Raw genomic sequence first — 72,089 nt, forward strand, 5'->3', positions numbered from 1 at the left:
CTGAAATAAGCTTTGGTGGCCTCCAATACTCAAGTCATTGTTATTCTTTCCTCAGAATGATATATATTTTTTAAGTATTTTAATCATATAGTCAGTGTGATATAGTCTTAATTTTTTTTAACTTTGTCACCAGAGTTATTTAGATTTTTAAAAGATTACAAGGTGTTTGCCTTTTAAATTTGCTTCTGGTTTAGGTTGAGCACGCCTGCTTTCTCCTCTCTCTTTCTCTCTTTAAAATATTTATTTTACAGCAAGAGGGGGGCGGAAAGGGAGCACTGAGCACAGAGCCCGACCCAGGGCACTATCCCATGACCATGAGATCATGACGTGAGCCAAAGTCAAGAGTCAGCTAAGCCACCCAGGCGCCCCTCTTCTCTAATATTAGAAAAGTTTTTTGGTAATTACTCCGAATTCCTAGGTTGTTCAGTGACTACTTGGTAAGGTTGTCAGTGGCTTTTTAGTATTTGAAACCTAGTTTAACCAGCTGCCTAACACTCCGTCTTCTTCTGTTACGTGATCTCTTGAAACAGTGGGTTTTGAGCTACTAAGTTGATGTTCCCCTCACCTCGCTTTTGTCTGCTTCTCTGCAAATAGAAGAATGGCTGGATTGACTTGAAACTTTCTTCCAAACAAAGGAATCTCCAACAAAACCAAAATTTAAAAAAAAATTTTGCTCAGAGTTTATTTCTATAGCTGACCCTCTCTCAGTGTGTTCTGCACCAGTGGTTATGTTTTTGCAGTTCTGATTTTTAAATGTTTTACTCTGATTTTCTGGAAAGGAGGAATTAAACGCTTGGTGTCAGTGTGATCAGACTTTCAAAGAAGCTTCTCTTTTGCTCGGGCATCTGAAAGAAAGTCCTGGTGCCTCAAGGGGGAGGATGGTAAGGACCAGCTGCTTCTGGTCCATCAGACTCCATTTTGGAATTCACTGCACCTGATTCTCTCTCTTTTTTTAAGATTTTATTTTTATTTATTTATTTATTTGACAGAGATCACAAGTAGGCAGAGAGGCAGGCAGAGAGAAAGGAAGAAGCAGGCTCCCTGCCGAGCAGAGAGCCTGATGCGGGGCTCGATCCCAGGACCCTGGGATCATGACCTGACCTGAAGGCAGAGGCTTTAACCCACTGAGCCACCCAGGCGCCCCGCTGCACCTGGTTCTCATCACTCAACTCAGACCTTGTCAGAATGATCTACTCTGGGCCTCAGTGAGCCTCCTTGTAACATGGAGATGGGACACTAGACCAGAAACTGAGTCAGCAATACTGACTCCTGAAATGATGGGTCAAATTGGGTCTGTGCATGGTAGTTCTTTGTGGATGGAGTGCCCAGTTGTCATTTGAATTTTAAAATGGGTCCCAGTCCTCCAAAACTGAAACACAGGAACACTGGGATGGAGGCAGAGACATGGGCTCTGTGTCCTAGACCATCGGCACATGTCTCTCTCTGCAGCAGGGGGATCTCTGCTGGCAGATGATAGTGCATTGAGCCCTCTGCCGGCCTCCCATTGTCACCAGCACAAGCTCTGCAGCCCTGTGTCATCAGGGCCCCTGTCAGGTCTCCAGCCTCCTCCTGGGAGCTCACACAGTTCCACAGCTCGCTCTGCCCCAGTCACGTTCACCTTGTCTCTGTTTCCAGACACCAGCCTTTTCTGTCACAGGATCTGGTCCCTACTCTTCTCTCTCTAAATCGTCTTGGCTCTGGCCCTTTCTCCTCCTTCAGGTGTCGGCTCAGAGACGTCTGTTTGGCCTCTCCTGCCCACCCGTCATCTGAAGTGCCCATCTCCGGTCGGTCTGCCATGTTATGCAGGTTGAATTGTGTCCATGGCAATCACCCGGATGAGAAAAGCTCTTCTCCGCTGACTGTCTGGAGTCTTTGCTTTCCCTGCAGTGGAGGCCCCCAGCTGGCTGCTGCCCCTTCCTTCGGACTTGGGTTGAGATGCTTCCTGGGTGGTCCTCAAAGACCAAGGAGCTAGGGCAGGTGATGAGGGTAGTGCCCATTATTCTGGAAATTTCATCACCAGTTGATCTAAACCTCCCGTGGCTGCTGCTTTTACTCAAAATAAGAGCAAGAGGATGTGCTGAAGCCTAGAAAGCCCTGCAGCCCAGGGTCCCCACCCATGTCCCCCCCACAGTGTCACTGCCCTCTGTCAGTCCCCGGGTGGTCCGCGCTGCGCACATCACCAGGGAGCAGCTGCGTCTCGGGCAGGGGCTTTGCCTTCCAGCAGGTGATCTGCTCAGGCTCAGGGATCCTAATTTCCTTCAGGAAGGGTGGGGACACGGTCAAGAGCCCGAGGGGCCATAAAACAGACGCCCTGAATAACTCGAGGTCTTGTAATCTGCTGTGAGTGGGGCCAGGAGGAAAGATCTAGGGGCTTCTCTGCCTCTGACGTCCTCACTGAACTCCATCCGGCCAGTCTTGGACTGTTTTTAAGCTGGACTCCGTGTTGTCCCAGTTGCTCACGAGTGTTCCCAGCAGGGCCAGCTTCCTGGTGTCCAGAGTGAGGGCCCAGCGCCCTTCAGTTGGCCCTTGTGCCCATCACTGCTGTGCTGTCTGTGCCCAGCGGTCCCTGTGCCGTAGCCAGTTTGCTCGTGGCACCTGCAGGGGCGGAAGGCAGATGGGCGGATGGAAGTGAGACTCGGGGGGTCTGTGGGAGCGACGTGGAAGCAAGTGTGGGGCCTCCAGATGGCCCGGTGAAGGGCGTGTGCTCGTGTCCCAAGCATGGTTGTGGGGCCTAGGGGTGTGTGGCGCTGCCGTGAAGGGGTGTCCTGGTTCTAGCAGGAGCACCTGGAAGTGGGTTTATGGGTCGTTGGGCTGCCTGGGTCCGTTTGGGGTGCCATTGTCATAGCTCGGGTTCCCTGGGATGCACGCGCCAAGGCTGAGATTTGCCTGCTGGGTTTATTGGGAAGCTCATGCTGACGCCCGAGGAGGCATGAAGGGAGTGGGGTTTGGCAGAGACCTGTGACCCTGTGCTGCTCGTAGAACTGAGGTCTGAGCGGCGTCCACAGGGAGAGCTGGCCGCTGCAGCCAGGGGCCTTGGTCCTGAGGGTGTGGATCCGGAGGTGCCCCAGCAGCGCTCCCCCCGGTGACCTCTAGGGGGTCTTTCGGGCATCCTTCCTGCACCTCGTCATGTTTTGGCTCTTTGGAAGTTGCATGGTCGGCGGGCGCAGGTGGCAGTATCTCAGGCCGACACAGAGACACACAGACCCCAGACGCTTTCTGTTCACCCTTCTTCCATCTGTAGAACAAAGCATTCTCAATTAACTGTTTCCCCCTTATTAAGGATCCTTTTTAATGCTCCATTTCAGAGCACAGTACACCAGACACTCTGTCTTCAAACCTTGCTTTCAGTCACTGCTCGGACCGCAGCCGGTCAGGCTTTGACAGTCCCTGTGCTGCCGAGACTGTCAGGGACCTCCCTTTCGTCAGTCCAGTGATGGGTCCTGCCCTCATCCTCCTGCTCTTGTCACCAGCGTGTGGCACAGTTGACTGCTCCCTCTTCCTTGAAAGACGGATTTCCTTTCCCTTCTCTACGCAGCTTGTGCCCTGAGCTCTGTGTCCTGTGTCCGTGTGTCTGTACATCTCTGCTAGGATGTAGATCTAGGATGTAGATCTGCTAGGATGTAGATCTAGGATGTGTCTGTACATCTCTGCCAGGGGTCTGACAGGTGCCTCCACCTTAATTTGTTCAAAAATGATCGTGACCTTTTCTAAGGGTCCCGTACATTTTGGTTAAGGGCCATCCTGTATTTCCTAGGACTTAGATACACATCTGGGCATGAACCTAAAATATGTAAGAAGTTACAGTATTTGCAAGTGTGTTAATAAGGTAAGAAGAAGTCAAATGTTTACTGAAAATGACAGGAAGAACACAGATTCTAAGTTTCCTTAGAAGACCACGCCCTCCCCATCTGCGCTCCTCTTCTGCGGGTCCGTCCTCGCCCCACTGCAGCCCTGCAGGCCTCTTCCCCTTTCCTGGGCCCAGGCTCGCTCCTGCCTCAGAGCCCTCCCAGGGCCTGTCCCTCTGCCTGGAACTGTCTGGCCCCTCAGATGCGGGTGGCAAACACCCTCCTTCCCCCAGGTCCTCGATCTGCTACCACCTCCTGAGGGAAGCCTCTTAGCTCCCCATCCCCCGCCCCCCCCCACACACACACCTTTGCTGCCTGCCCTGCATATTTCCTTCTGTCCCTTCCCTTTCCGGATCTGGGTGCTGGTGACAGTGGGCTCTAAGGGGAGAGTAGGTGGGAGGTGGCATATCTTGGGATGGCTGTCGGGAAAAGACAAGAGAGAACAAGTGATCACGTGGAGAGCAGGGAACCTTTGTGCACCGTTGGCAGGAACGTAAATGGGTGTAGCCATTTTGGAAAAGCACGTGGAGGTTCCTGCAGAAATTAAACACAGAACTGTCATCTGATTCAGCAGTCACACTTCTGGATCTATGTCCAAAGGAAATGAAACCAGTATCTTGAAGCGATATCCGCACTCCCATGAGCATTAATGCGTCCATTATTCACAACAGCCAAGGTATGAAAACAACCTAAATGTAGACAGAGCGATGGATAAAGAAAATTATATATATGAAATAAAATTTGGGCCATAAAAATGAAGGAAATCCTACTGTTTATGACAACCTGGATGAAGAAAGAACTTGGAGAATATTATGCTAAGTAAAATAAGCCAGAGAAAGATGAATGCTGTGTGAACTTGCTGATCTATAGAACCTAAAGACGTCAAACTCCTGGAACCATAGAGTAGATTGGTGGTTACCAGGGGCTGGGAGACGGGGAAAATCGGGGAGATGTTTGTCAGAGGTACAGCCTTCCATTCGTAAAATGAGTAAGTTCAGGTATCTAATTTAAAGAACAGTGACTATAGTTAATCATAGAATATTAAATACTTGAAATTTGCTTAGAGAGTGCATCTTAAGTGTTCTTGCCACACACCTGCCCACAACATGGTAATTGTGAGGTGTTGGACACAAGCTGATTGTGATGAGTATTTCACAATGTATACACACTTCAGATGATTACATCATACACCTAAATAGACATAATTTTTGTCAACTATGCTGCGGTAAAACTGGGAAAGAAAAACGGGAGGTGTATTGATCCTGCCTCCTCTGGGTGGTGCCCTGTCCCAGCTTCATATGCGATTGCTCAGGCATTTTGCAGATACATCTTTTGTGGCCCCCCCATAGAGATTTCCCTTCAGATAGTTGGGGCGCAGGGAGAGCAGCCTTGCTAATACTTAAAGTGCCGCAGGTGTTTCTGATCTATATTCAGCATAAAGCACCAAGGCTCTGGGTCCTTCGTGTCTGAGGGCTGAGATCTGGGCTGAGGGTGAGTGGGGTTCTGCTCTTCATGGAGTTTGATCACAGCTGGTCTGTGATTTGAAGGGGGGGTCAGTGCAGCTGAGACCCCAACCGCTGCGTGTCTGTGAGGGCTTCCCCGGGAAGGGAATGTGATCTGAAGCAGGGGAAGGCAGAGCTCACTGGTCTCCTCGTTCATATATTACTCAGTCTTCGGTGGCGCAGTCGGTTAAGCATCTGACTCTTGCTTTCAGCTCAGGTCATGACCTCACAAGCCCCACGTTGGGCCCCATGCTCAGCAGGGAGTCTGCTTGTGATTCTCCCTCTCCCACTGCCTCTCCCTCAGCTCTCTCTGGTGCATGCTCTTTCAAAATAAAATATAATAATAAACAAAATCTTTTAGAAAATACAAATTAGTGCTGTTAGATGGTATGGAATATTGCATGTTTTTTAGTACACTCCAAAGTTACTTCTGTTTAAAAGAAGATAACAACTTTGTCATGTTTATTATGAGCTACCCCTTTGCATTATATTCTGTATGTTTTCATTTTGCAGTTTGTTCTCAACAGTTTTGTCTTTGATCTCAATAAATTAAAAAAAATACACTCTGAGCTACATATATTTGGGGACAATGAACTGGATAACTAGAAGGCACTGCGTAGGTAGGAGATTGCTCTGTTACTTGTCTGTTACATAACTGCATGCAGGAAATTGTAATTGTGACTTCTAACTTCTATCTCCAATCCCTGTATAATGTATTTTTCTTACCTGGTATTTTAGAAGTCAGCGACCTCAACATATTTGTTGAGTTGTAATATTGTGACTTTTTCTAGAATAAAAATCTCTTTTTTAAAAAATTATTTTATTTATTTATTTTAGAGAGAGAGAACACGTGAGTGGGGGGTGGCACAGGGAAAGGGAGAGATTCATAAGCAGACTCTGCACTGAGCATGGAGCCTGATGCAGGACTCGATCCCACAACCTGAGATCATGACCTGAGCCAAAACCAAGAGTCGGATGCTTAACCAACTGAGCCACCCAGGTGCCCTGCTTTTGTTTTTGTTTTTGTTTTTTTTCATTCTTGAGGGGAAATATTTAAAGCTCCATAGACTATAATTTTCTATATTATGGTTACTTACGATTTATTGCTGGTTTTATCAAGGGTTACTAGAATATTGTATTTATTTTTATTGTGATTTACAGATGTTTTATGCAGTATAACTGACATGCGCCACTGGTTAATGTTGTAAAATGCCTATATTTCATGGGTACAGATAATTTTATAACAAGTGTTTATAAAATTTCATTTTGTAAACATTGTTTTATTAAATTTTTCATTTTCTGGGGCACCTGGATGGCTCAGTAGGTTAAGTGTCTGCCTTGAGGTCAGGTCATGATCGTCATGATCTCAGGGATCAAGCTGTCACAGGCTCTCTGCTTGGGAGAGAGGGAGTCTCAGTAGGGAGTCTCCTTCTCCCTTTCGTTCTCCCTCTGTGTTCTTTCTCAAATCTTAAAAAAAAAAAATCTTCATTTTCTCAATGCTATATTCGTTTTGCAATTCTAGGTTGCCATTTATTTAGATTATTCATTAGATGAGCTTGTTTTAGATTACTTACCATTGTAATATGTTATCTGTTCTTCAGCATTTATTTATATACGAGTACATGGAAAATTATATATAATATTTTTTCTCAGTTATGAGACATATATTTACTGCCAACTAGTATGTGCTTAGGGGTCATCGTGGAAAAATATACTATCTTACAGCAAGTGGTGGTGAGGATGTGGAGAAAAATGAACCCTCTTGCGCTGTTGGTGGGAATGTGCTCTGGTGCAGCCACTCTGGAAAAGCATATGGAGGTTCCTCAAAAAGTTAAAAATAGAACTACTAAGATCCATCTATTGCACTACTGGATGTTTATCCAAAAATTATAAAACACTAATTCAAAGGGATACCTGCACTCCTATGTTGATAGCAGCATTATTTACAATAGCCAAATTATGGCAGTGACCCACGTGTCCGTCGATAGATGAATGGATGAAGAAGATACAATATATATATAGTGGAATACTATTCAGCCACAAAAAGAATGAAGTCTTGCCACTTGCAACAGCATGGATGGAGCTGGAGAATATAATGCTCAATGAAATCAGCCTGTTAGAGAAAGACAAATACCATATGATTTCACTCATATGTGGAATTTAAGAAACAAGGCAAACAAGAAAAGGGGGAAAAGAGAGGAAAAGAGACAGACGAGAAACAGACTCTTAACTATAGAGAACAAACTGATGGTTACCAGAGGGGCGTTGAGGGGGCGCTGGGTTTAATAGGTGACGAGGATTAAGGAGGGCACTTGTGATGAGCACGGGGTGGTGGATGGAATGGTTGAGTCACCGTATTGTACACTGAAACTGCATGACACTGTATGTTAATTACACTGGAATTAAAAAAGAAAGAAAAATACCCTTTCTTTGAGAGCTAACGTAATTTTGTATGTACGGCACGAGTATTTTTGTCATAGGGTGTTTGAAACTAGGCTATCCTAAAATTAATTTGTATTACAGATGAGCACTCTTTCTTTAGCAAAAAAAAAAAAAAAATCCTGTTCCTTTAGTCTTCCTAAAATTTTGAAGATCATGGGAAGTTTTATAACTGTTCAGTAGAAGTATTACTTTTGTTGTAATACTGTGTTTTTAACACGTAATGTTTATTTGTGAGCTGTAATTAATAGGACACCTATGGCTCTTTATATCTTATAGATGTCTCTCCTACACATGTGATCAAGAAAATACAATTAAAGGAGAACAATAATACAGGAGAATTATTCCAAACAGTGATGTTGGAAAGACATGAAGGCCATGAAATCAAAGATTTTTACTTCAGGGAAATCCAGGAAAATATGCATGACTTTAAGTGGCAGTGGAGAGATGAGAACATAAATTACAAAGAAATGTCTGTGACCCATAAACACAGTCTCACTGCTATAAGAGATCAGCACGGTAAAAGTGATGCAGGAAACAAGCGTGTTATAAGTAGGCTTGGATTAAGTTTTTGGGGTGAACTACGTGTTTCAAACTGAAGGGAAAACTTATGAATGTAATGAAGTTGAGAAGTCCGTCACCAATGGTTCCTCAGCTTCACCACCTCAGAGAATTCCTCCTGTGGTCCAAACCAGCACTGCTAATAAACGTGGGAGAGATTTTTATTTACCCTTCGACACTGGCACAAGAGCAGAAAGCACATAGGGAGAAACCTTACAGATGTCATGACTGTGGCAAAACCTTTAATCAGGGCTCACACCTCACTAGACATCAGATAATCCATACAGGAGAGGAACCATATAAATGTAACGTATGTGGGAAAGTCTTCAGTCCGAATTCACACCTACCAAGTCATCAGAGAATCCACACCGGAAAAAAACCTTACAAATGTAATGAATGTGGCAAAGCCTTCAGTCAAAATTCACACCTTGCAAATCACCAGAGAATACACACTGGAGAGAAACCTTACAAACGTAATGAGTGTGGCAAAGCCTTTAGTGTGCACTCAAGCCTGACAGACCATCAGGTAAGCCATAATGGAGAGAAACCTTATCGATGTAATGAATGCAGCAAGGGTTTTTGCCAAAGGTTGAAGCTTGTAAAACATCACAGAATTCATAGTGGAGAGAGACCACACAAATGTAATGAGTGTGGTAAGGCTTTTACCCAGAGTTCAAGCCTGGTTGACCATCAGAAAAGTTATTCTGAGGGCGCCTGGGTGGCTCAGTGGGTTAAGCCGCTGCCTTCGGCTCAGGTCATGATCTCAGGGTCCTGGGATCGAGTCCCGCATCAGGCTCTCTGCTCAGCAGCAAGCCTGCTTTCCTCTCTCTCTCTGCCTGCCTCTCTGTCTACTTGTGCTCTCTCTCTGTCAAATAAATAAATAAAATCTTTAAAAAAAAAAAAAAAAAAAAAAAAAAAAAAAAAAAAAAAAAGAAAAGTTATTCTGAGTCATTACCATACAATGTAATGTGTGCAGCAAAGCCTTCGTTGTGCGTTCAAGCCTGATAAACCATCAGGTAATCCATACTGGAGAGAAACCTCATAAATGTAATGAATGTGGCAAGGCTTTTACTAAGGCTTCACACCTTAGGCATCATGAGAGAAGTCATACTGGAAAGAAACCATACAAATGCACTGAATGTGGCAAGGCCTTTAGACAACGGTCTAACATCACGATCCGTCAAAGAATTTCATGCTGGAGAGAAACCTTTCAAATGCCACAAGTGTGGCAAAGCCTTTACTCAGGGCTCACACCTCACTAGACATCAGATAATCCATACAGGAGAGAAACCATATATATCTGATATATATGGGAAGGTCTTCAGTCAAAATTCACACCTAGCAAGACATCGGAGAATCCATACTGGGGAGAAACCATATAAATGTAGTGAATGTAGTAAAGCCTTTAGTGTGCAGTCAAGCCTAACTTACTGTCAGGTAATCCATACTGGAGAGAAACCTTACTGATGTAGTGAATGTGGCATGGCCTTTACCAGGCGTTCACACCTTAGGCATCATGGGAGAAATCATACTGGAGAGAAACCATATGCATGTGTTGAATGTGGCAATACCTTTCGACAGTGGTCTGACATCAGGATTCACCAAAGAACTCATGCTGGAGAGAAACCTTTCAAATGTAAGGAGTGTGGCAAAGCTGTTACTCAGGGCTCACACCTCAGTACACATCAGATAATCCATACAGAAGAGAAGCCATACAAATGTAATGTATGTGGCAAAGTTTTCAGTCAAAATTCACACCTAGCACTTCATCAGAGTATCCATACTGGAGAGAAACCTTACAAATGTCAAGAGTGTGGCAAGGTCTTCAGTCAAAATTCACACCTTGTAAATCTCCGGAGAATCCATACGGGTGTGAGACCTTACAAATGTAATGAGTGTGTCAAGGCTTTTAGGAGGGGTTCACACCTTAGGCTTCATGAGAGAATTCATACTGGAGAAAAGCCGTACAAATGTACTGAATGTGGCAAGGCTTTCAGACAATGGTCTGACCTCAGGATTCACCAAAGAATCCATTCTGGAGAGCCCTGAGTGTGGCAAAGCTTTTACTCGAGGGTCACATCTCATCAGTCCTCAGATAATCCATACTGCAGAGAACCTTACAAATGTACTGAACATGGCAGGGCTTTTAGGTATTGCCTTAAACTCAGGGTTCACCAGATAGTTCATATTTACAAGTGTAACAAACGTGGCAAAGTTTTGAATTAGTACTCTTCACTAGATATGAGTAAATACCTGGTAGAGAAACCACACAAAGGTAATGTGTGTGGCAAGGATTTTACCCAAAGATCAAAAATTGGGGAATATACTAGAGCAATACATTATAAATGCAACGAGTGCGGTAGAGCCCTTACCTTGAATTCCAGATACTTTGCAACAACAGAGTCCATGTTGACGGGCAACCATGTAAATGTGGTAGAGCTCTTATCTGGGCCTCACAATGACGTCAGAGTCTACATCTCTCAGAGAAACAACACAAAAGTAATGTGTACGCTAAGGCTTTTGCCCCAACGTCAAAACTGGAACATCAGATAATTTATATTGGAGAACTAACTTAGAAATATGAGGAGTGTCGTCATCAAATTTCATCAAATGTTCAGACTTCTGAAGTAGTGAGAGAATTTGTTCGGGGAAACTACAACAAATATGCCGAATGCAGAAATGCCTTTAAGGAACTGTGTGTCATTGGGATTCACCAGTGAAGTCGTACTGGGGAGAAGTCTTACAAATCTGATACATGTTTTGACCAGTTGACACACCACATGCCAGAGAATCCAGGAATAAGTGGAATAATTAAGTCTTTAGTTCTCTGTGATTAACCTGAGATGTTATTGCAGAATAATTATGTCAAAAATGTTAAAAATCCTGTATCATGGGAACAAGGACAAGTGGAAATAGCTCATTATTTTCTGTATATAAGATACTTACTTGTTGAAAATGCTACATTACTGTTTATGAGTTTCAACCTGAAGTTTGAAATCTCTTGATCTTAAGCCTTCCTTGTAGGCCCTTCCTGATGGTCTCTGAGGGGGACTCATAAGATGAAGGGGCCTGCTTCACTGTGTGTGACTCCTTCATAATCACGTTCCCTGGACCAGCAAGGACACTGAGTTGTCAGATTCGGTACTGTGTGAATTTGCATGGGGGAGGGGCAGAGAATAATGCAAAACCTCCGTATAATTTGTGTTTGTTACGTTCAGGGCCCCCTTCTCTAGAGGAATTATAGGGACTGGCCTTTTCATGGAGGACAGTGAGAGTTTGTTTCCTAGGGACTGATTATGTGGTAGAAACAATGCAGGGTAAGATGGTAATAGCCATTCTATATGACAGATTTCCTTTTTCTTGGAAATTGAAGGGAGCAGTTACCTGAGAGGTTAGTGGAATGGGAAGAATCAGAACTGTAGGGACGCCTAGGTGGCTCAGTCAGCTAAGTGTCTGCCTTTGGCTCAGGTTATGATCCCAGGGTTCTGGAATCAAGTCGTGCATCGGGCTCCTTGCTCAGCAGGAAGCCTGCTTCTGCCCCTGCCCCACCAACTTGCGCTCTGACAAATAAATAAAATCTTTTTAAATTAAAAAAAAATTTTTTAAAGATTTTATCTATTTATTTTAAATATATATAGAGAGATCACAAGTAGGCGGAGAGGCAGGCAGAGAGAGAGGGAGGAAGCAGGCTCCCCACCCAGCAGAGAGCCTGATGTGGGGCTCGATCCCAGGACCCCAGGATCATGACCCGAGCTGAAGGCAGAGGCTTTAACCCACTAAGCCACCCAGGCGCCCCTAAAATCTTTTTTTAAAAAAATAATCAGAACAGTTATATTCATGATTCATAGTTAACTCCTGCCACTACATTTTGCTACTGTTTTCTTCAAAATGTATCATAGCTTTCATGTTATAATTAATAAAGTTTAAATAATTTTCCCCATAACCTTGAATGAGTCATGTTCTTTTTCCAAAAGTTTACCCCACCTCTGTAGAGTACTTCGTACACACTGTCAGTGCACCATTAGGTTCTCAAGCTTGAAGGAATCTGTAACAATTTCTCTCCATGATGGAATCAAAGAACCATTTGGGGATTATATACATACACGTTACACTAGAGTTACTCTCTACGTACTCTGCCCCAGGATATTTATGTGGCAGTGAGGAAAAGGCCATAGCAGTGCAAGTTCAATACTCTGATCCCCTAAAACCTGCTTTCCCACTCATGAATATTCACTGTATGATTATATATCTTCATGTGTTATGTGCCCAAATGAAACCCATGGTATACACCTTAATTTAAATAAAGTGAAAGTGGGAGCACAGTAAGCATGAAAAATTCAGAAATAAAATAATTTCAGAAATTAGGCTAAAAGTAATCTATTTTGAGCTTGGAGCACCCATGAAAAAGTTTAGGATGAACAGCATATAATGGGAACAATTGCCTGACAGATAAACTAGAAATTTCATATATACACCCCCCAGTACACTTCTAGTTGATTTGCACTTGTGGCCACCCAGTGGAACAGTAGAACCTTAGCCAAAGCTGGCTTTGGCTATCGAGACTAGTGATGCCGTGCTCTAAAAGCATTATGAGAACATGTATTACCTGATGAAGATTTCTAGGGCGGGCACAGGAGACTGCCAAGCTGATCCAAAAATGACGGGAGAACAGGAAATGGTGACCGGTTTGGTGTATTAACGGTGGTTACTGGGTGGGGCGGGGATGGGGCGAGGGTGCCTGCTGTGGTTTGACCTTCCAGCCGGCATCAAAGGAGGGAGCACCCAGGCTTTTTTGTCACCTTGCCCAAATGGGCAGGAGAGAGGGTGTAGTGAGCCTTAAAAGTGTCAGTAGTCGGGGCGCCTGGGTGGCTCAGTTGGTTGAGCAACCACCTTCGGCTCAGGTCATGATTCTGGAATCCCGGGATCGAGTCCCACATCGGGCTCCCTGCTCAGTGGGGAGTCTGCTTCTCCCTCTGATCCTCCCCGCTCATGCGCTCTCAAATGAAATCTTAAAAACAAAAAAGTATCAGTAGTCAACCATCATAGTAAAACACTGAATATTTACTCTTGAAATTCCTTATTTCTTGGTTGGGAAAGACAAGATTTTCTTCATGCTAATAATTTATTACATTCCCTTTCCTCCTCTACACATAGGTTCCATTGTATGATACAGTTGTTGAAAATGCTTATAAAACACTATTTAGATAAATGCCTTAAGGTATTTTTACATAGGTTTAATGCAGGTTGTTAGGAAATGTTTCTTAGATAATAAATATTACTAGAAGCAATTTTCCAAATGATTTTAAAAGTTCAACTTTGAATTAGGGTCTTAAGTAATATGTTACATGATCCATTTTCAATTGTAGTAAAATGTGTTTTTAGATTTTATTTATTTGACAGAACAAGCAGGGGGGACAGCAGGCAGAGGGAGAGGGAAAAGGTTTCCCACTGAGCAAGGAGCCCTCTGTGGGGCTTGATCCCAGGGGACTGTGACCTGAGCCTAAGGCAGACCTTAAGTGAGTGAGCCACCCAGGTGCCCTCCCCCCATTTTTTAAAATACAATTTTTCCTTCCACACATTGTGACCCAGATTATATGTTTAGCTTACATTTTTCCCATTTTGCACCAAGGGATACACAAATCAGTGGGCTGCTTTGCGACTTCTGTGACATGAAAATGAGCATAAGGCAGTGACAGGTAGAAAGTGGGTACAAAATATGAAGAGTTCTTTCAGGTCTTAAATAAGTCTTAAGACTTAAGTCTTAATAAGACCTTAAATAAGGTCTTAAATAACTGGAAAGGCCAGATGGTTAAGTGAAATCTCTTGCTGAGGGTTGGCCGTGGTCAGGTGCTTGAAAATCAAGTGTGTGGAGGTTAACAAGCACACGGTGAAGTAAATGAAAATATAATGATGTAAGATAGTCACCGAGATTCCAACTGTAGTTTCTGACAAGGGGATAATCCACATTACCAAATGCCCTGGGTCCCTCTGCCATTTCCCAGGGATCGGTATCTCTCAGATCCAGGGGACCCTGCCCTGGAACATCTCTTTGTATTCTACTTTTTCTTTATTGAGCAATTCTGCATGTGCTACTGTATTTTTTATTTCAGTTTCCACGTATAAACTGCTAGTATACAGAAATGCCAAAGATTTTTGCATGCTTTCGTATTTCAACACCTTGCAGATTTTATTTTTCTAGACATTTTTGTACATTCCTTTGGATTTTCTACATATACAACTTCAGAAATGTTCCTGTTAATGCTGTGACAAATTACCATGACCCGAATGACTTAAACTGACAAGTTTATTCTCTTACAGTTCCGGAGGCCCGTTCTACATCGCAGAACCAGAGCACTGTGCTTCTTCTGGATATTGCAGGTCAGAATTTCTGTCCTTACCTTCCCACATCCAGGGGCTGCTGACATCCTGTGCCTGTTGGTCCCCTTCCTCCATCTTCAGAAGCGGGCAGGCTAGCATCTCAGGGCTTGTTCAGCTCAGCCCCTCGGCTTCCATCACCTCACCAACTTCTACGTGGCTAACTCTACCTGCATCCTTCTTATATGGACCCTCGGGACCATTCTGCAGTTACCAGACCATCCCGGATCATCTCCCGTCTCGCGATCTTCACCAGAGCACATCTGCATCTCCCTTACGACCTTTACGGTTACCCTCCCATGTTACAGGCAAAGGACATGCCCATCCTTTGTGGTGGGGGTGTTATTCAGCCTACCATAACCATGATGGCTTCTGCAATGGGAACGCTATTTTATTCTCCTTTTCTCTCTTTATCACTTTTGTTTATTCCTCTTCCCTTGCTTCACTGGCTTGAACTTCTAGTAACACGTCAAATATCAATGGTGAGAGTAGACATCCTTGCCTTGTTCCCAGTCTCCAGGGGCAAAGCCTCCAGTCTTTCAGCAAGAAGTATGATGTGGGCTGTAAGTTTTTTGTAGGAGTTCTTTGAGTGGAGGAAATGTCCGTCTGTTCTAGTTTTCTGAAAGTTTATATTGTAAATGGGTATTGAATTTTGTCAAGTGCGTTTTCTGTATCAATTGACAGGATCTATGATTTTTCTTCTCCAGCCTGTTAACAAACATGGTGGATTACACTGGGTGGAATTTGAAACTGCCCTCTGTCCCTCAAACCCGTTTTGTCATGGTGTACAATCCTCTGTATTGTTGATTTCTATGGCTAATATTTTGCTAAGAATTTCTGCATCTTCATTTGGGATTTAGTTGGTAGTTATCTTTTGTTCCCCCTTAATGTTTTTGTGTAGTTTTGGTATCATGCTAATACCGACCTCGTAAATTTAGTTGGGAAAAGTATTGCCTTCCCTTCTATTTTCTGAAAGAAATTGTGTAGAATTTGTTGATTCTTTGTAAGTTTGATAGAATTGTGTATAGTGTTGCTGTTGTGACTTGGTTGTATTAACATTTGTTTAGTAGAGCCCTCAGTGTGAGATCTGGGGGAGCTATTCTGTACACCTGTAGGGGTCATGTGAGGAGGTTATGGCAGTGCGCAGGAAACGACCTTAGGCCAGGACCTAGGCCACATGCCTTTATTAGTGTCCCTCAGTGGAATGCTTTGGGGCTCTGGGGTAAGACCACATTGGTCAATTCAAACCAAACACAGCAGGGTTTTGGTAAGCTTTTGGGGGTGGGGAGAGGTCTTACCTAAAGGAGCCAAAGGGAAGTCCCTGGGAGGTGCGGGAGAATGCTTATCATAGGTATGGTTGGAAGAGTCGTATCTGAAACAAACGATTGCCTGTGACTCTGTGGGCTGTTATCTAGGGCCTGAGCTCAAGGGAGGAGCTAGTGTCAGTTCAACATCCGTACAGGCCACCTGGCCCCACAAAATGGATGACGAGGCACCAGTATTAACGAAACTCTCACCACTCACTGTGGCTGCAGGTTTATTTTTTGGGAGGGTATTCTGAGATTACAAATTTACTTTGCAATTCAAAGTATTCCTATTACCTATTTTGCATGGGTGATTTGTGGTCGGGTGTACGTGTGGAGGAATAGTTGCATTTCAGCTAAGTTTTTAAGTATATGTGTGTAGAATTTTGTATTTGTCCCTTACTATCCTTTTGATGTCTGCAGGCTCTGGGGTAATAGTCCCTGTTTAATTTGTTACAAGTAATTTGTGTTTTACTTTCTTTGGTAGCTTTGCTAGTGAATTGTGGATTTTATTGATTTTTTTTAAGTGAGCCAGCTCTTTATTTCTCTGTTATTTTCCTGTTTTCAATTTTACTTATTTTTGTTCTTGCCTTTATTATTTCCTTCCTTCTGCTTGGTTTATGTTTATTTTTTTCCGCTCTGATTTCCTAACTGCAATTTAGATTATTCTTGGGTTATTTCCCCCTTTTTCTAGTGTAAACATTGAGTACTACCAATTTCCCTCTCAGTGCCTTTAGTTACACCTCACAGATTATGACGTGTTGTATTTTCATTTTCTTTCTTTTTTTTTTTTAAGATTTTACTCATTTGACAGACAGAGATCACAGACAGAGTAGGCAGAGAGGCAGGCAGAGAGAGAGAGAGAGGAAGGGAAGCAGACTCCCTGCTGAGCAGAGAGCCCGATGTGGGGCTCCATCCCAGGACCCTAGGATCATGACCTGAGCCGAAGGCAGAGGCTTTAACCCACTGAGTCACCCAGGTGCCCCGTATTTTCATTTTCTGTGTATTTCCCTTGAGTCTTCCTCTTTGACCTGTGGATTATCGGAAGGTAAGTTATTCATAGTGTCCAAGTGCTTGGATATTTTCCTGTTAGCTTTCTGTTTTTGATTTGTAGTTGGATTCCATTGTGGTCAGTGGACACAGTCCATGATTCCATTCTTCTAAATTTGTTGAGGGGAGTTTTATGACCCAGAATATGATCTGTCCTGGCATGTGTTCTTCAAAACAATGTGTCATCTCCTGTGTTTGGGTGGTGTTGCCAAAAAGCTGATGAGATCCTGTGACTTGGTGGGGGTGTGAAATTCATCAGTGTTCTGCTGATTTCCTATCATTGCTCTAGCAGTTCTTGAGAGACACTTACGGAAGTCTCGGGCTGTAACTGTGACTGTCTGTTTCTCTTGTCAGTTTCTGTGAGTTGTTGCATCACGTATTTTGCAGCTGTTGTTTGGTGCATATGCACTCAAGATTGCTAAGTCACCTTGATTGAACTTTTACCACCATGTACTGTCCCCTTTTTTATTTAGTAACTTTATTTTCTCTGAAATCTATCTGGTGTTAATATGACATGTCTGCTTTCTTTTGATTGGTGTTTACGTGGTATAAGTTGTACTGTTCGGTTGACATTGTGAGTCAGATGATGCTCTAATGCGTGAAGCTCTACCGTGCACTTGAAGATATTTAGTAGCACCGCTGGCCTGTACCCACTAGATACCAGTAGAACCACCACAATGATGACATAAATGTCTCCAGATCTTGGCAAATGTTTCCTTTGCAAATGTTATCATGCCCGCACATCACCTCCACCAGTTCAGAGAACAGGAAAGCAAAAGATACGAACATGCTGCTTTGTTCTCAGCGGCATTTAACACAGTAGTACAGTAGAGACCTGACATCAGAAATGAACAAGCTGACTGGCAAGCAGGATTGAAGGATGTAACTGCACCTCATCTCCAGTTGGTAAAACTTACCATTAAGAAATACTTGGGGTGCCTGGGTGGCTCAGCGGGTTGGTTAAAGCCTCTGCCTTCAGCTCAGGTCATGATCCCAGGGTCCTAGGATCAAGCCCCACATCGAGATCTCTGCTCAGCGGGGAGCCTGCTTTCCTTCCTCCTCTCTGCCTGCCTCTCTGCCTATTTGTGATCTCTGTCTGTCAAATAAATAAATAAATCTTTAAAAAAATTAAAAACAAAAGAAATACTTTGAGGGTCCAGGTACCTGGGTGGCACAGTCAGTTAGGTATCTGACTCATGGTTTCAGCTTAGGTCATGTTGAGAGACTGAGCCCCGCATTGGACTCTGCTCCGGACGGAGTCTGCTTGAGAGCCTCTCTCCCTCTCCCTCTGCCCCTCCTTCTCATTCTCTCTCTCTGTCACAAACAAATGGATCTTTAAAAGAAAAAATACTTTTGAGGGTCCAGAGCAAGTAAAAACGCAAAATCATGGCAACGTCTCAATGAAGGACATGGCCTGATGTCCTTTGAAGAAGCCTGCAGTTGATTAAAGTGTCTCCCGTGGAATTGCTCCTCGTGGACAAGGTGGCTTAGTGAACAGGAAGCACAGGCCTGGCTCTGCTAGAGGACCCTGAGACACTCAAGGACCATGAAGGGGATCTGAAGAGTTCAGCATGTCTTGGAAAACATGGTTGTAGCTACTGGAAAATGTAGCTGTTGCATCATATAAAGTACTACTTAGAAATAGCCCACTGTTGGCGCCTGGGTGGATCAGGTCATGATCTCAGGGTCCTGGGATCGAGTCCCGCATCAGGCTCCCTGCTCAGCAGCAAGCCTGCTTCCCTCTCTCTCTCTGCCTGCCTCTCTGCCTACTTGTGATCTCTGTCTGTCAAATAAATAAATAAAATCTTTAAAAAAAAAAAAGAAAAAAAGAAATAGCCCACTGTTGATGGAGTGCCAGGTTTACATTAGAAGGAAACGGTGATCTCATTGGTGGCCAATAAACTTTGGGACCGTACAGTTTGATGGGAGGGAAGTAGCTGGGGAAACGTGTGAGGAAGGCAGTTTCTAATACTATAGCTGGTGTAGTTAGCTCAAGTAGGAACAGTGAAACACAGAGCACAAGGGACGAGACAGCTGTTCTCCAGAAAAAAGCAGGAGCTGAGGAAAGGATCATTCCTCATTCCTACCCTTTTTTTGCTGTGGACCAGAGACTACTGGGTCCCTCCTTCCTTCTGTTTTCTGAATGGGAGGGTTTATTGGGGTTTGTCTCTGGTCCACCATAGTGTGCTGAGTGAGGAAGGACTCCATTTGAGGCTCTCAAGCAAAAAGTGTCTCACAAGACTACTGTGTCACCCTCATTTGGGACTGAAGCCGTGTTTGGGTAGGTTTTTTTTCCCCTTTTGGGACAAAGGTAAGTGTATTTTGTGTAAACAAAGAAGGGAGAATTATTTCTGGTAGAAGCTATACTATCATGTATTGTAATATCATTTCCAACTAATATCACCCTCTTGTGAGAGTAGGCCTTTCTCCTCTTGACTTAGGTAACCCTTCTCTTTGTGGGGATTACATTTCTTCTCCAATTTGCAGCTTGACTGATTTGGTGTGAGTAGAATGTCATATTTTAATTGTAAATGTCAGCTTTAAAACATTTGTTTGTTCCTACCCTCTCTTCTCTCTGGTGCTAGAATGGTATATCCCACAAACACTGAAGTTTTACCCTGAATCCCAGACTTAAATGACAGAACCGAGCAAGAAGTGATAGATGCGACATGAGGAAAAAAAATGTTTGTTGTAAGACCATGAGAATGCAGGAGTTTGTTTGTTTGATTTTTTACCATAGAAAAGCTTCTAGGAAGCTGACTGGCACTTTCAGTGACCTTTTCTTTTCTCCTTACCCATTAACCTCCCAAAGCCATCATCTCCAGTAATTTTACCACCTTTGAAGTCATGTTCTCAGTAATTCCCTTCCTGCATTATCACCCTCGTTGTTTCCATTTTATACTCTCTACTTCTGTTAGAATATCCATTTACTTTTCACTCATCTATAAACATTGCCTTTCATCATCTAACTACTCCTGGTGGACTGTGTTCTCAGTTATAACATTCTCAACTGGTTTATCATAACCAGATATTTGTAAATAATCTCAAGAAACTTGCCCTCTTTCCCTGTGTTGCCTTCACCTGACTAAGCAAGCCTCAGACGGGATGAGCTCACTTACCAGTCTACGTACCATTATAAGCAGGAGGTTCACATTGATTGGTCCAGCCCCCCAAGCAAACAAACAAACAAACAAACAAAAAAGAAAGATACCTTAGACTTATAGGTATTCTAGTGCTATCTCTTTTGCAGGGGTGTTTTTTGGTTTCTCGTGCTGTGGTGGCAAATTATGAAGTGTTCTGTTTTCATTTTCATTCAGTTCAGGATACATCCCAATTTCTTTACCAATTTCTTCTTCATCCCAGGGTTAGTCACAAGGAGGTCATTATTTCCCCAATATTTGTGGATTTCCCAGACATCTTTCTGTTACTGGTTTCTATCATAATTCCGTTGTGGTCACAGACATATTTTGTGATGTGAGTTCTTTTAAAATTTAGCAAGACTAGCTTGATGGCCAAGAATATGGTTTCCCTTGGTAAAGTACTGTGCGCTTTTAAACACTGGGTCTGATCCCCTTGTTGAGTGTTCTTATAAGGAAAAAGTCCGTTTTCCTCCCCCAGTATAGGGAAGAATCCAGTTCTTCTTTACATGTGCTGCTTTCCGCTGTGTCTCCCTTACTGTTCACGCAGAACTTCACTTCTGACACTTCTGGTCACAAACCTGTGGAGGTTTACCCAACACCAACAGGGCATCTCTGACACCAGCTGGGTGTCCTACAATTTACCTCAATACTCTGACACCATCTACCTGGATGCCCTCCACCGCCACTAGACACTTTAGACGTCAGTTGCAAGTCCTGGTTAGTACCTGTGCTTCTAACAACTGGCTATAGATTGGAGGTTCCAACAGTCCCCCCGTTGGCTTTGATTTGCTGGAACAGCTCACAGAAGTCAGGGAAACACATCTACCAGTTATTAAGAATTTGGTAGAGGATGTGGGTGAACAGTCAGATGAAGGGAAACGTAGGATGAGGTCTGGGAAGGTCCTCAGTGCAGCAGCTTCTGTCCCCATGGAGTTGGGGTGTGTCACCCTCCTGGAGTGGCTGTGTTCACCAGCCTAGAAGCTCACCAAACCTCCAACTATGGGGATTTTAAGATTTCCTCACATATGCACGACCAGTCATTAACTCCATTCCCAGCCCCTCTCCTCTCTGTAGATGTGGGAATGGGGCTGAAGATCCCAAGCTTCTAATCATGGCTTGGTCTTTCTGGTGAAAAGCTGCACCCAGGAGTCCACCCAGAGTCATCTCATTGTAACAAAAGACGCTCCTAGTGCTCTTATCACTTAGGAAAATATAGGGGGTTTAGGAGCTCATCACGCGGGAACCAGAGGCAGAGCCAATATACGTATTTTCTATTATCTCACAGTTCTATAAATGTTAATTAGGTCAGTTTCCTTGACATTCATGTTACAATTGTCTGGGTCCTTATTTTCTGTCTACTTGTTCTATTATGGAGAGAGGGGCACAGAAATTTCTTGACCGTGACTGTGGGTGGTTCTGTCATGGCGATCCTGTCTGTTTTTTCAGGGTTTTTGAAGTTCTGCTACTGGGTGCGTGGTTTAGGATCCTCATGGCATTCTGCTGAATTTATTATCCCTTTATGATTATGAAATAGATTTCATAATTACTCCTGGTCATATTATTTGCTCTTTAACTTTGATCTTAATATAGCTACCCCATTTTTAATAGTGTTTGTGTGTCCTTTAATTTTCAAAGTGAATTTCTTGTAGGAAACATTGTTGTCCGTCTTTGAAAATTACAGTTGACGATTTTTGCTTTTCATTGGTGTCTTTACATCATTTTCCCTTATAGATATTATATAGATTTACATTATCTTCCTACTGGTTTCATCATGTCTCCTTTGTTCTTTTCCCTTTTTCTGTTCTTTGAAATGACAAATGGTTTTGTTTTAAATCTCTTTTGGTTTACTGGTATTGGCTATAGCTATCTTTTAAGTACTTACTTTAGAGGGTGTACTACACAGCTTATCAGTCTACTTTCATGTGACTTGATACTTCTTCATATAGAGCATCAGACCCTTCCTTTCCATGTGAACTTCCATTTCTCCCTTTGCTATCATTTTTTAAATTATAGGTTTACTTTTACATATGCTATAAACATATGCACTAAGCTGTTAGTTTCTTAAACAGTCTGCTGTATTTTTTTTAAAGACTTTATTTATTTACCTGACAGACAGAGATCACAAGTAGGCAGAGAGGCAGAGAGAGAGAGAGGAAGGGAAGCAGGCTCTCCACCGAGCAGAGAGTCCGATGCGGGGCTCGATCCCAGGACGCCGGTACCATGACCCAAGCCGAAGGCAGAGGCCCCAACCCACTGAGCCACCCAGGTGCCCCACAGTCTGCTGTATTTTAAAGAGATTTAAAAATAGGAAGTATTTTTAATCTACCCATATACTTATTCTGGTGCTCTTAATTCCTTTGTGTAGATCAGGAGTCTGCAAACTACAGAACAAGAGACAAATATAGCCCACCATCTGTTTTTAGAAGAAATGCAATAGGAATGCAGCCATACCCGTATTTAGGTACTTTTTTTTTCCCCAAAGATTTTATTTATTTGACAGACAGAGATCACAAGTAGGCAGAGAGGCAGGCAGAGAGAGAGGAGGAAGCAGGCTCCTTGTGGAGCAAAAAGCCTGATGTGGGGCTCGAGCCCAGGACCCCGAGATCATGACCTGAGCCGAAGGCAGAGGCTTTAACCCACTGAGCCACCCAGGCGCCCCCGTATTTAGGTACCTTTGATCCAATAAGGACATACTGGAATAGCTGTGACAGAAACAGTATGGCCTACAAAGTATAAAATATTTACTGTCTGTTCCTTACATTAAAAGTTTGCCAAACTTGCATACAGAATTGCACTCTCATCACATCTGAATTAGTATAAAATTTGGGATATGAAACATAACTGAAAAGTCAATTTTGTAGTCAAATATTGGGCACTGGTGACACAAGACTGGTCTCAACTGGAAGAGTAAAACTAGGAACAAATGGGAGTGAGTAGGTCTTGTACTTGTGAGGAAAACATGAAATATGCATTTTGTTACTATTTGATTTGAAAGTACAATATTTTATTATATGGTTAAAAAAAGTATGAAATGGACACTGAAGATACAACTGAGGTGTGAAAGACCCCCCACTTTTACTTGATACACATTCATAAGTGGAAGTAGCGATATCCCCCTGGCTGGCTGCAGGGGTGTAGACAACAGGAAAAGTGTGTATTTTTTTTTTTTTAACTGTGTATCTTAACAAGTCCTGGGATCAAACCTCTCAGGTAGTTTTGACAAATGGTATTTGCTATCTTTCCCTTAATTCATCACCCCACCCCATCCCTTGGTAAGGCTGTCATAAAGAAATACATTTGTGCATTCTCCAAACAGGTCATCATGATTTTGGATCTATTATATATCACCTTAAGTACTCTGGGGAATTTTGTTAAAATTTTAAAAAATTGTAACTATAAGGAGTCCCAATTTTTAAATGTCTCCAGTAGAGACTTAGTATCACGTTTCACCAGGCTGCATGCCAATGGCAGTAAACATGTCACCATGCTGTCTTCTCCATTTCCTCCACCCACTTGCCCTTCCTCATTTCTGTGTGAGACACTTTCAGTGATTCTGCTCAAATGTCACCTCATCATATGGGCATTGCCAGAAAACAGTTTAGATTAGGAAACCCTGTAAGTCTATCACTTTACGTGAACACATTTTGGATACTTAGCATTATCATATCTTATCCTTCTAGACTTACCCTTATGGAATATAAACTACTTGAGGGCAGGGAATTTTGTTTCCTGCTAATGTCAGTGATTAGAATACACTTTATCGGTGTGAAGTAGAAAGTTACTGTGGTACATAAGCTCAGAGATTAATAGTTCAGATGGTCAAGTGAACATGTAATTGTTTGTGGGACCAAATTCCTTATTCCTGTAACTTAGTGTTCTGAACATTTTGTTACAAATTCTCATGCTGTATTTTGTTTATGTTGTGAATTTTAGGCAACGTGTGCCAAACAGCTCTCATTTTTTAAGGGATTTTTTTAAAGAAGATTTATTTATTTGTTGCGGGGGGAGGAGGGCAGAGAGAGGAAGCATCTTGAGCAGACTCCCTGGTGAGTGCAGAGCCCAATGTGGGACTCAGTCTTGTATCCCTGAGATCATGACCTGAGCTGACACCAAAAGCCAGACACTTAGCCGACTGAGCCACCCAGGCGCCCCTGAAGGGGTGTTTTAATAAAGCTTTTCTAAGCTACAAAATTTTAAATTCAAAAACCCCTCTCAAATGCTCCATTCCACTCTCAATACAAAATATTAATCTTATTTGTCAGGTAGGACCGTTTTTGTGAGTGACAGACCTCCTGGAAAATAGTGGCTGAAACAAGTAGATGGTTTATCATTTCCAAGTAACAGGAAGCCCAGACTTGCAGTGTTGGATGGGACGGCTCCCCAGGACAGTTCTCTCCTTGCTCTACCTCTCTTGGCAGCCCTTTCACTGTCCAGCAGGATGGCCACTGTAGGATCAAAGGTGAACGGTGAGGGGCAAAGCCCTTTTCATTATTAGGTTTTGTCTTGCTTACGTGGAAATGATAATCCCACGTAAAAACAAAGTTTTTCCAATTAGCTAGAAACTTTAATACAATTTTAATAAGGGTATTAGAGATTTTTCAAATTTCATATTCACGCCTTAACAGAAGGTAAAAGAAAAAGATGTTAGAGAAAACATTTTGCAGACCAAATTAAAAATACCCTATTAATATTAAATGACAAGGTAGTCAAGGATAACTGTGGGAAGAGAGATTTTATCAGCATACTTTGTTCTTTATCCTGAAGTATGTTCTGCACAACCCATGACCAGCTTGGTAGGTGTTCCAAATGAGGTTCAAAAATTATTAGCCTAGGGGCATCTGGGTGGCTCAGTGGGTTAAGCCTCTGCCTTCAGCTCAGGTCATGATCTTAGGGTCCTGGGATCGAGCCCCATATCAGTCTTCCTTCTCAGTGGGGAGCCTTCTTCCCCCCCTTCTCTGCCTGCCTCTCTGCCTACTTGTGATCCCTGTCAAATAAATAAATAAAATCTTAAAAAAATTATTAGTCTAATTTGGAAGGGGAGGCGAACCATAAGTGACTATGGACTCTGAAAAACAACCTGAGGGTTTTGAAGGGTCAGGGGTGGGAAGTTGGGGGAACAGGTGGTGGGTAATGGGGAGGGCACATTTTGCATGGAGCACTGGGTGTTGTGCAAAAAGAATGAATACTGTTACGCTGAAAAAATAAATAAAATGGGAAAAAAGTCAGCCAGAGAAATACAAAAAAAAAATTATTAGTCTATTGTTTTCTAACTTAGATTTTATTTCCTTTGAACTTACTTTATTATGTTAATTTTATATATGTGGACCTAAAACTAAAATAATTTACCAAGTTTCAATACAGATATTCTGATTCTGGTGTCTTGGTAGAGAAATGAAAGGACTCATTAAAGGCTTATAGTTGGGACATATTCTATGACTTCCACATGTATTTTAATATTAGACTATAACTTAATAGAAATATAATTGTGACATCCCAAGTATAAAAATACCTAAGGTAATTTATCTAAACAGTATTTTACCATTTTCTACAGTCATATTGTGCAGTGGGGTCTGTATGTGCACCAGGAAAAGGAAGGTAGTGTGTTAGCATGAGGCAGATTGTGGTCTTTCCCTACCAGGTCAGGAGTAAATACTCAGTTTTATATTAGAGTCTCACTCCATTTCTAATGTCTGAAGAATGATACCCGTTAAGCCTCACTATATAACCTCTTACTATTCTGCCCACCTGGGCAGGGCAAGCTAGTAATAAAGCCCGAGTGCCCCTCCCCTTGGCATTAACTGTAAGTTCACACCGTGAGTGCCATCACCCCAGCCCCACATAGTATCCATCCTAACAAACCAGTCACCATTCCCTGTGTTCTCTAGCCATTTTTTAGAACAACCTGAGAAGGTCTACTCTGCTCTCCCCAGAAAGCACCGTATGTAAAAAACATTCTCGTAACACTTTATTATATGGAGTCCTCATTCATGACATCCAGACATCCTGTTCCAGTGGAGCAAGCACAAGTACAAACTAGCAAAAAATGTCTTAGAGGGTAAATATGAGATTGCTAGTTATCAAGACTCCCACTGTGTCAATGTTTGTTCTTGAGAGAAACTCAGTGAACACTGATCTTTTCAACTTATTTCCCTGAGCACTCCAGCACAAGAGATTATCTTTATCATTATTTCTGAAATTTTATTTCCTAATACTTTTCATATGCTTACTATTTTTCTATTTTCATTTCATGTAAACATGCAACCCATGCGTCTCATTTCAGCACAAAAGAAAGGCATGTAGAACTATAATCACACAGTGTATGCTTGTGAACATACAAGCAGGTTTTAGAGGGTGAGAGTTTGAAATTGTGTAACTTTCAAATTCAAATTATGAATATGTATTTCCAAGAATGTAAGTTGTGTGAATCTAACATGGAGAAAAACTATTATGGATGACATTCAACCTAGGGAGCCCAAGGATGTATTAACAGTGTTCATTATGAAATGCTCCAATGAGATGGGATGCACTTGGGCTAATAAAAGCCACATGATTCATTGTTACAAAAAAAAAACGTTTCTATAGTTTCCTTTTTAGATATGAGAATTTATAATATCCTAAATAAAATGGTATCAGATTGCAATTTCAGTGGCCAAATTTGAATCCTTCACAAGCATACTACTCTGGTTTTTTTTTTTTTTTTAAAGGTTTTATTTATTTGAAAGAGAGGGAGATCACAAGTAGGCAGGGAGACAGGCAGAGAGAAGGGGAAGCAGGCTCCCTGATGAGCAGAGAGCCCAATGTCGGGCTCAATCCCAGGACCCTGAGACCATGACCTGAGTCTAAGGCAGAGGCTTAATCTGCTGAGCCACCCAGGCACCCCCTACTCTGGTTCTTTTGACTAAAATGTCCTCTACAACTTTCTCTTCAGTTTCCAAAAATAAGACTAATGTTTACTAATCTATGATATACAACGATTACTACCTTTCATAAGAGGGAGAAATCATCATTCCCCTTCCATTTTTTCTACCACATATGCCATCCCTAGTAACCTGTCCTTCTACTTACATGAAAATCTTTCTCTTAACGTCCTGGCCTACTCTGTTTCATGATCATCCTTTCCTGTAACCATCAACAAAGGCCCACAATCATACCAACAAATCTAGAGAAAAGGCTGTGATCACAGAAAACATGGCAATTTAGGTAACAGTTTTATAGTATTCCCTGCCCCCACCAAGCCTGCAAACCTACAATATGCTGTATCTTAAAATTAGTGTCCTAGTTTTTCCAGGTTACATAGGTATGAGTAAACCCCACCTAATGACCTGGGTCCTTTCACCTTACCGATCCCTTGAGACCATTATGGTGGCCCATGAAATGCATGTAACCAAAGTATAACATCAGTGGATTCCAAACTGCAGGTTGTGTCACCAGTAATAATGCAGCCTCGAGAAACCTCAAGTAATTAAGTAAAAAAATTTACAGGGGCTTCTGGCTAGCTCAGTCCTTATAAGAGGACGTGACTCTTGATCTTGGGGTCGTGAGTTTAAATTCCACACTGAGTATTGAGGATACTTAAAATATTTAAAAAATTATAAGCTGAAGGTAATTAGTAGCTCTTTCCACAGGTATCCTTGTTCTGTTGATACCTATCATCTCATTAGGTTTTAAATAATTTAAATTTTCTGTGGAATTTAACATCTACGATTGGTTAATCCTCAAAGTAGACCTACTTCCCCCGTAGTATGAATTTTCTTATTTTAGTCCATTGAGAGAATTGGCTAAACAAATGATCACTTTCATTACATTTGTAATGTTCACTTATTTTATGTGCCCCCCCCAAAGCTGTACATTTTTTATAAAGCTGATTACACTCATTACATTTGTAAGGTTTCTGTCTCTAAGAACAGTTACGTTCCACAAGGTATAAACTTTGGACAAGCCGTGGCATACATTACATTTGTGTGCTTTCTTTTAGAGATTTATATTATGATGTCAAGTGAGGTGTAAGCCCCTGGTTACAAGTTTTGCCACATACATTAGTTTCATATGGTTCCTCTCCATGATATGGAATCTCTGATGTTGAATAAGGCTTGAACACTTGCTTAATCATTTTATTTGTAAGGTTTCCTTCTATTGTGAGTTCTTTGATGATCCCCAAAGCTTGAGTTTTGAATAAAACCACTGCCACGCATACTAGATTTATAATGTTTCTTTTCACTATGTATTTTCTGATGCCTAGTAAGTTTTGCAAATTGGGTAAAAGCTTTGCCACACTCATTACATTTATAAGGTTTCTCTCCAGTGTGGATTTTCTTATGCTGAGTAAGATGTGAGCGCTCTGTAAAGGCTTTGCCACACTCATTACATTTGTAAGGTTTCTCTCCAGTATGAGTTCTCTCATGACCCCAAAGATGAGAACGTTTAATAAAAGCCTTATCACATTTGCTACATTTATAAGGTTTTTCTCCTGTATGAATTCTCTGATGTTCCATAAGGCTTGAACTTTGGATAAAAGCCTTGTCACACACATCACATTTGTGTGGTTTCTCTCCAGTGTGTATTTTCTGATGCCTGGTAAGGTTTGCAAATTGGGTAAAAGCTTTGCCACACACATTACATTTGTAAGGTTTCTCTCCAGTATGGATTTTTCTGTGCTGAGTAAGATTTGAACGCTCAGCAAAGGCTTTCCCACACTCAATACATTTGTAAGGTTTCTCTCCAGTGTGAGTTCTCTCATGGCCCCATAGGTGTGACCGTCTGATAAAAGCCTTATCACATTTACTACATTTATAAGGTTTTTCTCCTGTATGAATTCTCTGATGTTCTAGAAGGCTAGAACTTTGGATAAAAGCCTTGCCACAAACATCACATTTGTGTGGTTTCTCTCCAGGATGTGTATTCTGATGTCTAATGAGGTGTGAGCACTGCTTAAAAGCTTTGCCACACTCCTTACATTTGTAAGGTTTCTCTCCAGTATGGATTTTCTTATGTTGAGTAAGGCTTGAACGTTCAGCAAAGGCTTTGCTGCATTCATTACATTTGTAAGGTTTCTCACCAGTATGAATTCTCTCATGACTCCAAAGGTGTGACCGTTGGATAAAAGCCTTACCACATTCATTACATTTGTAAGGTTTCTCTCCAGTATGCATTCTCTGATGATTTGCAAGGTTCGAATTTTGACTACAGACCTTGCCACATATGTTACATTTATATGGTTTCTCTCCTGTATGGATTCTCTGATGTCTAGTGAGGTTCGAACATTGGTTAAAGGCTTTGCCACACTCTTTACATTTGTAAGGTTTCTCTCCAGTATGGATTTTCTTATGTTGAGTAAGATGTGAGCGCTCTGTAAAGGCTTTGCCACACTCATTACATTTGTAAGGTCTCTGTCCTGAATGAATTCTCTCATGACTCATGAGGTTTGAGCTTTTGCTAAAAGCCTTCCCACAGTCTTTACATTTGTAAGATTTTCCTCTAGCATACGCTCTTCTGTATTGTGCAGGTAACAAAGGATATTTTAAAATCTTCCTGTATTTATTCCAAATGTTTTTGATACTAGAAGGAGTTCTTTGAAGTGGTGAAACGGAGGAACCATTGTTGAAAGATTTCTCAACTTGATTACATTCATACATTTTTTCCTCAGTCTGAAATCTCTGCAGTTCAGCCAGGTGTGCGTGTAAACATAATCCAGTTCTGTTTTCCAAACAGTCTCTGTACCAGTTTCCAGCAACACTTATGTTATTTTCCAGTTTTAACAAATGCCTTACAAATGGCTCACCATGCATGAAATATTGGTATGTATGATTTCCTACAGAAGTACTCTGCTTTGGAGGAAAAGTAATTGAGGATTTATTAAGCTGTTGATCTTTTCTATGAGTGAGATTTTTGTTATGTGTCAAAGGCACTTCTTTGTAATTTCTTGCATCGTATCTCCACTGACTCTCAAACTCCTGCATATTTTCCCAGACTTCCTTGAGATCAAAATCCTTGATGCCTTGGCTTTCATTTCCCTCCAATATCACTAAGCGGTATGATTCTCCTTTATTAATGTCCGCTTTTGGTGATAATTTCTTGATTGCAAATCCAGCAGAAAGGCTTCCTATCAAAGAGAGTTAGACGGTAATTATTGTATGCTGAATTACATAATTACATAAAAAAGTACTTATCATGAACATATGAAGTTTCTCAAGCACAGTCTTCAAGCACTATCGTAATATACAAACACTATTATAATATATAATTTTTTAAGTTTTCTTTTTATAAATTTTTCCATATTAATATTTTCTCTGATCTTAAGATAAATTTTCTAAACATACTATTATATACTATACATATTTTTTGGCCATATACCTGGGTATTTGATACTTCATGTTTAGGGAGCTGATCTATATACTGGCTATTATGTAACTGTACATGAGATCATAACTGAGATTTCTGTCTTCCCTAATTCTTAAACTTTATAAAAGTGTGTTTATCTGAACCCAATATTTCATAATTAAGTGATTCTCAACGTATCTTTCATTTTTCCTACTGTGTGTTCCTTATGGAATGTAAATTCTTTCTTTAGTTCTCGGGAAAGAATTCTTTAGAATTCCAGAGACTATTATTTTGTGTAACTGGTTACTTAACCTGCTAGAAATATCAGTTTTTTAACTGTAATACAGATTTCTTAAAGTACCTTTTTTCTTTCATCCTAACCCCACACATTATTATGAAGCACCAGATCACGCAGCTGTACTGAGCAGGCTGTGCTGTGTATGAATAGGGCTCTTTCCGTATGTAGGTAATGCAGTGTGGGGAGGGGCGGGTCCTGTGGAAACTGAGGTGCCTTGGCCTCCTTATTAATATACCAGGACATACCAGTACAGTTTGTTTACATCAATGAAAAGCCTGAGCCAAGGCCAGGATTTGGGTTCAGAAAAGCAAGAGTGAAGCACAAGGAGTACCAGGAGAAGTGGGAGTAGTGCTTGTGCTTGCACATCTGTGGTAATATGTCCCTTAGAAGGACAGTGTGGACAGCAGTATATAAACAGGGAAACAATTTTTGGCAGTGTCACTGTGGTCCATGACAGAGGTCTATGTGCACAGTTGTGGTTAGCAATGTTTCAGTAGCCAATAACAGGAAAACAGGACAGCATTGGGATGTGTGTCAACAAGGACCAGGTGGGTTAACTGAAATACGTAATTTCAAGAGCTTAAGAAATTTTCTGGGAAACACAAATATTAGAAGCAGTAGTAATAAGGAAACCATGGGGTGTAAAAAAACTTCATTTCCTTAAGTAAAATTAGATATTTAGATATTATTAATATACCAGGATGTACATGATGAATCTAGACAAGAATATTAGAATAAATTATTTGTAGCAAAAAAAAAGTAATGAAAATAAAATTTAAAAGTTATTTTCAGAAAAGTACATATATATAGCAAAAAAATAATGTATCTTATACAAAAAGCTCAGGTAAGTCAATTGAATGGTATTTCTGGGACTAAAGCAGTAACTTAAAAGTATGTTCACAAGATACCCAAAATTCTCAGTTTAAAGAATGTCATATATTTAACTAAGGAAAATGTGTGTTAAAATAATGAGATACACAAAAACAATGAATACTGTTACGCTGAAAAAATAAATAAATAAATTTATAAAGTAAAAAAAAATGAAATAAAATAAAATAAAATAATGAGATACATTGGGTGCCTGAGTGGCTCAATGGGTTAAAGCCTCTGTCTTCGGCTCAGGTCATGATTCCAAGGTCCTGGGATGGAGCCCTGCATCAGGCTCTCTGCTTGGCAGGGAGCCTGCGTCCCCTCTCCCTCCGCCTGCCTCTCTGCTTACTTGTGATCTCTCTCTCTGTCAAATAAATAAATAAAATCTTAAAAAAAAAAATACCGAGATACCACTACAGTTATGAATGGCCAAAATCCAGAACACTGTAACACCTAATATACCACTGAGGATGTGGAAAAGGAACTCTCAGTCACTGCTGGTGGGAATGCAAAATGGTATCCCCTCTGGAAGACAGCCTGCAGTTTTTTACAGAATTAAATATACTCTTAAATAGGATCCAGCAGTCAAACTCCTTGGTATTTACATAGCTAAGATGAAAACTTATGTCCATGTAAAAACCTGGGACACAAAACAGAAAAATCCTACAATCTGTATGGAACCACAAAAGATCCCAAATAGCGAAAGCATCTTGAGAAGGAAGAATGAAATGAAGTTAGAGGCATCATGTTCCCTGATTTCACACTCCTTCATTACAAAGCTGTGGTAATGAAAACAATATGGTATTAACATAAAAACAGACACAGAGAACAACAGAAGAGAACCCAGAAATAAACCCACACATGGTCAATTTACAACAAAGGAGACGTGAATATACAATGGGGAAAGGACAGTCTCTTCAATAAACAGTATTGGGAAAACTGGACAGCCACATGCAAAAGAATGGAACTGGGCCAGTATCTGATACCATACACAAAAATTAACCCAAAAGAGATTAAAGACTTGAACTTAACACCTGAATCCATAAAACTCCTAGAAGAAAAGATAGAGGGTAATAAGCTCCTTGACACAGGTCTGGGCAATGATATTTTTTCACTCTTGATACTAAAAATCAACAAAAGCAAAATAAGTGGGACTTGCATCAAACTAGAAAATTTCTGCACAGGCAAGGAAACCATCAACAAAATGAAGAAAAGGTAACCTATTGAATGGGAGAAAATATTAGCAAATCATGTATCTTATTAGGGGCTAATAATCCAAAATAACAGCAAAAAGCCCCCAAATAACCCAATTTAAAAAATGAGCAAAAGATCTGAATAGATTTTTCCAACAAATACATCCAGATGGCCAATAGGACCAAGAGAAGCTGCTGAAGATCATTCATCATCAGGGGAATGCAAATCAGAGCCACAGTGAGATACCACGTTATGCTTGTCAGAATGGCAGGTATCAAAAAAAAAAAAAAATAACCACTGTTGGTGAAGGGATGGAGATTTATGCACTGTTGGTGGGAGTCTAAATTGGTGTAGCCAGTATGGAAAACAGTATGGGTGTTCCTAAAAAAATGAAAAACAGAATTACTGTATGATCCACCAATTCCTCTTATTTATCTGAAGAATAACACGAATTCAAAAAGATACATGCATTCCGATGTTCAATGCAGCACTATTCACAATATCCGTGATATGGAAACAATCTAAGTGTCCACTGATGGGTGAATGGGTAAATACAGTGTTATCCAGTCTAAAAAAAAGAACAGAATCTTGCCATTTGTGATAACATGGATGGACCTTGAGGACATTACGCTAAGTGGCATAAGTCAGCCAAAAAGACCAATATCTTCTATGATCTGTTTTATATGTGGACTCTTCAACAACAACAACAACGCTCTGAGATACAGAGAGTATACTGACGGTGACCAGAGGCAGGAGGCTAACAGGATAGTAGCAGAAATGGGTGAAGGGGATCAAAAGGTTTAGGAGGAAAAAAAGAAAAAAGATGAGCACCTGGCTGGCTCAGTGGGTTAAAGCCTCTGCCTTTGGCTCAGGTCATGATCTCAGGGTCCTGGGATGGAGCCTCATATCGGGCTCTCTGCTCAGCGGGGAGCCTGTTTCCTCCCTCTCTCTGTCTGCCTCTATGCCTACTTGTGATCTGTCTGTCACATAAATAAATAAAATCTAAAAACAAACAAACAAACAAACAGACTTGCTGCTGGGGTGCCTGAGTGGCTCTCGGTATGTTGTGTCTGACTCTTGGTTTTGGTTCAGGTCATGACCTTAGGGTTGTGAGATCAAGCCCCCTGTCAGGCTCTGTGCTGGGTGTAGAGTGTGCTGAAGATTCTCTTCTCTTCCCTCCCTCCCCCGCCTCTCCCGCCAGCACACACATGCTTGTGCTCTCTCTTTCAAAAAAAAGAACCAAACCAAAAACAAAGCAAAACAAACTGCTGCTGTACTTTGAGGTTTTAAACGAAAAACAAAAAGATATCAATATGGTGCTTTCCATATAGTAGGAATGCAGTAAGCATTTGAGCAATGATACAGGTTTTTCCTACAGAAAGGCTAACTAGAAATCTGAGTAAGCTGTATTTAGACCACATCTAATTTTAGATTTTCACTTTTTGGAATTATCCACATCATGACTTCCTCCTAATGAATGCACAGGGGCCAGACCCTAAGAAGCCAGGATGGCCTGGGAAAGAGAGATTTTAGCTTTATTTTATTAGACAGACAGTACTAGGAAAAGGATCAACTAAGACACCATCATCTTCTCAGAGGGTTAAGGGAGGTGGCTTCCTTGTAGAATGAAGTGACTTTGTGTCCGCTAGACCAACACTGTCAGTAGTGAAACATTTCTGTCTTGATCAAAACCGGGTAACACGATCTTATATATTGAAATTTACTTTTGTAAACAGGAAGAGAAATGCTGAAACAGGAAGAATGTGGCCAGTAAAGAGCAGCAGTGGCAGGTGGAGGGGGGCAAAGGAAGCATTGCGGGTGTTGTGACCCACATGCATATTGTGTGAACACAGCTCTCAGAGGCTATAGGTGGAAATGACCTGAGTTGAAACAAAAACGCTCCCAAATGTGCCTAAGTGCCTTTTATCCTGGCAAGTTAAGATTTGAGAAATTTTTAGCATATAACCTCAAGTCCTACCAGTCATGAAAATCCATTTTCAGATTGTTATTGTAGACACTTTAGGAAACTAGTTTACAAACACAATCTCAATAAAGATTATCCTCTCCTTCAGCCTTTAAAACTCAGCCTTCAACAAAGTCAAAAGAGAACCCCCAGAATGGGAGAAAATATTTGCCAATCATATATCTGATAAGGTACTTGCATCTAGAATATATAAAGAACTCTTTAGACTCAACAACAAAAAAGACAATCCAATTTTAAAATGGACAAAGAATCTGAACAGACATTTCAAAAACCACAGAAAGATGGCCAATAAGCACACAAAAAGATGTCTAACACCATTAGTCATTAGGGAAATGCAAATCAAAACCGGAGTAAGATACAACTCCACATCCCTAGGATGGCTATAATCAAGGAAACAGATTACAAGTGTTGGTAAGGATATGGAGAATCTGGAATGTTCATACATCCCTGGTGGGAATGTAAAATGGGGCAGCTGCTTTGGAAGAGTCTGGTGGCTCTCCAAAAGATTAAAGAAAACTACTGTATGGCCCAGGAGTTCCACTCCTAGCTATATGCAGAAGAGAAATGAAAACTGTATGTCTCCATGAAAACCTGTGCAAAACTATTTACAGCAGCATTACTCATAACGGCCATAAGGCAGAAGCAACGCAAATGGCCAGCGACGCATGGATGGATAAACAAGATGCAGGATTCGTGCATGGAATATTACGTGGCGACAAAAAGGAATGAAGTTCTACAAAAACCAAAAAGGGCTATAAAAGCCAAACAACACACCAAAACCCCCTGCATATGAATGTTCATAGCAGCTTTATCTGTAATTGCCCAATCCTGAAAGCCACCAAGGTGCCTCTCAGTAGACGAATGGAGAAATAACCTGTGGCCCATTCAGACAACGAAAATACTATTCCGCGCTAAAAAGAAAGGAGCTATCAAGCCAGGAAAAGACATGGAGGAAACGTAAATGCACAACAGTCTGAAAAGGCTATATATCCTGTTTGATTCCAACTTTATGACATTCTGGAAAAGGCAAAACTATGGAGACAGTAAAGAGATCCATGTTTGCAGGGGCCAGGAGGGAGGGTGAGATGACTCTCTTATTGCTGGCTCAAAGGAGATGATCGTATTATGTCTGATCTACACCGTCACCGCCCTCGGGAAGCACTGTTAAACTGCACAAAAGCTAGGACAACTAGAGGCCCAGATCACTGAGGACCTCCTGATACCTTCCATCTCGGTGTCCTGGGACATGCTGACATTCTACCTGGTGGCTTCAAGAAGCACTTCTTTATGCAGCAGGAGGATACCACAGCATACTAATCTATGCTCCTCTTCGAGAATTTTGTTACCTGGTAAACCTCCTCCATGGCAGAGTCCACTGTGAAGCTGCCTGTTACCTAAAGGTGGGTTATCACAGCAGGAAAAGAGGATGAAGCTTTAGACCCTTGGAATTATTCTTCAAAAGCAAGTTTCAGAGGCAAAATCTTAGAGGAGAAGAGGGAGAAAAATACAATATATGGGAGGTAAAATAAGAGGGTCAAATTTTGTGGGGTTCCTGAAAGGGGCTGTGTGCTCTATCCAGACTGCAGGGTCAATGTCCGAGCGACCAGGCTATACCCCCATGTGGCAGTGGGGATCAGAGAGGATCTCGGTATCCAGTCTTTATATTACTGCTGGGCCACCATCTCAGAAAGACCCTCCCCATTTTCTTTAAACATGAATGGCAAAATGAGAACTGAAGAAATGGCTGAGGGGCCTGAACAGGCAGAGAGGGCTTGACACAGCTCCACGAAGTCTCATGGAGCCCCCGATACAACGGAAAGGCAGCCATTCTGTTTGCTGAGACGTTCTCCCAAGGATATAAAAATGTTAATGGAAATTGAATAGGTCGTGGGGTCAGCACTACAGAGGCCTCAGCTCTGATCTGTATGGATTGAGAACCAAGAGTAATCAAGGGGAAAGACTCCTCAGGGACAGCCATCTTGGTCCCTCTCAAACAATGGCACCAATATGGTCGGAGGGGCCAGGGCAGAGTGTTGCAGGTCATGACAATGGTGCGCAGAGGATTTCCTTTGAGAGTTGATAAGAAATAAACTTTTATTTTCCCATAGATCTTCCCCAAGCAGTATTTAATGGAGCAGCTTACTCCGCCCATCTGAGCTCTTACGTGTTCCCATCCTAACACATTCCCACATGTCTGCACTTCCCATTTGCACTTCACTTTCCACAGTCCACAGCTCTTCCCCTTGTTCCAAAATAAGTAATAATGAGCTCAAGAGACTTCAAGTTATAAAGAAAAAAGGACCTGATATGCTTTGCTCTTTCTGGCATATTCCTGGCTCTTCATTCAGTGGAGAACAGAGGGTGTTCATTATACGTGGGTGTAGAAAGTATTTCTACTGAAATGAAAGCATTCTCCTGAATGCTTCAGGGTTATTTTACGTGTGCAGGTATCTAGCTCTCTTCCAAGAACTACTGAATCAAAAGCACAAGGGTAAGACCATAGAATCAGGTATTTTTAAAAAATTCACCGTAAGGTTTTCTGACTACTAATGTTCTGCAACTACCTAATGAAGCATGAATGCAGAACTCCTGAAGAGAAGGGACAGTAGAGTCCACTTGACATTATGAAGCCTTTCCATTCTCTATCAAAACAGCTTTCATCACTCCCTTAAGAACAGGGATTTGAAACTCATACAGTCAAGTCAGGGGCTCTCAAGAAAAAATGCGAAGACATACAAAAGTAACTACCAACTTCTGGAAGGAAACTCTTCTCACCCAGGGAGACCAGGTTCCGGTAGTTCTCCATCATCACGTCCCTGTACAAGGCCCTCTGGGCAGGGTCCAGGCACTCCCATTCCTCCTGAGAGAATTCAATGGCCACATCTCTGAAGGTCAGGTGTCCCTGAAGTGAAAACACATCTCACCAAGCGGACAGGCAGAGTGTTCTGATTCTGACACAAAGTAAAAGCAGCAGAGATGTGTAAAGGTGACATGACTGGGATGAGTATTCTGACCTATCTGTGTAAGATAATTCTGAGCAAGTTATAGTTCTCTGATTTTCTTAAACACCATAAAATTAGCCATTTTAAAGTACCATTTGGTGGCATTTAGTATATTCACAGTGTTGAACAAACATCACCTCAGTCAAGATCAAAAATATTTTTATCGTTCCCAATGGAAACCCTTTACTCATTAAGCAGGTGCTCCTATTGGCCCTTTCTTCCCCAGTTTCTGGCAACCACTAATGCTTTGTCTCTATGGATTTACCTAGTTTGGGTTTTTCATATTTGTAAATGGAATGGTATAAAGTGTGCCTTTTCTGCATCTGGCTTCTTTCACTTGGAATAATGTTCAGGTTCGTGCTAATGTAGTATGTATCAGTACATCACTTTTTTATGGTTGAATACTATTCCATCGTAGGACTAGACTGTATTCACTGTCTATTGATGGGCCTTTGGTCATCACCTTTGGCTAATGTTAATAATGTTGCTGTGAACTTTCAAGTACAAGTAGGTGTCTGGATACCTGTTTTGGGTTCTTTTGGTTATATACCTAGGAATGGAATTCCTGGGTCACACGGTTTAATTTTTCAAGAATCTGCCATGCTACTTCCAATAGCAACTTCTACATTTTAACAGAGTCATGATTCTAATTTCTCCACATCTTTACCAACATTTTGTCTTACTGTATTCATCCTAGTGGGTGTGAAATGGTATCTCATTGTGGTTTTGACTCTGCATTTCACCAAAGACTGATTTCACTGAACCTCTCTTCAGTGGCCTGTTTCAGCTGTTAATCTGCTATGGAGAAGTGTGTGTTAAAATCCTTTGACCATTTCTTTTTTTTTTTTTTTTCCCATTTTATTTATTTTTTCAGCGTAACAGTATTCATTCTTTTTGCACAACACCCAGTGCTCCATGCAAAACGTGCCCTCCCCATTACCCACCACCTGTTCCCCCAACCTCCCACCCCTGACCCTTCAAAACCCTCAGGTTGCCCCAACCTCCCACCCCTGACCCTTCATTGGGTTCTTTTTATTTGGGTTGTTGAGTTGTAGAAGTTCTTCAAATATTCTAGGTTCTAGACCCTTATGAGATACATGATTTGTACATTATTTCCTCCCATTTGGTAGGTTATATTTCATGCATGTGATAATGTCCTTTAGTGCACAAACATTATTTTGATGATGACCAATTTATCTTTCTCTCTTTTGTTTATGGTATCACATATTAAATCCACTGCCAAACACAAGGTCATGAAGCTTTACCTCTGTTCTCATCTAGGAGTTTTAAAGGTTTAGCTCTTATATTGAGTCTTTGATTAATTCTGAATTATTTATATGGTGCAAGGTAGTTTCAATTTTATTCTTTCTCACACGGATATCCAGCTGTGCCAACACCACTTAATATTCTTTTCCACTGACTACTTTTGGCACACCTGTAGAAAAGGAATTGACTACAGATGTATGGATTTATTTGTGGATGCTCAGTTCTGTCACTTTGATCTGTATTTCTAGCCTCTGCTGGAGTTACACTTTTGATTACTCAAGATTTGTAGTATGGGGGCGCCTGGGTGGCTCAGTAGATTAAGCCTCTGCCTTCGGATCAGGTCATGATCTCAGGGTCCTGGGATCGAGCCCCACATCAGGCTCTCTGCGCATCGGGGAGCCTGCTTCCCTCTCTCTCTGTCTGCCTCTCTGCCTACTTGTGATCTCACTTTCTCTGTCAAATGAATAAAAACTTAAAAAAAGACGACTTGTTAAAAAAAAAAAAGATTTAAGATTTGTAGTATGGTTTGATGTTGGGCATTCTAGGTCTTCCAACTTTGGTCTTTATCATGTTAATTTTGGTTATTTGGGGTCCTTACCAAATCAATTGAGTTTTAGAATCAGGTTTCAGATTTGTGCTTTTAAAAAAGGCTGTTGAGATTTTGCTGGGTATTGCATTACTCTTTATCTCACTTTGGGGAGCACTGCCATTTTAATGTCTTCCAAACACAGGTTATCTTGACATTTATTTAGGTTTTAATTTTTTCTCAGCAACCTGGTAGTTTTCATTGTGTATAAATCTTCTATTTCCTTGGTTAAACTTACTCCCATTCGTTTTGATGCTCTTGTAAATGAACTGTTTACTTACTTTCTTGCTGATTGCCAGTATACAGAAATACAACTGAATTGCGAGTGTTGATATTGTGTTCTGTGACTTCAATGAATTTATTTTCTCTAACAGTTCTTTTGAGGATTCTTTTTTTTTTTTTTTAAGATTTTATTTATTTATTTGACAGGCAGAGATCACAAGCAGGCAGAGAGGCAGGCAGAGAGAGAGGTGGAAGCAGGCTCCTTGCTGAGCAGAGAGCCTGACGTGGGGCTCAATCCCAGGAACCTGGGATCATGACCTGAGCCGAAGGCAGAGGCTTTAACCCACTGAGCCACCCAGGTGCCCCAAGGATACTTTATTTCTAAATATAAGATCATGTATTCTGTGAATAGACAAAGGTTGAATTCTTTTCCAATTTTGACACATTTTATTTATTTTTCCCCTCTATTTTCTCTGGTTAGAATTTCAGTATAATGTTAAAGTGTGGTGACAAAATGGGGCACCCTTATTTGTTCTTGGTATTAGGGTATTAGGTATTAGGTAAGTTTTTTTAGGTAAGGTAATTACCTAATTAGGTAATTAGGCAAGTTTTCAGTCTTTCACCAATGAGTATAATGTTAGCTGCGGAATTTTAGTAATACCTTTTTTTCAGACTGAGGAAGTTCCCTTCTATTCCTAATTTTTTAGTGCTTTGTTTTTGTTGGGAGTGTTCTATAGATGTGTGCTAAGTCTAGTTGATTTAGTGTTGGTCAGTCCTTTATTTCCTTACTGATATTATGTTTGGTTGTTCTAGCCATTGTTACAAGGGGAGTATTGAGGTCTCCAACTATTATAGTAGGACTGTCTCCTCAACTTTTGCTTCAAAAAATTGGGGGCTTTGTTGTTATGTACATATTGTTCACAGTTGTTTTATCTTCTTGATGGATTGGCCCTTCTTTCAAAATGTAATGTCCTTCAACTTCTCTGGTAACAATTTAACAACTTCATCTATTTCATCTATTTGTACTACCCCCCTAGCTTTCATCACTATTTACATGGAGTATCTTTGCCATCCTTTCACTTTCAATCCACATGTGTATCTAAAGTGAGTCTTTTGTAGATACAGAGTGAAATTATTTTTAAAAATTAACTCCTTTTTCTTTTATTGAAGAGTTTAATCAATTTACATTTCAGGTTACTACTAAAGAATTACTTCTGCCATTTAGCTATTTGCTTTCTGTATGTTTAATATTTTGTTTCATAATTCCTCCTTTTTGTCTGTGTGTGCATACTATTTTTTTTAAAGATTTTATTTATTTGACACAGAGAGAGACAATGAGAGAAGGAACACAAGCAGGGGGAGTGGGAGAGGGAGAAGCAGGCCTCCCGCAGAGCAGGGAGCCCGATGCAAGCCTCGATCCCAGGACCCTGGGATGACCTGAGCCAAAGGCAGATGCCTAACGACTGAGCCACATAGGCACCCCGTGTGCACACAATTTTGATTGCTTTTGTTATTTTTCTGCATAGTTTTAAGTTATTTTCTGAGTGGTTACCCTGGGGATTGCAGTTTACATATAGAACTAATATTTGAATTTCGTTGATATTAACTTAGCTTTAATAGCATATGACAACTGTTCCTGTACAGTCTCCCTTTGTGTTTTTTTTAAATTTATTTTTATTTTTTGAAGATTTTATTTATTTGACAGGGAGAGACACAGCGAGAGAGAGAACACAAGCAGGGGGAGTGGGAGAGGGAGAAGCAGGCTTCCCATAGAGTGGGGAGCCCGATGTGGGGCTTGATCTCAGGATCCTGGCAGACGCTTAAAAACTGAGCCACTCAGGTGCCCAAGTTTACCGATTCTTTATTCTTCTTGTCAGTCTGCTACTGAACCCTCTAGTGAATTTTCAGTTTTGGTGATTGTACTTTTTAGCTCCAGAATTTGTATTCTATCCCTTTACCATAATTTCTGTCTCTTTATTAATATTTTCTATTTGTTGAAACCTTGTTCTCCTACTTCTTTGTTCTCTTCCATGGCTTCCTTTAGCTCAGTATGTTTAAGATAGTTGACTTAGTTTAAACAATAATTAGTAAAATAGTATGTTTAAGACAGTTTACTTAGTAAGTGGAATGTCTGGCCTCCTCAGGAACACCGTCATTACCAGGTTAACCTGGTAATCAATGTATCTTCATTTAGAGGATGGTCCGATGAGGCTCTAAAAAAGCAGTTATCTGTTTACTAACATGAAGACAATTCCAGACATACGGTATGTAAATATTTAAATTTGCAAAATAAAATATGATAATTAAACATTCACTGAAGAATATTTTTCAAATCATTATAGTATATAACTTATAGTATATAAATGCATTTTTATAAGGTTTTTATAATAGTTACTAAAGAGAATACTGGTTCCTCATGAAGACAATCAGTGATGATGGATGATATATATGATGGGAAGGGGACAGTTTACTTCTTAGTTTCTAAACTCCATCTTTGTGTAGGACTGAACCACAGCAACACCAGAGAGGTTTCATACAGAAAAAACAAAAACAAACAAAAAAACATTTAACGATAATTAGTAAAATAAGGGGCGCCTGGGTGGCTCAGTGGGTTAAAGGCTCTGCCTTCGGCTCCGGTCATGATCTCAGGGTCCTGGGATCGAGCCCCGCATCGGGCTCTCTGCTCAGGGGGGAGACTGCTTCCTCTTCTCTCTTTGCCTGACTCTGCCTACTTGTGATCTCTGTCTGTCAAATAAATTAATAAAAATCTTTAAAAAAAATTAGTAAAATAAAAATTTAGCCCCAGACTCTCTAATGACAGAAAGTTCTGCTCCTATGTCTTGGCTAAACCATAAACATTTTATCCTAAAAGATCTGCTGTGTGAGAGTTGCAAAGACCTTGAGTGTTCCATAAAGACCTCATGGTCTTTATGAGATGGGTGTGCAATGAATAATTTAAAGAACACTCACTGTTAGACAAATGGGTTGATTCTACATTTTAAAACTAATTATGTTAATAAAACAAAACACCCTCTCTGTTCCTTATTTCCTACTTTGAACTTCCCATCTCTTTCAAAGTATTAATATTTTGGAGTCAGAAATATACTGATGTCCTTGTTTAACGTCCGATGACATTTATAAAATTAGAAAAAGCAAATATCCCCTATCAGTCTCCTTTTCCAGAGTTTCTCAGGTATCTGTGCGCATTAATACATCACTTATATACGTAATCTCTTTAATCTTGATTTATATGAGCTGAAAGGACATCCAGAAGGGGTCTCTGAGGAATCCTTAAAGTCCAACCTCACTGACACCACAGAGCCTACTCCCTTTCTCCAGTCCATGCCTGCACAGAAAATCCTTCCCAGGCTGACCACCTAAAAGGAGCCTCTTCCCAAGTTCCGTGTCATGGGGTCACAGTGAGATGGAATCTTCATGGAGATGAGAGAAGACTGGGAGAAAGTGTGAGTAAACATTTTAGGCAGGAGAAAAAACAACTAAAAAGTATGACTTTTACCTGGGAAAGCGCCATTCCTCCTTTTTTCCTTCCCCTTCTGCGCTTCTTTCTCAGATATGGTTATTCTGTGTGACAAAAAGTATGCTGTTTAATGCACAGAATCAACATAACCCCTTCCTCTGCTGTAATACACATATTGGGAGAACCTTCATGTGGAGGAAAGACAGTCCTTTGCTGCTCACTGCAACAGGAGGGAGGCAGGGACGATAACTCCCACACGGAGGGCATCAAGAGTCTTGTTTCATGTATGTCTTCAGAAAGCCCTCCCCTCCTGCTGAAACCCACACATTCTACTGCAACTGCATTGTCCTTTGTCCCCTTGGCACTTGGCCAAAGGAACTGCCTCATTCAAGTTCTTGGCTCCTCCCTAGGCAGCTGCATCCAATGAATGGTTGATGCAGGATACAGAAGCCTGTGCATTCCATCAAGCTGGACCAACTCTCAATCTTAAGGACCACGCCAGCTCCAGAGCTCCTCCCTGGTAGCGATACTGAAAGTTTAGATTTTTGTCCTGATAGTGATGGAGCCACAAGAGGGTTTAATACCAAGAGATGACACAATCAAATTTAAGATAGTTATGATACAGAAAGGGGTAGGAGCTGAGAGGTGCATGCCTTTGTCTCTGGGACTATGCTCCTGCCTCTTTCAATGGTGTTCATTATTTCTGGAGAACTAGGTCACATTTTAAACTCTAATTATAACTGAGCACACTCTCTCAGGAACCTCCAGGGACGGACGGACACACACACACTCACACACATCTCCAATTCACAGGCGGGTGCACTGAGTCTCAGAGGGGGAACACTTTTACCACGTTGCCCTTAAGAGGTCTGAACCACAGAGCAGTGAGCAGACCTGGGTGTAAGTAAATTTTAAAATGGTAGCCCTGACAGGTTTAAGTGGAAAGGACTTGTCCTAATTGCAGATGACCTTTCATGTTCCTGAATCAGGGAAGAGTCTCTTTAATGGGTTTAATCAAACCCAAGTTAATTTACTTCCTCTTTTCCAGAAAAAATATAATAAAAGTATATGAAATTGAAAATAGTTATTAGTCCTGAAAAACATGAAGAAGGGTCACCTGTGGAGATGAACTCTGAGCAAACCTCTGCATCATAAACAGATGGACTCTGTCGGAATAAAGTTCCACATCGTCCAGCCCATCCTCCCAACATCGGCACAGAAGAGACAAAGGGGACTGGAGGAGCACATCCACTTAGTTGGAAACTTCTGCTCAGAGCTCAGTAATTTCAAGAGATCACTTAAGGGAAGGGAACTGCTGAACTTGAAACTAACTGGCTAAACTAGATGTTGAGTGTTAAAAGATTCTCAACATCCTTAAGCGGTGCATAATGAGACACTTTAAGTTATTTACCAGACATCAAACAATATTCCACTACAGTAAAGTAGAAAATCATGTAACTCATAATCTGAACAAAAAACTAAGGAACATAACTTAGAAACTAAAAAGATTTGCAGTGGATTCTGAGATTAAAGTTAAAACAGGTGTGAAGATACATCAAACTTAGAAAAGAATGACATGAGCCACAGGAAAAGGGGGGAAAGAGAAACTTTCTGTCAATAACGGCCATTTTGAAAAGCACCACGTGGTTACAGAAAGTCTTCCCCCGTTTCCTGGAAGGGAAGAGGATGGCCTGGAACCGCCTGAGCTAGGCCTCTGCACTCTAGATTCACAGGGGCTGCACACGGAATCCTCTTCTATGCAATTAGAAAGTGCAGACGCCTTCAACACCTGATTTCCCAACTCTCATTCTCTTCGGCCTAACTGAAACAATTCAACAAATTTTCATTCCAGACCCACAAATCCCTACGGCACAATTCAACATCTCACATCCAGTCAATTCAACACTCACCTGGGTCTGGGTCCCGTGCTTTGTCCGAGACCACTATGTGTTGTGTTCTCTGTGTATGTCTCTGTCCTCGTTTCTCTTCTCTCCTTTTGTCCATCTCCGTTTCCCTCTCTGTTTCCGCATCCTTCGGCTTCCCTCCCTCGCTATTCCAACACTTCGACCCCGCTCTGCCGCAACCTCTGTTTCAACCCCTGCCGCTCTTTGTCCCCAGACTTTCTGGTGGCCCCTAACTCCGCAGATTCCTGCCTCTTCCCCGCCATCTCGGTTGCCTCTCTGCCCTCCCTGGAGCGGAGCGAAGGACCTGCATCCACTTCCCGAGGGACCACAGTACCGGCGCGGGTGGGGGTAGGGGCAGAGCCGGGAGTCCCGGGAAGGTTCCGAGCAGGAAAGCGACCGGCAGGGCCATCGGTGTCTACAAGAGCCGAAGACGGCAAGGCTGGGGCCGGTACCCGCCTCAGAGCGGTAACGGAACCGAGCGCACACTCCCGGGTCCCGCACCGAGCGACAGGGCTCGGAACGTCTTACGGCGACGCCGCGACAGGCGATAGGGACGAGCTCCCAGCGAGAGGGACGAAGGGGGTTCAGGGATTTTAACCTTACCAGGCGACCCCCGAAACTGGGCGTGGAGGCGGGGCCTGAGGAGCGCGCCGGCGGCATGAACCAGAAAAACCGACAATCACTCACACGAGCGCGCCCGTGGCTCCGCGCGATCCGCTTCCGGCTCTGCGGGAAAGCGCGCGTGCGCGTGCGCCGCGGGGCGGGGACGGGGGCGGGACCTGGCCGCGCGGGGTCCGCCGTTTTCGCGTCTGTCTGTCCCTCCCTCCCGGCGGTTTCGGGTGCTGCTCTGGGATTCCTCCGAATTTCGCGGGTGTGTTTCGGCGCCCGGCTGGGTGCAGCGTTAGGGCGGGGTGGGCGGCTTTGGCCGGAAGCGGTGGTGTCCGACAGGTTGAGCGCGGTGCGCGTGCAGACTCGCGAGTGGTGGAGACGCACCTCCTGCGAGGGCGACCGAGCAGCGCGGGGACCTGGGGCTCCTCGTGGGGCGACCGAGCTGACAGTAACAGCTCCTAACTCGATTGAGCAAAAGCCGGTGTGCTCGGTGTGGGTGGTGGGAGCTGGAATGAGAAATGCAGGACTGCTCTGTGGGAACGTGCTGCTTTGTACTAACTTCCCAGCGGGGCTCTTCTCCCTCACGGAGTTGTCACTCGTGGCCCGCGGTCGCTGGGCTGGGCTTCCGGGGCTTCGGGCCAGACCTTGGGCTGCGGGACCCGAGGGCTGGCGCGTTCCTTTAAAAGAACCAAAATTCCTGCCTGTATGCATGTAAATTAATTTCTCTCTCTTTAAATTTGATATTGGAATTCACACCCCTCAAGATAAATTACGAATTCCAACGCGTTTGAGACCTGCCGGATGGCCTCCTGTATTTTGCTTATGGCATTAGTTACCAAAATATCGTTGCAATTTCAGTTTTCTAGAATTTCTATTCAGTTATTTTGGAAGAGTATTTTTAACTCGAAGAGTAGGTATTTTAACTGATTTTTTTTTTTTTCTGTTTCTAAATGCTTTCTCTCAAGTGCAGGTAAGGAGGCTTGTAAAAGGTGTACTCTTTCAGAGATACTTAACTTTTCCTGTGGAGGCCAAGAAAAACAAGGCTGTACCCACCTCGAGTCTAGCCCGGACATAAGTACAGCCATCTTGACAAAGCAAAAGCTGGCACCTTGCACCCCCTCTCCACCCGCTCCCCTCTCCTCCATAATATGTGTGACACTCCTCAGGCACCCCTGGCTGCCCTAAAAGAAAAACAAATAGCTAACTTGCAGAGATCACAATCCTGCAAGACAGGAGTTTCCCTCGGTTTACAAATGTCCCAGTGATTTACAATAAAGAAGCTACCTTATCAATAGCCCAATTTCCAGAGGCAAATAACTCAGTTCCTCCAGCCCTAATGTCGCCCACCCCTCTATAAAACTGAAGGAGGCTGAGGCGGAAGGAAATGGAGATAAAGTTAAATTTCTTCTAAACCTAAATCTCACTAACAAGGACACTTGATAGGAGGAATGTGACATTCCACCAGGAAACTCCCAGTTGTCTGCATGTTAGTGCCTCATTAGAGGGAAAAATGGCCTTGGCTTGGTAATAACCAGGGCTCCAATATCCTGACAGTCTTCTTTACCCTGATAGCCCTTCTGAACACCCCCTTTGTCCTCACCCACCGCGGAGTCCACCCCTACTCTGCCTTTAAAAACTCTAACTGTAATCTGGTTCAGGGTCCAAGTCCCTGCTCGGCTGTGTCTGGTATACTTGGGCCCAAGCTTAAGCTTGTTGAATAAACCCTCGTGCGATTGCATCGGTGTCGGCTCCTTGGGGGTCTCTCGGATGCTAAAACTTGGGCGTAACATTCCGATTACTGGCAAAATACTGGTTTGAAAGTATTTCCAGAGACATCTGATAAAGATGTCTGTTCTTTATGTGTTCTTTATGTGAACAATACAAGCAAGTAATAAAATTGGGTTTTCACATTTTCAGTACCATTGTATATACTTAATAACTGAATATGAAGCAGGCAAGTTACTAGTTCCTCTTCCATTTCCGGTGGAATTCTGAGGGTACTGTGGGCTGGATCTGCATCTCACGCCCTGTTAGGTGACTGCTCACTCACTGCTTACATCTCTGCAAGGAGTTGGTGCTCAAATGACCACACATCATTTAAACAATTTATAATAGTTTCTGGCTATTGTAGGTTGTAGGGAGTTGTGTGTTCCTTTTGCAGCATGCAGAGAGGATCTGGGACACTGTAAGGTCATGGCTCCAAGAACAAAAGCGCTGATTGTTGAAAAACATGGAGTGATCATAACGGGTGGGTTCAGCAGCCACCAACTGGGATTTTCAGAAAGAGCCAAATAAAATGAAAAGTGGATGAAAGAGCATTTAAAGATAGAAACGTGCTTACCAAGACAAGGATGCTTTGGGTAGCCCTCATATCAGGGGAAATTCTGGGGGGGACATGTTGTTCCTGTGAATGTGCTGGACCCACCGCTTATATCTTAAGAGCTTGAAAACTATGGAGATGCTACCCAGATCCCAAATCCCAAACCCACGACATGAGAGAAGATTGAAAGTGCAGCAAGTGGTGACTGTGTGATCTTATTCACAATCCCCAGTCATGTGTCTTTGTGATGTTTTTCCCTGTTAATCTGTAGTCACAAGAGGAGGGAAAGTGGCATTTGCTGGGATGTTCAGGATCAAGCAGCTGTTTGTTAGAGAGGCACCGGGGAGATTTTAATTTAAGCTCTATTACCTTGGAGTTCCTGGGGCCAGTTGTGATGCTCTGGAACCCACTTAAGAAGCAGATGGTGCCAATGGATACACCACTGGCCATTCTGAACGTACAAAACAAGTTTGCATCAAAACTCAGCAAGGACATTTTTCAACCCCAAAGCTGTCAGGGAGCAATTCCATTAAGGACAATGAGCCAGACATTGGTTACAGTCAGGTGCTTCTCAGAAGCAGGTTTTAGGAAGGAATTCAACCATGCTTTATTTTTTTACTGTATTGACTTCTCTTTTGCTTGACCTTTACCTTGCTATAGGATGTGAAGAATATGACCATTTATTGTCATTTTAAAAAAAGATTTTATTTTTTTAAGTAATCTCTGCCCTCAGCATGGGCCTCAAACTAATGACCTGGAGATCAAGAGTTGCATGCTCTTCTGACTGAGGCCGCCAGGCGCCCCTTATTTATTGTCATTTCGATAGGAATTCCCATTTCCCAGATGCCAAGCATTAATGATGTTCTTTCCACTGTAGTTTTTCCTGGTTAATAACTTTTCTTTTGCACTTTGGCATACTTCTGAATTTTTCATTTCACTGATCTAATAGTCTGTTCATAAATAAACATATCTCATAAGGCTAGCCATGCTCATTTTGTTTCTATTCTAGAGTTTTTGTGTGGCTATTTTTTTAAAGATTTTATTTATTTATTTGACAGAGAGAGATCACAAGTAGGCAGAGAGGCAGGCAGAGAGAGGGGGGGAAGCAGGCTCCCCGCTGAGCAGAGAGCCCAATGCGGGGGCTTGATCCCAGGACCCTGAGATCATGACCTGAGCCGAAGACAGAGGCTTAACTCACTGAGCCACCCAGGTGCCCCTGTGTGGCTCTTTTTATTTATTTGTTATTCTATAAGGTTTTTGCAGTAACATCGCTAGTTTGAAAAACTGATGGTATCTATACCAGGATCAAACTAAATTTATAAATTAGCATAAGGAAAATTGGCCTTTTTACAATATTGAGTTTTTCTACCCCAGAACATGATGTAAATTTACATTCACTTAGTTCTCCTTTTTATATATTTCGAGAATGTTTTATAGTTTTCCTCATATAGGTTTTACACATTTTTGTTAGATTTATTCTGGGTTAGTGTATTTCACTTAATGTTACGCTTTTGTAATTGCAGGCCCTCCCATTTTCACTTGTAAATGACTGTTTTATTTTTATACAATGGCCTAGTACAGGGTTGCCTGGCTGGCGCAGTCGGTGAACGGTGCAACTCTTGATCTCGGGTCCCACGTTGGTATAGAGATAATTTAAAAATAAAATAGCCTATTTACAAAAAGGCTGTTGTTAGTGTATAGCAATATTATATCCTATTAGGTTACTGAATTATTTTTTGTAATTGGTTTTCTATCAGTTCTTTGTGTTTACAATGTATACTTTCATCATCTGCAGGCACAGTTTTACATCTTAGCTTCTAATTTCTATGCCATTTCTTCATTTCTCTTCATAAATATGCTGAACAATATTAACAAATTTTCTAATAGTGAATCATTTTTGAATTCCAGACATAAATTTTACTTGGTCATCATGAGTTATTTGTGTAAGGACCCATTTAGCCAGAGCAACTCCATCTTGGTTAAAAGCCATTTTGTTGTTTGTGCAGTAAAACTGAAACTGACCCTGCCCTCCTCCCCACAGAGAAACTTACTTAGAAGCAAGTCTTGGAAATCAGTAAAATATGGTCAGCTAGTTCCTAATAACAGAGCCCAGAATACAAGGACGAGTCGGGCCAGGTGGAGACATCCAATCAGTAAGAAACACACATACATTTCCCCTAGCCACCAAAGAATGTAAACCCCGCCGTTTGGGTACCAACCTTGAGCACCAATTCTGACCAGAGTAATAGGTTAGGTAAAATAGCTACTATAGGGTAAATTGTAATTCAATTGGCCACCTGCCTGTGACCTAACATGACTACAATCTCATTGGTCACCTATGTGTGGCCAGGCTTTTCCTCTACAAAAGGTAGTCTGTAAGCTGGGGAGGGATTGCTCTCTTTGGAGGTGGCCCTGACTAGTCAGTCAGTCAATTCTTAAGCCTGTAAACTTGGGGTGGTCGCTCTCTTCGGAGACGGCCCTGCCCAGTCAGTCTGACTTCTAATGCTTAGGATAGAATAAAGCTTTGCATAACTAACTTTGTTTCAGTCTCGTTCCCCTGGCCATTACATTAGCAGTCTGACCTCTAATACTTATCATAAAATAAAGCTTTAAATAACTTTCACTTTGTCTCAGTCTCGTTTCGTTTAATGACAGACCTAACAATTTGTATATTATTTTTCAGGGGTTTTGACAATATTTATTTTAGATGGTGCCATCTATAGGCAGATGGAGATCTCTCTATGCTATTCTTTCTGGTACAAACTTTAGGATGTTTCAGTATCCAAATTTTATTTGACACACAGAGATAATTTGGACATTTTACTTCTTCTGTAATGTTTTTGAATTGAGTAAGTAGCAGTGGCATATCTGCTATTTAAAAGAGTGGAGGACTCTGGGGACACCTGGGTGGCTCAGTTAAGCATTTGACTCTTGATCTCAGCTCAGGTCTTGATCTCAGGGTTGTGAGTTCAAGCCTCACGTTGGGCCCCACACTGGGGATGGAGCCTAGTTTTAAAACAATGGAAGAGTCTGCTTGCTAATCTGATTCTGGTGCTTGTTTTGTGAGGGACTCCTTATAAATGTCTTCCTTTCCTCCATGGATATTGGGCTGTTCGGACTCCCTGTGTCACTGAAGGCAATTTTGGTAAGATATATTTTCCTAGAAAGTGTCCATTTTATTTTATTTTAAAGATTTTATTTATTTATTTGACAGACAGAGATCACAAGTAGGCAGAGAGGCAGGCAGAGGGTGGGGGGAGCAGGCTCCTTGCTGAGCAGAGAGCCTGATCCGAGGACCCTGAGACCATGATCTGAGCCGAAGGCAGAGGCTTAACCACTGAGCCACCCAGGCGCCCAAAAGTGTCCATTTTATATAGGTTTTCTGGCTAGTTTGTTTTAACTTGGAGAAACGGCAAATATTTTAAAATCTCAATCATTGACATCATATTCTTTCTTTTGCATTTATTGAAAATTTAAAAAATTTATTGCACTAATTAAAAACCTTAAAAATAGCAAATCCTTCTTGGGTCCTTTGTATGATTCTTTTTTTTTTTTAAAGATTTTATTTATTTATTTGATAGATCACAACTAGGCAGAGAGGCAGGCAGAGAGAGAAAGGGGGGAAGCAGGCTCCCTGCTGAGCAAAGAGCCGGATGCGGGACTCGATCCCAGGACCCTGAGATCATGACCTGAGCTGAAGGCAGAGGCTTAACCCGCTGAGCCACCCAGGTGCCCCTGTATGATTCTTTCTTTCTGCTTCTAAGTTAAATGATGGCGGTACTCAGGGATCCGAGGTTTAACAGAGAGTTAGACTGGGATAAAAGAAATTCTCAGAGAAGCACAGAATCCAATAAGGCACGTGCGCTTTTCTGCTGGCCTTTCGTGGCTCAGACCTGAGCATTTCCTCCTTCCACGTGAGACCTGTCTGCTTCCAGGAATAATGGAAAAGGAAGAGTCTCTCCCAAACACTCAGACGGTCCCTTTGGATATGCCCATTAGAAACTTCTAATAGATGCCGGTAATTAAAGTTTTTCAGAACTGTTCTCAGTTCCCCAAGTGTGAACTGTCCCTTTCCCTACAAGTGACATGATGATTGCATGTCTTTGGGGAGGTGAGGTCACAGAATCACTAACTCATATCTCAGGCTCTGGCTGCCTGCCGTCCACACATGCTTCGGCCACTGTTTTACACCCGACTCACAGTCCAGGCAGCGGGAAAGAGTCTGTGAGTATCTCCTAGTTTAGTCCAAGAGCAGAGTGTCGACACTCAGGAGATGCAGCAGGAACCTGGGTAAGTGAGCATGTCTGGGCCAACAGTCCTGAGGTTGAGAGAGCCTGTTAAATCCGTGCCTGACTGCTGCTAATGTAATTTAACAAAATCGTCATTTAAAGGCGTTCGTGGTGTTTGATCCAAGTATTTTCAGAGTCTGATTTTTAAGATGCCTCAAGATTATAATTTCAGAATTAGTCTGCTATTCAGTACAGGGTGTGAGAGTCACAGGGACATTTTTAGGAGCAATATTGTGATTTCTGTAAAGGCCTGTGCATGTGATAACGAATATGATGGGAAGAGTTAAATTACCTGATTCACAGCAGGAAAAGTGTGATTGAATGGGAATTGCTGAAATTTATTCTACTGCAACTTGAGTGTGATGACCTGAATGGAGATAGTAAATGTGTCTCTACTGAAAATATTGGTGATCTAGTGATCTGTGAGACAATTTTGTTTCCTGAAATTAGGAAAGGTCCCTTAAGAAAAAGTTAACATCATAGTAGAGGGGTTCAAAGAGCAAAAAATTAAGGACTTTATTTTTACATTTTAATTTTAAAATGATAAGTTAATTTAAAAATATAATCTCATCAGGGAAAAAAGGCAATTTTTCTCTGGTTTAAAATCATTTCAAGGGCACCTGGGTGGCTCAATCGGTTGAGCATCCGACTCTTGATTTCGGCTCAGGTTGTGGTCTCAGGGTCCTGGGATCCAGCCCCGTGACAGGCTCTCTACTCAGAGGGGAGTCTGTTTGTCCCCCTTTCCATCTGCTCCTCCCCCTGCCCACATTGTTTCTCCCTCCCTCTCTCTCTCTCAAATAAGTAAATAAATCTTTTAAAAAATCATTTCAATATTATTACCAGCTCACCATTCACCTCTCTTGCTTTTCAGTTCTTAAATACTCAAAGTTCCAAGTCTTCAAATGCCATTTTGCATGTTTGACTTGTATTTTAATAGCTTTTCCAAATCAAGTATCTCTTCAAGTTTGTTTGTTTATTCTAGAAGAATACACATACAGTGATGTGGTCTTTATAGGCTTAATTTATTTCCTGCCCTGATATACTTTGTCACTATTTATGTTTCATGTCCCATATTTTAGCTGTAGTTTGGGCAATAATTTCTGTTATGGGTGCCATTGATTTTGGGTTCAGGAAAAAAATGAAATGACTTTTTCCGCTGCCGTCCTAATATTTGTCTACATTAAATAAATCAAATCAGCTCATAAAAATTATTCAGTACACCTATGATTTATTAAGGCCTTTGAATCCTCACTCCTTGGTTATATTGGTTATAAAAGAAATACTTAAACAAAAATGGGAAACTAGCAAACCAAGTTTATATGGTAAAATAAATTTAAAATGTGAGAAGTGCTTGTGTGCCTGTGTGTGTGTGTGTGTGTGTGTGTTTGCACCCATAACTAGGCACCAGGCATAGTAGAGTAGAGTAGTACATACTAAGGTCATTGAAGCTAGGCTTCCCAGGTTCAAATCCCAGTCCTCCCGCTATTTAGAGGAATCATTTCAGTGCCCATGGTTAAATTCTCTTCGCCCATAAAGTGAGAGTTATAGTAGTTCCTTGTTCATAGGGTTGTGAATATTAAATAAGGTAGAATTGGTAGAGCGTTACGACAGTTACCCACACACTGTAAGCGCTATAAAAAAGAAACACCCGAACTGGGAAATCTCTGTAACAAAAGAGAATATATTTTACGACAAGGATGCCCACTCTCATCACTCTTGTTCAACATAGTATTAGAAGTCCTAGCAACAGCAATCAGACAACAAAGAGAAAGAAAAGGTATCCAAATTGGCAAGGAAGAAGTCAAACTCTCTCTCTTCGCAGATGACATGATTCTTTATATGGAAAACTCCAAAGACTCCACCCCCACACTACTAGAACTCATACAGCAATTCAGTAACGTGGCAGGATACAAAGTCAATGTACAGAAATCAGTGGCTTTCTTATACACTAACAATGAAAATACAGAAAGGGAAATTAGAGAATAGATTCCATTTACTATAGCACCAAGAACCACAAGATACCTGGGAATAAACCTAACCAAAGAGGCAAAGGACTTGTACTCGAGGAACTACAGAACACTCATGAAAGAAATTGAAGAAGACACAAAAAGATGGAAGACCATTCCATGCTCTTGGATTGGAAGAATAAACATTGTTAAAAAGTCTATACTGCCTAGAGCAATCTATACTTTAATGCCATTCCGATCAAAATTCCACAGGTATTTTTCAAAGAGCTGGAGCAAATAATCCTAAAATTTGTATGGAATCAGAAGAGACCCCGAATTGCTAAGGAAATGTTGAAAAACAAAAACAAAACTGGCGGCATCACGTTACCCAATTTCAAGCTTTACTACAAAGCTGTGATCACCAAGACAGCATGGTACTGGCATAAAAACAGACACATAGACCAGTGGAACAGAGTGGAGAGCCCAGATATGGACCCTCAACTCTATGGTGAAATAATCTTTGACAAAACAGGAAAAAATATACAATGGAAAAAAGACAGTCTCTTCAATAAATGGTGCTGGGAAAACTGGACAGCGATATGTAGAAGAATGAAACTCGACCATTCTCTTAAACCGTACACAAAGATAAACTCGAAATGGATAAAAAACCTCAACGTGAGACAGGAATCCATCAGAATCCTAGAGGAGAACATAGGCAGTAACCTCTTCGATATCAGCCACAGCAACTTCTTTCAAGATATGTCTCCAAAGGCCAAGGAAACAAAAGCAAAAATGAACTTTTGGGACTTCATCAAGATCAAAAGCTTCTGCACAGCAAAGGAAACAGTCAACAAAACAAAAAGGCAACCCACGGAATGGGAGAAGATATTAGCAAATGACAGTACAGACAAAAGGTTGATATCCAGGATCTATAAAGAACTTCTCAAACTCAACACACACAAAACAGATAATCATATCAAAAAATGGGCAGGAGATAGGAACAGACACTTCTCCAACGAAGACATACGAATGGCTATCAGACACATGAAAAAATGTTCATCATCACTAGCCATCAGGGAGATTCAAATTAAAACCACATTGAGATACCACCTGACACCAGTTAGAATGGCCAAAATTAGCAAGACAGGAAACAACGTGTGTTGGAGAGGATGTGGAGAAAGGGGAACCCTCTTACACTGTTGGTGGGAATGCAAGTTGGTGCAGCCACTTTGGAGAACAGTGTGGAGAAATTAAGAATAGAGCTTCCCTATCACCCTGCAATTGCACTGCTGGGTATTTACCCCGAAGATACAGATGTAGTGAAAAGAAGGGCCATCTGTACCCCAATGTTTATTGCAGCAATGGCCACGGTCGCCAAACTGTGGAAAGAACCAAGATGCCCTTCAATGGATGAATGGATAAGGAAGATGTGGTCCATATACACGATGGAGTATTATGCCTCCATCAGAAAGGATGAATACCCAACTTTTGTAGCAACATGGACGGGACTGGAAGAAATTATGCTGAGCGAAATAAGTCAAGCAGAGAGAGTCAAGTACCATATGGTCTCACTTATTTGTGGAGCATAACAAAGAACACGGAGGACATGGGGAGATGGAGAGGAGAGGGAGTTGAGGGAAACTGGAAGGGGAGATGAACCATGAGAGACTGTGGACTCTGAAAAATAATCAGAGGGTTTTGAAGGGGCGGGGGGGGGGGGCGGGAGGTTGGGGAACCAGGTGGTGGGTAATAGAGAGGGCACGTACTGCATGGAGCACTGGGTGTGGTGCAAAAACAATGAACACTGTTATGCTGAAAATAAACAAATAAAAAAAAGAGAACATATTTTAAATATTAAGTCTCAGGGAGAAGGAAAGGTAAGTGGAGATTTTATTTCCTGTGAAAATGTAGCCCCAAACTCATGTCTTCATGCAGAACCCCCTGCCTGTGAATTTGAATATTGAGTTCTGGAAAATGATGGAATGGCTTCGATGGACTTGAATATAGGAATGATCTTGCTATGCCAGATAGTCGTCAGAATCCTGGGGAACTTCTCGCTCTTATATCATTGCACGTCCCTTTACTTCAGGGGATGCAAGCCAAGAGCCACAGATTGGATTCTCGGGCACCTGACTGCAGCCAACTGCCTGGTCATTCTCTCGAGAGGAGTCCCAGAGACCATGGCAGCTTTAGCGCTGAAACATTCCGCCACTTACCATGAGTGCCATCTCCTTCTCTATGTTCACAGAGTAGCCAGAGGCATGTCCATTTGTTCCGCCTGCCTCCTGGGTGTCTGCCAGGCTGTCACCATCCACCCCGGGAACTCCAGGTGGGCGGGGCTTAAAGTGAAAGCTCTCAAGTACGTTGGCCTCTCCTGTACCCTGTGCTGGGTGCTCCATACGGTGGGAAGTGTGTTTTTTACTATTTTTGCGACTGGTCAATGGAGCAACAAAAATATTACAAAGAAAAGAGATTTCAGATATTGTCCTGCTTGGTGGCATAGCGCCAAGATCGCAAGCTCAGTGTATGCCGCAGTGACATCTTTCCACGACAGTTTGTGTTTGGGACTCATGACCTTGGCCAGCAGCTCCATGGTTTTCGTCCTCTACAGGCACAAGCAGAGGGTCCAACACATCCATAGGAACAGTCTCTCCCCCAGACCCTCCCCTGAGACCAGAGCCACCCGAAGCATCGTTGTTTTGGTGACCACCTTTGTATTATTTTATGCCCTCTCCTCCGTCATTTACGTTTACTTGGGTTTCTTTAGTGATTCCAGTAGGTGGCTGATCAATGCCGCTGTCCTAATCACTGATTGTTTTCCAACCGTTAGTCCTTTTGTTCTCATGAGCCATGACCCCAGCATACGCCGGCTCCGCTGTGTCTGCTGTGGGAGAAATACATAATTCCCTCATCTCGTCGGAGAAGTATGAATTGTCCTCCACCTGTTCAGTCATGGATGTGCTCAAACCTGAAAGCATGTTTAGAACAATTATGAGCCAGTTTCCCTGCAGAGAGAGGGGTGAGCAAGACAGAGTGACACTGGCCTAATATGAAATAGTAAATAACGATAGCGTGGTACATGAACTCTTCTGTAATTAACATTGTGTACTTAGATAGTTGTATTTTCATTAACAGTTACACTGGAGAAGTTAAGATTCCATAGAACAGTCCTAAAATAATATGAAGACACTGGAAATGCCTTTGACTGTAACTTTCAAATTGAGATACATTAAAATGTCCTAAGATGTACCTGAGCTTGGAATTGTGAAGACAGTTGGATAAGAGGGAATAGCATGTGGGCAGTCTTTTCGGAAACTAGGGATGGGAGCCATGGTTCTGATTTGTGATGCAAATGGCCTGGGGTGAAGCTGGAGGGAAAAATCAAGTTTTACTTATTTCTGGCTTTGGAGGCTGTGTTGCGAATATTGTGCTTTATAGCCTAAGAGAAATTGGGGACATTTGAAATATGCTAACGCTAATGGAGAAAGACGAGCATATTAAAATATTTTCAAGTCAACATTTTAAAAGTAAACTGCAGGGTGCAAAGAGGAACTTAGGAAGATATGTCCACTGAATTTTATAAAGGATGCAGGTGGGGGGCGGCCAGTACACAGATCGGGTGTGTAGGAAAAGACTGAATGGGGGGTGCCTGGGTGGTTCAGTGGGTTAAAACTTCTGCCTTTGGCTCAGGTCATGATCCCAGAGTCCTGGGATCAAGCCCTGCATCAGACTCTTTGCTCAGCAGGGAGCCTGTTCCGCCCCCCCCCCCCCCGCCCCACCTACTTGTGATCTCTGTCTGTCAAATAAATAAAATCTTTAAAAAAAAAAAAAGACTGAATGGACTCTGGGAATGTTTAGAAGGTGGATTGTCCTGTGTTAAATCTTGATGACAGTTGGCTCTGTTGGCGAAAAGATGTTTCAAGATGGACTTGTGGGGCGCCTGGGTGGCTCAGCGGGTTAAGGCCTCTGCCTTCGGCTCAGGTCGTGATCCCGGGGTGCTGGGATCGAGCCCCGCATCGGGCTCTCTGCTTAGCTGGGAGCCTGCTTCCTCCTCTCTCTCTGCCTGCCTCTCTGCCTACTTGTGATCTCTATCTGTCAAATAAATAAATCTTTAAAAAAAAAAAAAGATGGACTTGTGCTTTTCCAACTTGAGGATACAAGACGTTACAGAGGAGAATTTCATCAAGCTTGGGGCAGTAGATGAGTAGCAATTTGAAGCCGGAAGGTGAATATATTTTGCTTAACAAGGGGTCTTATCGTTTTTGAAATCTCCACTGGAGCAAAATAGACACCTTTGAAAGGAAAAAGAAAGGACATTAACTCAGACATAGAAATACTTTAGGGGCATCGACTGGCTCACTGAGTAGAGCATGTGACTCTTAATCTTGGGATCATGAGTTCAAGCCCCACATTGGTAGGGGCTATTTAAGTAATTTCTACTTAGTATTTAAGTACTACTTATTATTTAAGCAAGTAGAGATTACTTAAAAAATAAAATCTTTAAAAAAATATTTTAATATGGGGTGCCTGGGTGGCTCAGTCAATTAAGCATCTACCTTCCGCATAAGTCCTAAACAAGCCCCAAATCAGGCTCCTAGGGAGCCTGTTTCTCCCTCTCCCTCAGCCTGCTGCTCTCCCTGCTTGTATCAAATAAATAAGTAAAATCTTTGAAAAAAATTATAATATAATCCTCTCTTATTTGCAAATTTTTAAAAGTAAACATTTTATTTTGGAATAACTTTAGATTTGCAGAGAACTTGTAAAGATTACACTGAGTTCCAAAATATCTATCACCCAGTACCCCAAATGTTACCATCTTAACTTTACCATAGTTCATTTGTCAAAACCAAGGAACCAACAGTGTTGTGCTACTACTAGCTAAACTCCAGACGTTCTTTACACTTCAGTTGTTTTAACAGCATCATTTTTCTCTATCAGGATCCAGTCCAGGACCATGTAGTCATCCCGTCTCCCCCAGGCTCTTCTGCTCTGTGACATTTTCTCAGATCTTCCGTGTTGATCGTGATGGGCTTGAGGAGCACTGCTCCTGTAGGTTTTAGAATGCCTCTAAAGTTGAATTTGTTTGAAGTGTTTCTCATGGATAAATTGGGTTTATGGGTTTTTCAGACGAGTATCACATCTCATCACAGCATCTGGCCTGAGAGGTTCATGCAATTAACATGAGTCATCTTGGATGGTGTTAATCTCGATCAGTTAGTTAAGCCATGTTTACCAGGCTTCTCCACTGTAAAATTTCTCTGCATGCCTTTCCAGACTCTGTTCTTTGGGAGACTGTAAGTGCAGCCCACGGTAGTGTGGGGGGAGCCAGGAGGGGTGCTTGAGGGCGGGGGTGGGGTGTTGAGTTAGGCGCCACCTCCTGGAGGGCTAAGGAACCCCATATGTCATTTGTCCTTCTGTATGGAAGCTGTGTCACTTCTCCCTCCTTTATGTGTTTCTTCAACTCCTTTATACTTCTTTTATACGTTGTGCTATAATTCAATACTATGTAATGTATTTTGTTGCTTAAATTGTTCCAGCTTTGGTCACTGGGAGCCATGGTATAATAAAATACGTACATATGTGTATATACACATATATGCAGGTACATCTGGTCTTTGTCTCAGGTTCCGGGCTCAGAGCTCCAAAACCTTTGAGATTTTCTGAGTATTGGGAGCGTCTGTATTATACTAAGGAGGCAACTGTGGGCGGGGGTGGGGAACCTCTGGTTCCCCACATAGCCTCAGGACGGTGGACTGAACAACTCTGAAAGACCAGCTACATGGTTGGACTGAAACACTCAGCTGCCCAACCTCTGGGGAGCGGAAGGAGGCTGACTGGCTTGAGTTCCGGCAGAAGGCCATGATTTAACCAACCATGCCTTCGTAATGAGACGTTAATTTAAACCTCTGGAGAAGCTCCAGGGAGTTTCTCGGTGGGGAGCAGAAGCTACTCTGTGGGCAACTGTCTCAGATCTCGCTCTGTGGATGCCTTCCTGTGGCTCCTTATTGTTGTCCTTTATAATAAAATGATGTCAAATGACAAAACTAAAACCATTTAGTAACAAGTTTGCTGTCTTTTATTCAAAGGAAGACCACCTTTGATCTCGGGAGGACAGAGCCTCCTCACAAAGGGGCGCTCTTCCTGAGGAGTTTGGGGTGAGAGCACGCTTTGGAAGTGGCCGTCCAGACACCAGGCGTGATTGAGGAGGAGGTCAGGGACTTCCTCACGAAGCCGGCAGGCGCTGTTTTCCCCGGTGGGGTCAGCTAGAGTGGGCGGATTGTCATTGGTGTGTGTTCGGTTTCCTTGCCTGTGTTCCACGTAAGGGCAGGCTGGCTTAGGTGTATCTGTGATGTGCGTTGGGCAGCTGGGTGGCCTCTGTTTTATGGGTCCTGATACACAAATTAACTTTATCAAGGATCACCAGGCATATAGCACTTCCTGAGTTCTGTGAGTCTTCCCAGCCAATCTCCAGCCCAGGGGGAGTGTGGGAATCCTTGCATTTGTAGCTGGCCGCCAGAAGCCCCAGTCTGGGAATACCTCCCTAGCAGGCGGTGACTTGGGACAGAGGTTGGTCTTGAGAAGGACCTTGCATTTAAGTTGTGGGGTCTGTACTAGTGGAGAATGTCAGAATTACGTGGAATTGCAGGACACCCGGTTGGTATCAGAGCACTGTTGACAGGGTGCCGAACAAGAGCTCTTTCAGGTTTCAGGTTTGGCTACTGTGTCTCTTTGATATGTCTTCAGTTTATTTTTTTTTCTTTAATCTTATTTATTTATGTGAGAGAGAGTTTGCACAGAAGCACACGGGTGGGGGGAGGGCAGAGACACTGGGAGAAACAGACTCCCCGTTGAGCAGGGAGCTGACTTGGGGCTCAATCCCAGGACCCTGAGATCATGACCCGAGCTGAAGGCAGACCCTTAATCGCACTTAACCAGCAGACCACCCAGGCAGCCCCCAGTTTTCTTGCTTTTTGAGCACTTCCTTACTCTTATGTTTTGTTACTGCAAGATGCTCCAGGCCCCTCTTGTATCTTCCCGCCGTCTCCCCAAGGAGCCTTTGGTTAGAGAACAGCGTTAGATACAAGACCGTGGGTGCTGGGTGAGTGCTGGGCCTTCTCCTTGCTCCTGGCATTTCATTGCTGTTAGGCCCTCTGAGCAGACCGACCTGTGAAGTCTCTGTCGTCACACACATGTGTAGTTTTCTCTTTATCTATCTGTCTACTTGCGTCTCTACAGCTAAACATATGTTCACATGTCCCTGACCCTGACCCAGTACTTCAGGTTTGTTTTAACCTCCCCCCTGCCCCCCTGCTTTTCTGTATCTATCTGCATTCATCGCGTGTTATGACATGACATGCCTTTGAAGAGTTTTGCGCCCTCCACACTCCCATGCTGTCTGCACACCACCTGACCCTGGTCCCTTAGTCCTCATTTGAATCCCGCTCTATAGACGCCCCTGCGACGTGCCAAGTCGGCCCCAGGTGATGCTCATGGCACTTTAAAATAGTGCACGTGGTAAGTATCATCTTCGTGGGTTGTTGCAGGGATGGACGGAGTGGACAAGGTGGAAGTGCCCCTCTCCCCCCATCTTCAGGCATCCAAGGTGAGGAGATGCCTGTATTCTTACACATATGACCACATTATTGAATTGACCTTGAATGAGATTATTGACCTTGAATGAGATCACGTACATGGGACTGGGAACGTGAGCGTCAGGGCGAAGGTGTGTAAATGTGAGTGTGTGCTTGTATTTGATGAATGTGTGCATGCGTATAAGTTCGCAGTGGAGTGTGAGTATGTGTGGGGGGGTATACCGCTGTGCATTTGCGTGTATGTTGTACATATGCGTGGGTGTTTGCGCCTGTGTGTAACATTTGTGTATTTGTGTGTCTGGGAACTGAGGGTGTCCAGCACTATGACTCTAATCTCTGACTTGGGTCCAGGGAGTATTCGATAGTGGGCGGGGACCAAACTGTGGGTTTGTGTGTGGGGAAGACAAAGGATTAATGTGAAATCATGTGTCTTAATTGATTATAAAAGCAATCAGAGCTGATTACTGAAAACTCAGCAAAAATGCGGCTATGGAACGATGTGGTAACCACCCTAAGCTATTTAAATGAGTACTGGGTCACATGAAAGTTAAAGGAATGACAGGATCTGCCCTTTTAACCATCAGATCTTGGGGCATCTGGGTGGCTCAGTCGGTTAAGCATCCGCCTTCCGCTCAGGTCATGATCCCAGGGTCCTGGGATCTAGTCTCCTGTCGGGCTCTCTGCTCTGTCTGCTTCTCCCTCTGCCTCTCTCTCTCTCATAAATAAATAAATAAAATCTTAAAAAAAAATGGTCATCTGATCCTGGTGCTTTCATTTGTGAGGGTCTCATAAACTTCTCCCCTTTGGTAGATACTACTCTGTTTAGATTTTCTGTTACCATTAGAGAGATCAATATTGGTAAAGCATATTTTTCCTAACAAATTTCCATATCATCTCACTGACTTGTGCAAATAAGTCCAATGATTCCTAATGTAAATTATCATCGCATGTTCTCTTTGATTATAACTCTGCAAATCCTTTTCTGGCACTTTGTCTGATTTCATTTCTATGCTTATAACTTAAATGATAGGGCTTCCCAGTGGTCTGAATATTAGAAGGAACTCTACTTTGGGTAGAATTCCTCAGCAGAGCAGAGAACCCGGTGAAATTCAGGTGTTTCACTGACAGTCCCTTCCGCTCAGGTCAGCATTTCCTGCCCTTCCCCTGAACACTGTCTACCTCCAGGGCTTATGGAAAAGAGAAAGTCCCTCCCAAACACTTGAGAGATGCTAACTTGGAATTTATAATTCTTCTTTGGCAAGTAGCAATTGGGGAAAAAATAGTTTTCCAACCAAATTCTCAGGTCCCCAAGTCTGACCTCTCTCCGCCGCTACAGGTGAAATGATTTTTGCAGTTCAGAGGGGAGGGGAGCTCACTGAAGCACGGACTCCTGTCTTGGGATCTGGCTGCCCCCCTCTCCGACTGGCTGCCATGACCTTCACGCAGAGCCCACTGTCCTGGCACCAGGAGGGAGTCAGTGCGTATTTTCTATTTCAATTTAATAGGCAGAGTCTGTATTGAAAAGAGGTTCTTTTTGGTCATGCGGTTGTATTTTTCACCGGACCTTTACCTTGTTATAGGATGTGAAGAGTAAATCAATTTCTTTTTTTTTTAAAGATATTTATTTATTTATTTATTTGACAGAGAGACACAGCAAGAGAGGGAACACAAGTCGGGGGAGTGGGAGAGGGAGAAGCAGGCTTCCCGCCAAGCAGGGAGCCCGATGGAGGGCTCCATCCCAGGACCCTGGGATCATGACCTGAGCCAAAGGCAGATGCTTAGGGACTGAGCCACCCAGGCGCCCCAGTAAATCAATTTCTTACCTATATGGTGGTAATAATCAAGTTCTCAAACCCCAAGTAGGAATGATGCCATCCCCAATATTTTCTTGCTTATTAACTTTCACAAATACTTTGGTCTATTTTTGAATTTTTATCTCTACTGATCAGTCTTATTCAAGAAATAACATGTTTCACAGAGCTAGTTAGCCTTAGTTTTCCTCTTTTTTCTTTACTTTTCAGAACACTGAACATGAGATCTACCCTCTTAAAGGATTTTTAAGTGCACAGTACGTTGGTGACCATATATACAATTTTATACAGATCTCTGAAACTTATTCATCTTGCTTAACTAAAACTTTATCCCCATTTTTGGGAGGGCACGTGCTGCATGGAGCACTGGGTGTGATGCCAAAACAATGAACACTGTTATGCTGTAAATAAACAAATAAACAAAAAAAAAAGAAAGAATACATCTGATGAAACAAACAAACAAAAACTTTATCCCCATTTTTTTCCTTTTTCAGACTTTTCTTGCCCATCCTTCTTTGCATTTTCATCTGTAGGATTTTTTTGCAACAACATGCCTAGCTCCAATGAGTAACTGATGGTATCTGTATCAGGATCAGACTGAATTTACATAGCTTAGGGATTGATGTTTGATAATATGGAATTTTCCTACCCAAGGACAGTGATGTGATTTTTACATTTGTTGATGTCTGCTTTCATATCTTTCAGAAATTTTATATGGTTTCTCATACACATTTGATACATTTTATTGGATTTATTCTCAGATGTTTTATTTATTTTGTTGTATTAGAGTTTAAAATATTGGTTTTTTTGACTCTTTTGTAATTGCATCCCCAATCCCCAACTGTAACTTGCAATTGTGATTTTCTTTTTTACATTTGCTGGCATTTGTTTTGTATAATTTGAAGCCACACCATGGGTTCAAATTGATTTGTAATATATTATCATTGAATTGCCCCATTCATTGGGATAATTAACTGCTATCCCCTACCTAAAAAAAGAGCTGCTAGGTGGAGGAAAGTCAAGGTGGAAATGAAGTGGAGGTGAAAAGAAAGCAGTGTCCTAACCCACCCCTCCATAAAACAAACTCCATCTGGATAAGGAGAATACATGAGATTAATTTTTATTTCATCACATGATATGGAAATTATGAACCAAAGATAAGATATCCAAAAATGTTTATTTTTCTTACATAAAATTATTACACTTATATGATTAAAGACTGCATGATCCCAGTATAAAATACAAATAGGAAACTATATAAAAATATATAAAAAATGACTACATTAGTTTTAATATCCTCTCATAAATAGGACAACTTGAAATCTATAAAATGAAGAAAACAAAATTAAGCATATAATATGAGCCGGCTGTAAGAATAAATACATATGGTCAATAACATTAATAAAGCTTGACTCAGGTTTTATATAAAATAACTGAAAAGGAAACAGAAATGACCTGGTGACTTCACCATGATCTCCTCAAACTGAACAATACAGTCATCTCTCCCCAGGGAATGGTACCCTAGGCCTGTGGCCTCAGTCCAGGATCAAAGGGGAGGCTATAAGTATGCTGCCTTCACTACACGTTAAAATACGCAATACATATGGATTACACCCTGATATTTGTTCTCTTTATAAAATAACGCTGGGCTGTCCCAAGATACTCGAAATACACGAAAACGCCTAACATGAAATTTAAGCCTCTATCTCCCCATTCTGAGTCCATGTTTGGAAGACCTTTCCTCGGACCACCCCAGCTTCTATCCCTCGGGGACACACTGTGTCTCAAACAAGCCCTGCAGCCCGGGCTTGTCCTCCGGCCCCCGCGGGAGTCCCCCCGGGCTCGGCTGCGGGCCCTGCACGAGCCAGCTCTCTGCAGGGAAGACGTAGGCCGCCTGGTGGGCCATGGTGTAGACTGTCTGCAAGGCCTTGCACAGAGGCCCCCAGAGCTCCCCGAGCCGCGAGCGGTGCTCCCAGGTCAGCGGGGAGTGCTCCCGCTGCTCGCACGCCTGGGCAACGTCCTGATGGATGGCCTCAGTCAGGGCGCGCAGGGCGGTCACCAGCCTCTTGCGCAGGGGAGGCGGCCGGTCTCCCTGGGACCTGTATCTGCGGCGCCCGGTGCGCCCCGCGCCTCGCGTCTCCTGGGGCGGGCACCAGCGGTCTCCTCGCTCTCGCCGCCGCGATCCCCGTCGGGCGTCCTCCGTGTCCTTCTTCCCGGAGTGACACTGCGCTCGTCTGCGAGAGAGACCCCTGCAGAGGAAGCACGCGGGTGAACGACCAGCCAAACCACCCAGGGAGCCCCCCGCCATTCCCTCGGGTGAAATCTCCGTCTCCTGCTCCGTCCCGCCCCGTCCCTTGGTGTGATGAGGCAACGCGTGCCCATCCAGGGTCCCCAGATGCCCCCTGATTCCAGAGTCTCCTAACTCTCTTGGGCAATTCAACAGCCCCTTCTGTGCCCACGCCCTGCACGTGTGACCCGCTTTTCTGTTGGCACCCCTCCGGGCCCAGAGCAAGAGCCTACCTGATCCCGCACAGGTGCCGTCGCTGGAACCGATTTTCCTCTTCCTGGAGCCCTCCCGGCTGGAGCAGCCTTCCGATTCTGGGGACAGAGAGTCTTGTGACTGCTCCGGCAGGACACCTCACCCCCGGGCCATCCTGGACACACAGGACCAAAGCTGGCAACCAGAACTAGTTCCCAGCTGTTCCTCGAGTCTGGGATCTGCAAGGGGGCCGCAGAGTTCCCAGTCCCCTGACCAGGAGACTGAGCTACCCCACGTCCTGTCCCTCCTCCCCAGGAAAATCAGCTCCTACCCGGTCCAGAGATGCCGCTGTCATTTTTGAGCTCAGCTTCCTGGGCATGCTCCTCATCAGTCCGCGGCTCTGACCCTAGCGGAAAAGGGAGTTTAGGTGAGTGGCCTCCCCCGACGCCCGCACAACTTCACAGTCCAGCCCTGCATCGACCTTGTGGACGGTCTTCTCGACGGAGGTTGTTCGGTGTCCCAGGCGGACCACAGCAGTATGGTTCCGGGGATCACTGCCCTGTTTCTCAACCCCCTGAGGGCTGGATGACATTTCCCATCACCTATCTCAAGATAAAACCCGACCCCACCCCTCCTTCCAGCCTCCAAGCGCGAACTGCCGGGATCACTACCTTGCCTCTGGGTGCGGATCTCTCTTAACGAGGAAGAGAATGTTTCCTCTTCCCCTTCGAGTGGTTTCTCCAATACACTTGAGCCCTTTGCTTTACAGGAAATCTGATGGCAGGGCGGCTGGTCCGCGGGGTGTCCCGCGGACGGGCTGCATGGGCCTGAGCCTCCAGTTTCCGAGCCCATCTCGACTCCCGCAGCGAGGATCCTCTCTCTGGAACGCCAGGACGCGAAGTGTAAACCCGCCTCTAGGACCTGCCTTTTATAGGCCCCTCCGCGGGGCGTGGCTCGCTCCTATTGGCTGGAAAAAGGCCACCTTCCTGGTGAGGCTCAGAACTCGCGCTGGTCTCCGAGAAGGGGTGTGGGTAGGTGTGCCTGCAAGCCGAGCCCCGCAGTAAGGGGAGACTTCTGCAGGGGCCTGTCGTGGTGTCAGAGAGCAGGACAGCAAAGCCAGGGGACAGAGGGACTGGAAGACAGGGGACGCCTCCCAGTCTTATTCCTGGCCCAGCTCCCGCCCACAGCTGTTGAAGACCCTGCTAGATCTGTTGCTAACACCGTGAAATGAGAAGCGAGCGCTGCCCAAGAAGGGTGCAAGGATGACGTAGCTTCATCGGAGGGGGTTCTTCCACGCAATGAAAAACACGTTTTCAGTATTCTTGTCACTGATAATTTCATTCTGTATAAGTCACAGGAAAATCAGACCTTAAAACGATAAAATGTCTACCAGACCCATTACTAAATGGAGTTACTTCTCTCCCGCGTTCCCGTTTTTGGCGAAAGAGAGCAGAAACTCGGCCCTGGATCTGTAAGGACTGGATGTCTCTGTAGGAAAATTTACAAGTCAGTCTTACCTATGAGTATCTGACAAATACATCTTTGTGTAAAATGAAGCCAGCAATGAACTAAATTTAATTGATGGTGAAGATAGTTTCTATTCAATATGGAAATTTCAAGCATTCACACAATTAAAGAAAATAAAGTGAATCTCTATTTATCCTTAAGATCACTTCAAGATGTGTTGGCATTTTGGCAGTCTTGTACCATATACTCCAAACTTTTCCTTTGGGATCAGGGTTGGGTGGGAAATGGAGCTGGAATACTTTGATGAAATCCTAGAATTCTGTATTTCTCTAATAAACAGGTTGCGAGCCATAAATCTCTAATAAATAATTACTTATTTCTAATAAATAATTACTCAAGTATATAAAAGATAATAAAAAGGGCACCTGGATGGCTCAGTTGGTTAAGCATCCGCCTTTGGTTCAGGTCATGATCCTGGAGTCCCAAGAGTCTGGCTCCTTGCTCAGTGGGGAGTCTGTTTCTCCCTCTGCCCCTCCCCCCAACTCGTGCGCACTTTCTCTCTCTCTCTCCCTCCGTCCCTCTCAACTACTTCAATAAAATCTTTTTTAAAAGACTCACAGGCTATCACAACACAGCATGCTGCCATGAACGTACTTGGGCTGTGTTCTCGTTTGCTATGATCTTTGCTGTCGCTACCAACAGGAAGGGAGGAACTAAATTTCTGTACCATCATGCTCATGCATCTTCATGTTTAAACAGGTTTTTTTTTTTTTTTACTTTTTAAAGATTTTATAATTTATTTATTTTGAGAGAATGAGAGAGAGCATGAGGGCAGGGTGAGGGGCAAAGGGAGAAGCAGACTCCCCCTTGAGCAGGGAATCCAACGTGGGGCTCAATCCCAGGACTCTGGGATCATGACCTGAACCAAAGGCAGATGCTTGACCTACTGGGCCACCCAGACGCCCCCTGCATCTCCATGTTTAGTGACCCTGGCTGCATTACCAGCGGGAGGAAAATATTAAAGACAGCAAATGCCCAATGAATAGGATCAGAGACTAAAACCGGAAAGTCCGGTTCGTGGACACACGTAAATGACCAACAGTGGGGAAACGGAATGAACTAGAGGTACATGGGTAAAAAGAGGATTTTCCAGAAACAACTAAGAGAAAAGTCACAATACAGAATTAAACAGTCTATCGATGAGTGTACATATCTTGCACTTGCAGGAAGTAATATATATATAGCTTTAAAAGTATAATTGTATATGTTAAAATTTCTTACATGCTTGGAAATGAGACTTATCAAATTATGGTTGATGATATCAGATACACAGAAGTGCAGTAAAATAAAAATGCAGAGGAAAAGTAAACAGGAAATAAATAATCCCTTTATATCTTGGGGGATGATTCAATCAAAGTTGATTGTGTCATGCTGATTAGGTCAGCACCAGTGCTCAGAGGGGCTCCTCCAGCAACACAAAGGACCCAAAGCTTCTCTTCATCCTCATCCTTCCTCAGTCATCCTGGAAGCTACATGTGTCCCCTGGAATTTGCTCAGCATTCACAATCTGAGCGGGTAAGGACTGCTGAATCATTATCATCATCTTGAGACCTTTTGATCTTTTCTCCTTGTGTCCCTATTTAAGAATTTTTTAAGAACACATCAAGGGAACTGGCAGGCAGAGGGAGAGGGAGAAGCAAGCTCCCCGAGGAGCTGGAAGCCTGATGTGGGACTTGATCCTAGGACCCTGAGATCATGGCCTGAGCAACAGGCAGACACTTAACTTACTGAGCCATCCAGGTGCCCCTGTAAGGGGATTATCTTCAAAGTCCAGGTTAATCAAAGGGATCCCTGACATATATGTATTTTTCTTCATTTTTGTGCTATTATTTGCATGTCCACCAGTAACAGCTGTGGGGGCTTTTCTGAGCATGTGATCAAGTGTCTTTTTTTAATATATTTTATTTATTTATATGATAGACAGAGATCACAAGTACGCAGAGAGGCAGACAGAGAAAGGAGGAAGCAGGCTCCCCACGGAGCAGAGAGACTGATGTGGGGCTTGATTCCAGGACCCTGAGATCATGACCTGAGCCGAAGACAGAGGCTTAACCCACTGAGCCACCCAGGTGCCCCACGTGATCAAGTATCTTCTAGCTAGTAGAATCATATGCAAGAATATACATCTTTCAACTTTTGATAAAGATTCCCTAATTTTTTCTCAAAAAGTCACTGATCATTGATATTCCCTACATGCATGTATGAAATGGTGTGTTTCTACTAATCTCAGAAAGAGACCATATTGGCAAACTTTTATCTATCTATCTACCAGTAGGCTCCACACCCAGCATGGAGCCCAATATGGGGCTAGCACTCATGATCCTGAGATCAAGACCTCAGCCAAAATCAAGAGTCAGACGCTTAACCAACAGAGCCACCCAGATGTCCCAGCAGTCTTTTAACTTAACAAGCTGGTGGTCACAAAACAAACGAGGTATATTGTAATTTACTTTTCTCTGACCACCACTGAAGATGGATACCTCTGGTGAATGGTGCGAGGCGATATCTCATTGTGGTTTTGATTTGCATTTCCCTCATGGTAAATGATGGTGAACGTCTTTTCACGTGTCTGTTGGCTATCTGTATGTCATTTTTAGAAAAATATCTATTCAGGGGGCGCCTGGGTGGCTCAGTGGGTTAAAGCCTCTGCCTTCGGCTCAGGTCATGATCTCAGGGTCTTGGGATCAAGCCCCATATCGGGCTCTCTGCTCAGCGGGGAGCCTGCTTCCCCCTCTCTCTCTCTGCCTGCCTTTTTGCCTACTTGTGATCTCTGTCTGTAAATTAAAAAAAAAAAAAGAAAAGAAAAGAAAAGAAAAATATCTATTCAGGTCTTCTGCACATTTTTAAACCAGGTTTTTTCTTGGTTGAGTTGTATGAGTTCTTTATGTATTTTGGGTATTAACCCCTTATTAGCTATGTCATTTGCAGATATCTTCTCCCATTCAGTTGGTTACCTGATGAGGTTTTTTTTTTAATTGTCACCACTCATCTCTCAGTGAAAACAAGTTTTTGTGTTCTCCTTTGTCCCAACCCAGGTCCCTTTGTCTATTTCTACATTAAATGTTTTAAATATGCTAATATTCCACCATGTAATAATATTTTAAATACTACTATCTCTCTAAGGATGTGACCTACAAGTTTTATAACTTAGTCTAGAATGTTCCTAACTGAACCTAAATTTGCACTCCACCTTCACCCCATGCTACTTCATTATCACATGAGAACATTTCCTTTTCTTTATTTTTATTTTTTCTTATCCTTAACTGATTTAATGGATAAATATTCAGACACATGAAAAAATGTTCATCATCATTAGCCATCAGGGAGATTCAAATCAAAAACACATTGAGATACCACCTTACACCAGTTAGAATGGCCAAAATTGACAAGGCAATAAACAATAAATGTTGGAGAGGATGTGGAGAAAGGGGAACCCTCTTACACTGTTGATGGGAATGCAAGTTGTGCAGCCACTTTGGAAAACAGTGTGGAGTTTCCTCAAAAAATTAAAAATAGAGCTTCCCTATGACCCTGCAATTGCACTACTGCGTATTTACCCCAAAGATACGGATGTAGTGAAAAGAAGGGCCATATGCACCCCAATGTTCATAGCAGCAATGGCCACCATAGACAAACTGTGGAAAGAGCTGAGATGCCCTTCAACAGATGAATGGATAAAGAAGATGTGGTATATATACACAATGGTATATAATGCAGCCATCAGAAAAGATGAATACCCAACTTTTGCTTCAGTATGGATGGGACTGGAGGAGATTATGCTGAGTGAAGTAAGTCAAGCAGAGAAAGTCAATTACCATATGGTTTCACTTACTTGTGGAACATAAGGAATAACATGAAGGACATTAGGAGAAGGAAGGGAAAAATGAAGGAGGGAGATGGGAATCAGAAGGAGAAATGAACCATGAGGGACTATAGACTCTGAGAAACAAACTGAGGGTTTTGGGATGGGTTAGCCCAGTGATGGGTGTTAAGGAGAGCACTGATTGCACGGAGCACTGGGTGTTATACGCAAACTATGAATCATGGAACACTGCATCAAAAATTAATGAGGTACTCTATGGTGACTAATGTAATATAAAATAAAAAGAGATAACTTCAAACTCAAACTAGGAACAGCGTCCTGGGTGATTACAGCTTATGGATAAGCAAAATAAATGA

At 42.6% G+C, this 72,089-nt stretch overlaps 3 protein-coding genes across 3 annotated transcripts; 2 read left to right on the forward strand and 1 right to left on the reverse strand.

Annotated features, from left to right (window-relative positions):
• The first annotated feature begins 4,484 nt into the window (after nt 1-4,484).
• Nucleotides 4,485-10,396, forward strand: LOC123930568 (zinc finger protein 665-like). The gene is given in 5 exon segments (XM_045986780.1): nt 4,485-4,521; nt 8,355-8,509; nt 8,511-8,873; nt 9,364-9,451; nt 9,534-10,396. Coding segments are annotated over 5 exon segments (1,506 nt in total).
• Nucleotides 10,397-28,318: 17,922 nt separating this feature from the next.
• LOC123931284 (zinc finger protein 677-like) lies at nt 28,319-46,040 on the reverse strand. Its single transcript, XM_045988226.1, is given in 4 exon segments — nt 28,319-30,315; nt 37,628-37,781; nt 43,473-43,537; nt 45,941-46,040. Coding segments are annotated over 3 exon segments (2,166 nt in total). The 5' UTR covers nt 43,488-43,537; nt 45,941-46,040.
• Nucleotides 46,041-52,278: 6,238 nt separating this feature from the next.
• LOC123930569 (vomeronasal type-1 receptor 2) lies at nt 52,279-57,404 on the forward strand. Its single transcript, XM_045986781.1, has 3 exons — nt 52,279-52,284; nt 52,658-52,690; nt 56,529-57,404. Exons 1-3 carry the CDS (start codon nt 52,279-52,281, stop codon nt 57,402-57,404), a joined length of 915 nt encoding a protein of 304 aa, XP_045842737.1.
• Nucleotides 57,405-72,089: the final 14,685 nt, after the last annotated feature.

The sequence above is a fragment of the Meles meles genome, chromosome 19 (genome assembly GCF_922984935.1).
Source record: "Meles meles chromosome 19, mMelMel3.1 paternal haplotype, whole genome shotgun sequence".
Lineage (NCBI taxonomy): Eukaryota > Metazoa > Chordata > Mammalia > Carnivora > Mustelidae > Meles > Meles meles.

Bases quoted from the DNA above. Each gene is read 5' to 3' on its own strand.
- LOC123930569 (XM_045986781.1), top strand. The intron at 52,691-56,528 runs GTCTGATTTTTA...TTGCTATGCCAG, and splicing joins TTGATCCAAGTATTTTCAGA to ATAGTCGTCAGAATCCTGGG.